Here is a 55,837-nt window from a genome sequence, read left to right on the forward strand (position 1 = left end):
TCTACTGGAGTCTAATTTGGTAAAGCAGAGTTTCTTAAATCCATCTTATCCAGATTTTCAAAACACTAGCATAGTTACACAAATAACTCTAAATTTACTTTAGTTTCCATTGAATTATGTTTACTTTCCATGTATCGTTAATACATTTTTACAGATGTGCTTTTGCTTTTTTAAATTGATTTGGCTTGCTAGTAGTTTATTTTATTGCTTTTTTCTTTCTATTGGTATTTATACCTCTCTCCACAAACACACACGAGGACCAGTTCCTGAATTTATTTATGAATAAATAAATGAATTCTACTCTAAATTCCAATTTATTCTATTGCTTTCCCCTTTTATCTCCCTTTTATTCTTACCTCCTTTCTTTTTTTAGAAATTTATTTGAAAATAAATAAATGGCTAATTTGTTTTTAATCCCCCTTATCTAAGTAATGAAAATATTTAAGACTACGAATACAAAAATATTTAAGACTATGCCTTGGCCACATCTCATAGATTTTGTTCTTAATATTCTCATTAGCATTGTTTTCAAGTCATTCTTAGTTACAGATTTGGTCTCCTCTAGATTTCAAGAGTAAACCAGGAGGATTCTTTTTCCAAGAGGTTGAAATGTTTATTTCTTCCAACTTTTGCTATTTATTTCTAATTTTACTGTACTATGGTTAGAAAATCCTGCTGTAAGAGATAAACTTGTTTTAACGTTGTCTTTTTTTCTATATTCTTTTGTATGCATGAAATATAATAATTTTTGTTGTGGTGAAATATACAACATAAAGTTTAGAATTTTAACCATTTTTAACTGTACAGTTTAGTGGAACTACTTACGTAATTCACATTGTTATGCAACCATCCACCATTATCCATTTCCAGAACTTTTTCATCATCCCAAACTGTGCTTTTGGTGTCCCATTCAAGAAATCATTGCCAAATCCAATGTCCTGAAGATTTTGCCTTAAATTTTCTTCTAAGAGTTTTATAGTTTTAGCTGTTACAGTTAGGTCTTTGATCCGTTTTGAGTTCATTTTTATTTATGTGATAAGGGTCCAACATCATTCTTTTGAGGGTAACACATTTTTAAACAGAAAGCAAAGAATCAGAAAATATTAGCTCCAGAAGGGGTCCTCCCCATTTATGAATGAAGAAATTGGGATAGAAATAAAATAATAAGCCAAGCTCACACAACGGATTGACGGCAGCAGCAGACTAAAAGTCAAATCCTGTCTATTTTCAATGCATTACACTAATGTTTGCTTTTTTTAAATGAAGTTTGCTTTATGATCAATACAGTGAGTTTTTTGATGCTTCATGGGCATTTGAAAATAAGGTACATTCTCTGTTTTCGGAGTTCTGTGTGTGTGTGTGTGTGTGTCTATCTTTCTTTCTGTCCGTATAATTAGATAGGTATGACAACCTTATTAATTGTATTATTCTCAGAACATAGTGTTAAGAGCTCAGGCTCTGATGCCAGGCAAACCTGTGTGACCTTGAACTCACACTTGTAACCTCTCCAAACCCCAGTTAAAGTACAGGTGGTATCCCATTGAATGCATAGCCCTAAAAGGGATTTCAATCTTCATACACATTTCTTTCTGACTTTCAATGGAACACAAATAGCTGGCCCACAGGAACTCCTATTACCGTCACCTGTCCTCTCTTATGCTCTAGCGCCCTAAACTCCCAGAACCCTCTCATAATTCTATGCCCATAACATTCTCTTGCTCTGCCATCTTGGGCTCCCCAGCCCCTCTGTCCTCATTCCCATCTCCATGTGCCAAGCTTCAGGCACAGGACCTTGGGCTATTGTCTCTCATCCTGAGGGAATGTCATTTCCCTTCAGTCCCAGTGCTTGAGAATTCATCCTCTTCATTTTCCCCTGCCTTCTCCTGTTCTCTCTCTCCTCAGAGAATGGAGGCAGTAGCAGGCAACCGAGAAGATTGTGACATACTCCCAACCTCTTAATAATTGTTATCTTATCACAGCTATTTAAAAGTCTCATTACGTGCCTCACATGTGAAGTCTTAGACTTCATGGGAGACACATAAATCCTCCATTCAGACACTGAATGGGCCATTCAGACAAGATGAATTGCACAAAGGTTACAAAGCTACTCAGTCGACTTGTCCCAATCCGGTTCCCTCCCCACCGTCTTATACTGAACTTCTTGGAAATTTCCTATCGCATTTGTAATAGTTTCTTTTTAATGCACACAGATAAGTTCCTTTTAGTTTTTCCCCAAATGTCCTAGTTCAGTGGACTAGGAAATATTTTCATAAGATTCTGCCTGCTGTTGATCCCTGATTTCCCAGCCACCCAACCACCATCTTTTCACCTTCCCCTACCCCCTGTGTCCCGTCCCATTGCTTCAGAAAGAGGAAGTTCAGAGCTGACCTCATTCCAGAATTCTGAAAAAAAATACCAGTACTTTAGAAGAGCAGAAAGCCTTTACAACACCAGGATTGGGAAGAAGTAAAGTAAGAAAAGAGAAAATCCTTACACAGGGAACTACCTGATACACATGAAAACCTACATTGGAACCTCTCTTCTAGGTCAAAAAGGCCTTTTCTTCCCCTTCATAGAAACTGCAAGGTTTGAATCTGACTCAGAGACCCATCCTTGTCTAAGCTAGAAAGGGAATTTTGACTTGAAACTGACCGAGAGCTCAGACCAATCGAAGAGCAAGAGAAAGGGTGGCTGGGATGCCCGCTGGTGGGAGGAGCTCCTGAGCCCAGCCCTGAAGGCCTCAAGGGTTCAGGCGCCCCTCAGATCGCACCAGAGAGGAAGAGAGAGGAACTGGGGTGAGCAAGTATTGTGGTTTCCTGTTTCAGCAAGGCTGCTGTGCAAAAAGAAAGACAGTACCAAGAAGGGAAATGCTAAGGGGGCCCAGAGCCATGGATCGAGAGCTTGCCCCATCAGAGACCAGAGCCGAGATCTGCCCAGGAGCTGGGATGCTTTCCTGAGCTGCTTGGGTTGGAGCCTGGGACCCAAGGTAACTTAGGAGGAGGCTTTTGTGTCCAGGTTGGGGACCTCCGATTCTGGGGAGGGCAAAAGAGGCTCTGTCTGCCAGCTTCCCTGGTCTGAAGGGGGAGACACTGGAGTGGATGTTGTAGTTTGAGTGTTGGGGGTTGGGTAAACAGGAAAGTGTCCCGCGTTGGTCTCCAGAGGCACAGCTTCCATCCCTCTCTGCTGCTTCCATAAGGTCAGATTAGCAGCGAGTCAGATGACTAAGGGTTCAGGCTCCCCAGTGACGGGAGGTACATTTTACAGCTCCCTTCACAGCAGGGACCCCATAGCACCAAGCTGCCTGCCCAGCAGCTTGCGTGCAGGCCCTTCTCTCCTACCTCACTCTGAGAGCTCTTGGCTAGGAAGGCCAGACCGTTCATTCATGCGGGAGGCCATTTATCACACACACAGCAGGGAATTAGGAGCAAAGACCGGGAAAGGCAGCAACAAAGCACTGTCAGGTGAGGGCAGCGCCCTGATCTCCCCCTGGAGCAGTGAGGACAGTCTCCCCCAGCCAATACCACCCTTTCCCAGAGCTCCAGCTGGGCCCTGTCATGCCACCAAGTGCGGCCTGGGCAGTGGCCCAGTGACCTTTCTTTGAAGCACACGGGGACCCGTTCCATTTTCTTCTACAGCCCATCTCTGTCAGTCAGCCGTCCACATGACTTCTTGTGTTTAAGCAAATCAGAATAGCCAAGACCTCCCGGAGAGCTGGGTATGATTCTACCCAGGTGTGCCACACCAAATCCTACCCAGTGTGAGAGCCTGGGGGCCTGAGAACGCTCACATCTCTGAGGAGACTTTCCCACTGCAACTCCCAGCTTGGGTAGCAAGGGCTAACGTCTGCGCCCCCCCACCCCGGAAACAGAGCAGGGCAGCCATGCGTTTCAGTGAACTAGTGTAGACAGAGCCCACACACTTATCTCTCCCAGACAGCCCTCTCTTCTTCACAGCAGGAGGCAGGAGGATTCTCCACAATCAAGGGATCTGCCTCGTCTACGAAGCCTGAGGGATTACCTGGAACCAAACAGGGAGGGGACCTAGCGCCCCACATTTTAAAGGTGGGAAAGAGGCAGTCCTCTCTTCTTTGCCTTTCTGCCAGGCCTAACTGAAATGGCGGTTGTATCCAGACCACAGAGTAGTCCTTTCTCCCTGTAGCCTACACCCAGAAGTCAGAGGAACAGAGCAACAGTAAATATGATTTCAACTAGGGACCAGCATCGCCTCCGTGGGGTAGACAGTGCCCCTTCAAAGAGAAAGGGGCCAAGGGAGTTGGAGGATGAGGCATTCTTGGTCCTGGAGTGCTAGGTTAGCTCGGGGCGTTTGTCTTATCGCACTGAGTCTTCAATATCCAAGATCAGTAGGACAGGAGTGATAATAATCATATTATTATAAAAAGCTAACATTTATTGTGTGCTATGTCCCAGATGCTTGACGTGCATTTTCTCTTTAATCCTCATAACCTTAGGAGGTAGGTTCCCACTTTATAAATGAGGAGACAGAGACATAGAGACAGTTAATAGCTTGTTCAAAAGCACGTGGGTAGTAGATGACAGGGCCAGGACAGGAGTCCACACAGTCTGAGTCCAGGGTCGGGACACCCCGCCTCCCCCATTTACGGCAGAATCACTAGGGCCTATGGCTTAGGACACCACAAGTAAAGATTCTGAAAGTGGAGTTTACCTGCACACCCAGTCCTTCATAATTTAATATGAATGGGCCTCTCAGATCCTTTCCTAAGTTTTTAAACAAAGAAAGTGGCAGGTGAGAAGTGAGGGGACCCTACAGAGTAGGAGTGAGGAGAAAAGCCTAAAGAAAGGGGAGAGGCACCCAGGGATGAGACGAGCGGACAAGCATTGACAACCTAACAGTTCTGCTTGGGGTCAGCACTGCCCAAGGCCAGGAGATGCCCCTCCAAGCCTGGAGAGTCAGGCATTGGAGAGCGAACAGGGTCTGACTGTGTAAGACCCCCTCTCAGGGTGTGATACGACCCCACCCATGAGCCCCCGGAAGGAGTCGTATGACCAGAGAGAGAAAGAGAGAGCAAGAATCCTGCAGAGAATTCCAGACTGATCCAGGAGGAGCAAGGAACTGCAATGAAAGAGCGGAGAGGCTGCTACCTGTCGAGTCTGTTTGACTATAAATAAACCCGAAGGGCCAGTGCCAGCAAATGCCTCCTGGTTGGTGAAGCTGAGAAATCCCTTCACTGACCTCCCCGGGAACTAGATTCCCAGGGCAGTGGGTAGTGAGGCTGTGGGACAGAGAGAGGCGGCAACTGTAAGGGGAAGTCCCCCTCCCTTCTTCAGTCTCTGGGCTGACCCCAGGGACCAGAATTTGCAGTGCTCAGAATCCAGCTTAGCCATGTCCAGCCCCAACTCAGCCAAGCTACCAGAGGGTTCTGGGAGAATGAACAAATTTGCAGAAGGTAGGTGAGGGAGAGTAGGAAAGAGAGAGAAGGGCACGGAGAAGGCAGAAGGGGTGAGGGTGGGGTTATGTGAGTAGGAGGTGAGGCCATGTAGAGGGGCAGCAAGTGTGGTCTCTACTCCAAGCCTGGTTCCCTGGGGACTTTTGGTTACTGTTTTTGTTTGTTCGCTTTGGTTTCCTTTTTCTTGGCAATAGCCTTATTTACGTATAATCCACATCGTTGCTGGTTTCAATGGCGCAATCTGTGTCTGGGCTGAGGAAAGCAGACTCGGCACCATACTTAGCCCTAACAGGGAGGTGATGCTAAAAAAATGGAACCTGCCACTTGAAGAGATACTGAGCTGAAAGCTCAGTATGAAATGAGTTTTGGCCCGTGATGGGCAAGTGGCAAGTAATCAGCCAGTACGGATCTGGGTTGTCCTGTACCTCAGAGTCAGAGCCCAGTCCTGGGCCAGGAGTGGAGTGCCAAGGGACCGAGGTCAGGGCTCCATGACTGTAGGCAATAGCGTGGGGTGTCCCTCCCGAACCATGCCCTGGACCAGGCTGGCAAGATAGCTGCTAAAGGCTAAACAGAGGACAGTGAGTGCTGGTCATAGGACTGGTAGCACGTCGAGGGGTTTGGCTATCCCTCCAGGCCTTGAGAAAAGTTGCTCACCTATGTGAGTAACGACTGGGCCAAGACAGCAGTGAAGATTCTGGCTTTCCTTTTAGATTGGGGATCAGGGAGCCAATTTAACTGGTTCTTTAGAAGTCCCTGGAAAAGGAACACAGCCCCATCTGCCCTCCAGAAGGCTAGACGCTTTTAGTGATTTTTATCAATTATTTCTCACGTTCCCCTAACTTGGAGGCAGGGTGAGACGTTTGGTCAAGGAAGAAGTGGCAGCAGAGGAATCTCGCCACTTTGCAGAAGGGGAGACGCAGGCCAGAGAAGAGCAGAAATTAGTCTAGAGGCTGAATCCAGATGTCCTGAGTTCCCGTGTGACATCATCCCCTCTTCAGTTGTCAACCCACGCATATGGGACGCTGTGCTATTTCTGCCCCCTCGTCCAGGAAGATGGCCATTTTTCGGCCCATCTCCTGACCCCTCCTCTTCGCCTCCCTGTTGGCACTTGGCAGATCCGGGCAGCTATTCCAGGAACTGGAAGCCAAGCACAACAGGTGCTCGGGAGGCCATCATGATCAGCCCAGACCCTAGGCCTGCCTCTGGCTTGGCCCGGTGGGCTGAGAGCTACAAGACCAAGTACGAGCGCTGGCAAGAGACCCGTGAGAGCCGCCGCTGCCGCCCCAATGTGACCACTTGCCGCCAGGTGGGGAAGGTGCTGAGGACCCAGCAGAGGGAACATCTCCAGAGGGCACGACAACAGCAGTTTTTCAGACGGAGGAACCTGAAGGTGGAAGAGAAAGGCGAGGCACAGAGCCCGCAGGCCGGGGAGACAGGTCCCTCCAGGAGGCAAGGCCAGGCGACCGACCTCAAGGAGCCCTTGTCTTGGGCCAAAAGGATTTCTTCCCCCAGACAGCAGGTGGGCCATGTTGAGGGACACAGTGCTCTGGAGGGGATGGGGTGCAGCACCAAGACAGGTGGGTGGGCTCAAGGTCACTAAGAAGTGATTTAAATGAAGTTCGTCCTTCCTCAGTCATCATAAAGTCTCCCTTAGCCACTTACTCAACAGATATCTTTGTTGTTGTGTTTTGGGGGTGTTTTTTGTTTAGCTATTTTTTTACTTTGCACTTGCCTTTTAGGAGAGAAAAGAATAATTTAAAAACAATTCCATAGCTAATTCCTAGTATTAGTTCAAATTCAGTCTATCTAGACATATCTCCTACAGCATTCATTCATCCGTCATTCAACATTCAATGAATGCTTACTGTAGGCCAGGGACACAGACCAATCTTCTTAATGTCTCCCTCAAATCACAAACACACACACACACACACACACACACACACACACACACACACACACACACATTTCTCATCTCTATTCTTCTGTAAGGCTGCTGCATCACCCACCTTCTCTCTTTCTCTTGGGCCATCCCAATTCCAATATCGTTCACCTAAGGCCGCATCTGGCCCAGGAAGCCCTAGCTTCCCTAGCTTCTCCAGACCACCTCTGCTCTCTGTGGTTTTTATGAGGTTATAAATCCTCTAAGATTGTATAACTTTTAGAGGGCCCATTAGTCCGCCCTGGGAAGGAGCAGTGCTGGCAAAAGCCAGGGTACGTTGAAATGAGCTCAGCCAGCAAACCATCTGTGTCTTCCTATCCACATTGTGAGCATGTGGACAGCAGGGATGGGTCCTCCGGATTCCCTGGAAGTAACTGGTATTGTACTGTCCCCAGAGTAGGTGCTCTGTTGGGCCTTCTTAACCAGTGCATGTGTTATCCACAACAGGAGGTGCTGTTCAGAAAAATGATCCTCGAGCCCAGCTGTAAAATAAAACCAACTGTGTACTTTCTAAGGCAAGAAGGTTTCTACGTGCTTTCGGTTGAAAAAATAATTTTAAGGAGAAATAGAACAGAAAACACAGTTACCTGAAGAACTCTTCCTGAGCCTATCAGTTATTTAAGGTTTCTTGAGATAGAGTTAGTCTGCAGGATTAGCTGCCACATGCATTTCTTAGCCTTTTAGTGTTATGTTACAAACATAATTTTTTTTAGTTTGTAAGAAGAAAATATAAAAATAGCAAGCAAAATTGTGACAACTGCTGCTACGTTCCTCCCTACAGCTGCCTAATTTACCTTCTCTTCACACAAAACCTCAACAATAGTCCAGCTGTTACTAAGAGGAAGGAAACCACCTCTAGAATAGGAAGGCACCTTGGACACCATCTACTCCAAGCTCCTCATTATACAGCCAGGAGACTGAGACCAAGAAAAGGCAGGATCTGATCCCAGATCCCCTCACTCCCACCTCAGACCGGTTCTCTTTCCGGGATCAGGGACTCTAGAGAGAGTAATTGGAGACAAGCCCAGCTCCCCATTTGCCTGAACTGAGGAGGACCGATCCCACCAGCCAGGACAAGAAAGGGCAGGAGCAGGGATAACCTTGTAGCTTTGAAGGCTTGAATGGGTTCCTTTGGTTTTCTGGACCTGAAACTTGATCACTGGCTCATCTTTCTGCGGTCAGCTGGAGAATCCTGTTCTAAGATGCTCTCAGCATCCCGCATTTGCTTTCCAGGTGTCAGGGACCAGCTCCGAGGTCTTTGCAACCCAACACCAGCCTCCCTCAGGCTCCTGGAGGGATCCGGCTGACCACCTCCCCTCCCAGGCTGGGGGCCTTCCACCACAGGACCCTCCCATCAAGAAGCCACCCAAACACCACCATGGTAAGAGCAGGGCCTTCCTCACTCACTGGGCCGAGGCATTTCCACTCGCTGGCAGTGGAGAGTCCCTATCCCTCCCCACTTCCCTCACTGCCTCTCCCATGGGTTCTGAATCACCTTATCCCTATCCCTCAGGCACTCAGACAAAGGCAGAAGAAACACAGCCAACAATTAAGCATGATGCCAGTCAGCAAACCAAGTGAGTACCTTTCATGTTCCTGACCTCAACTCCTTCACAGCCCATCCATTCCTCTCTCCTAAGCTTTTACCTGAACCCTCCCCCAGAATGTGGAGAGGAGCACAAGGAACTTCCACGTCCACCTTAATTAAGAAAAAGGAAGGCCTTCCCCCCCCTTCCCCATTGGCTCTTCAGAAGAGATCAGAGAAGGAATCAATACAACTGCCTCCTGACACTCTTATTTCTTTGATCCATTGTCATTTTTGTTTTTTATTTTTTTGTTTTTTTCTTCTCTTCCAGTTATGGAGTTGCAGTTCTAGATAAGGTAAGAAAATCCTCATGGTGAAGGTGTTGAATCAGGTGGCATCTAATCTCCTCCAAGCTCTGACATTCTGGAATTCCATGGTAAACTCAGCTGGGATGGAGGGGTACCCTCTTCCTAGATGAGCATAGACATGGGGGCCTGGAGGGACCCTGAGTCAAGGAAGAAAGTTTACTCAGCACAAGCCAATCCTGGCTCGGGTTCCATGTTCTAGGATTTCAGGGAACCTACAATCTTCTTAAATACCTTTTTCTTTCTCTCTAGGAAATCATCCAGCTTTCTGAGTACCTCAAAGTAAGTAACATGTGAATTCTCCCTGCAGCTCCTCCATCCATCTGCTCCCTTCTCCTCCAACTTAATCTTACCCTCTTGCATTTTGCCCCTCAGGAGGCCCTACAGAGGGAGCTGGTTCTAAAACAGAAAATGGTGATTCTCCAAGACCTACTGTCTGCCCTGATTCGGGCCTCTGACAGCTCTTGGAAGGTAAGGGAAACCTTTGCTTGAACAAAGCTCATGGATTTCTATGTGTGCCTATCTCATTCTTCTTTCCATACCATCCCAGCAAGAGAAGGGGCTTTTTTGCTACTGAAGAGGCTGAAGGTGGGGGATGGTGCTAAGACCTAAAGGTCAAACATGTCACAGTATTGAGCTTGGCTCAGTCCAGGGTGGTCAGCTGAGGACACCCCCAGGGAAGACCCAGAACCAAGAGAGGCAAGAGTTTCCAGTTTTTAATTTGTTGGAAGAAAGAAAGGACGGTCCCAATTCAGTTAATATTACTGACTGTGATAAATGCAACTATTTTCATATGGGATTCACACCAATATTAATTCCAAGTCATCCTACACCTACTAGTCAGCCCAGACGTGAATGTCAAAGCGGGAAGGGACCTTGGAGATTAGCTAATTTTCTCATTTTGCCAATGAGGAAACTGAGTGTCAGAGAGGTCAGGTGACTAGTCCACATTCACACTTCTAGTTAGAGGCAGAATTGGAACTAAAATTCAGACCTCCTGATTTTAGTCCATTCATTCAACAAATATTCATAAGTCATGTTCTCTACACTGAGCAGTGGAAATGAGATTAATTAGACAGGGTTCCTGCTTTTAGAGAGGCTGCGGGTCAGGGAGACAGAAGCCTAAACAATGCAGAGATGTGAGAAATAAATGTTTTGAGGATATAGTAGAATACAAGGAGGAATGAACGACTCCACAGAAGGGGAGAACCAGGGAAATATTTATAGTTATATTAGTATTTTCCAGGCAAATGTGGAAACAAGAACTATATTCTGGGCAGGGGATACAGCATAGGCAAAGAACCAGAGGCATGATATAGGCTAATGCAATGGGTCTCCAGCTTTTTAATCTCAGGACCCCTTTATACTCTTTAAAAAAAATTATTAAAATCCAAAGAACTTTTTATATTTACCACTTTGAAATGAAAAAAGGAATCTTAAAATATGTAGTAATTTTAAAATAACAATAGTAAATAGATTACATGTGAACCTAAATTATATATTTTTGTGAAAAATAAGTATATATTTTTTTAAAAAAATAGTGAGAGGAGTGGCATTGTTTTATGCTTTTTCAAATTTTTGTTTGGTTTTGTTTTTTGGGTTTTTTAAACATCTTTATTGGAGTATAATTACAGTGTTGTGTTATTTTCTGCTGTATAACAAAGTGAATCAGCTATATGCATATATATATCCCCATATCCCCTCCCTCTTGCGTCCTCCTCCCTCCCTCCTTATCCCACCCCTCTAGGTGGTCGCAAAGCACCGAGCTGGCAAATCTTTTTAACGTCTGAACGGAAGACAGCTAGATTCTCGTATTTGCGTCTGCATTCAGTCTGTTGTTAATACATTGTTTTGGTTGAAGCATATGAGGAAAATCCAGCCTCACACAGATATGTAGTTGGAAAAGGGAAGACCTTGCAGATCCTGGATTCCCAGGGGTCCTTGGACCCCACATCGAAACCCCTAGACTTTAATGTTCAGAGAGCATAAGCAGTTTGATGTGACTGGAGCAGAAAGCCCCGGGTGCACAGAGAGAACACACAACCTCCCAGCCTCCGTGAACATCTGACCTTACCACGTAGATGGCTGTGCTTAGACAGAGAGATGGGATGGGAGGACGTGGGACAAAACTAAGAAGTTTGCAGTGATGTCGAAGAGACTCCTAGGCTCAGCCCTCCCTCTTCGCGTCGGTCACTGTATCCGGATTTAGGTGTCTATGTTCAGGGCTCCTGCTGGTTAAGGAAGTTGTTTTCATAGCTGAGTAGGAGCCTGAGACAGACAGCTGTGCCTGCCAGGTGGTTTCCGGTGCTGAACTAAACTGAGATTGTCTCATTCGTTTATTCAACAGACATCTGATAAGTTCCAACTATGTGCTGGCTTGGGTGCTACAGGGACAGAGGTAGGGTCCTTTGTCTTTAGGAGTTCCAGTAGCAGCCAGGAAGAGACAGACAGGTCATAAATAACTCTACTGCAGTGTGCTAAAGCTGTAACAGCACTTTCTACAAAGTGACACAGAGAAAAGAGAAGGGAGCAATTCTTCTGCCTGAGGTGGTATAGGGTAGACTCCAAAGGAAACGGACCACTTTAGTGGGGTCTGGAAGGATTGAATAGGAGTTTACCAGTACAGAAGCAGGAATGATGAAGGGTAAGAAGAAGGAAAAAGGAAAAGGGTGCTTACAGTAAAGGAATCAGAATGATTACAGGCCTAGGTGTAACAAAGCGTAGGGTATAGCAGAGTGTGATGGAAATGAAGGGACTGTGTCAGAGTAGCTCCAAAGATAAGACCGAAAGGGCCTCCGATAGGTCTCTAGAATTATGGCGCTTAAACTTTTTCTGTTGAATAGGGTATCTCAAACTTAATAGTTATAGATTCCCTCTTAAAGGAAAAGTATATATATATATATATATATATATATATATATATATATCTCATGAGAATGCATGCCACCCCAGTTTGAGAAACACTGCCGCAGGCAATAAGCAGGGGAGCAGTGGGACCACATTTTCCTCAGGTTTAAAGCCCTACGCTTAGCAGTGTCCAGCCCATCCTGAGAAGGAGCTTGTCCAGTAGCCGTGGAGTTGCACTCGCTTGGCAGCACGTGTACTAAGATAGCTGTGGTGGGACTTCCTTGGCAGTCCAGCGGTTAAGACTCCACGCTTCCAATGCCGGGGGTGCGGGTTCGATCCCTAGTCGGGGAAGAAAGATCCCACGTGCTGTGCGGCATGGCCAAGAAATAAATTAATTAATTAAATGAAATGAAAAAGATAGCTGTAGAACTGAGTTGAAAGCGATTGATCAGATCTGTGTTTTATAAACCTTATAAAAGGTTCTCTGACAACAATGAGGACCCTGGCTACCAGTGGGTGTAGGGGTGGTGAAAGTTCTTGCAATACTGCAGGTAAGACACAATCAGAACTTGAATTACAGCCAGAGTGGTGGGAATGGGGAGGATTTATTAAGAGACATTTCCAAGGTAGACTCTGAGGGTGGTTTAGCTCCGTGCTCCTGCGGGGGGCAGGAGTTCCTCCAGCTGTGGTTTTCTCCCTCCCTTCTCCCCCCACCCCCTAATATTCACCCTTTTTGTCTTCTTCCTCCCCACAAACCCCTCAGCTTCCTGTTTTTAAGAAAAATAGTCTCAGGTTTTTTCAGTTAACAGCTCTTGCTTCCCCCAAAACAAGACAATTCAACCCCCTACCCCTTCCTTGGAAAGCTCAACTTCAATGAAAAGACAGTCCCAGACTGCCGTACTTGGGAAAAGTAAGTGGAAGAATGTGGCCAGAACAGGGACTCCGATATTCAGCCAAGTTCAGGCCTTTATTTTTTTTCCATTTGGCCTCCATAATTTGAATCTCCAACTGCACATGCAGAGAAGCTCACCACAAACTCTATTAGAACACCAGAGATCAGCTCCCTCTGTTGCCTCCACCTTCAAGCTGACTTTGGGCCTTTTGGATGTGACAGGCCCTGGGGCACAGCAGAGACTCCTGACTGGCTGCAAGCTTCAGAGCAGAAACAGTTCGGGCAGTAGAGAAAGCAAGCCCTCAGTATGGGGCAATACAAACCCAGAGCAGGGCACACGTGGGTTTTAAGTTCTGCAAAGTGGAAATGAGATCTTAAGATGACAGCGCAGTGGGGGATTGGCTGCAGGCCCTAAGCAACCTCTAGTAGAGCAGAGAGATAAGTGGGCTGGTGCTTCTGCAGTGAGGCGGTGGTGTTTCTGGAGAGCAGATCAGAGGCAGGGGAAAGCCAAGCAGAGGCAGGAGCTGAAGCCCTCAGACCGGGTGTGTATGGCCTCCACCTTGCTCCCTTTTACAAGCGGGGGTACTATGCTCTCTGAACCCTGGGTTCCTGGGATGCTACTGCCAAAAAAGTTCCACAATTGGCCTGTAAAAAGTGCTCCTTTCCTCATACTGTACCACTGGGCTTCATGTGGGGAGAGCTGGGGCTCAGACCAGGAAACCACATGCCCCATTTGCAACAACTTGGCCGTAACTTCCCTGCCTGCCTTAGGGAGTCTGGGCAGGCGGAGCTGTGGATCAGAGATGTTTTCAAGCCCCAGACTTGGGTGGCCCTTCGTCTCCACTGAAGGGGCTAACTGAATTGTCTTCTATTACAACATGAATGGAAAAGTAATCTGGGGAGTGGCTAAAACACAAAAACAGTTGGAAGAGGCAAAAATACTGGATAGAAACCATACTAAGGAAGGAGAAGGGAGCTACCCAGAAAGGGTAGGAGACTGAGGGAACTGTAAGAACATTGCCTTGGGCTTGTTTGTTTTCTTCTGAAACTACCACAAGATAAACTGTCAAACTTAGTGGGTTTCATTGCATCCTGCAAAGTAAGAGTTTAGGCAAAGGAAAATACACAGTCAGACTCTCTGAACCCGGAGCTGCGATACAGGTGGAGGGAGTTGATTTCAGGACCTGTGGATTAAGAATGAACAGGCCATGCAGGGGAGTAACTTTTCCCAGTTACTCCGGAGCCCAGAACAGTGGAAGTCTTTTCCATCTGTTCTATCTGTCCCAAAGCCCTGTGGTTACTGTAGATGCCAAATCCTGACTCTCGGCTCTCACACCAGACATTATGAAAAACGTTAATAGCAGGAGGCACTTTGAAAAATTATTTTTGGCAAAGCCTTTTGCTTTTGCAAGGCCCCGCTGAGGAATACAGGAAGGAAAAAGGGTGGAGGTGCACCCCGGCTCCCAGGGTTAGAAGAATCGGCCAAACAAGATCAAAACAGGAGCTGTGAGATACCACTTCCTGCCTCTCCCAGGTGCCCTGAAACTCAGTGAGGGGGACAGACCTCAGAACAGAGGCTCGGGCTTCCCTGGTGGCGCAGTGGTCGAGAGTCCGCCTGCCGGTGCAGGGGACACAGGTTCGTGCCGCGGAGCGGCTGGGCCGGTGAGCCATGGCCGCTGAGCCTGCGCGTCCGGAGCCTGCGCGTCCGGAGCCTGTGCTCCGCAACGGGAGAGGCCACAACAGTGAGAGGCCCGCGTACCGAAAAAAATAAAAACAAAAAAAACAGAGGCTCCTCTGCCCTCTGGCCGTTACAGACCAGAAACGTTGTAAGGGTTGGAAACGTCCAAGCCTTGTCCAAGCCGTCTCCCGACGGAGAGGGACGGTGGCGTCTCAGGCCTGAGGAGAAATGTAATTTCTAGACCTCACAAGCGTCCCACGGGGCCTGGTTGGAAAAGCCAGCGAAAGGATATGAGAACCGGTTACTGCTAAAGAGACCCATGGCCTTTTCTCTGGGAAACTGGCTCTCATCCATGGCACCTCCCCACCCTCACCCCCTCACACACACGACCTTAAATCAGACTCAGGACTGGAGGGACAAAACCCCTACCTGGGAAAAAGGAAGATGTCTACAGGTGGAGGAAAGAATAAGGCAGCAAGGAAGCTGTCGGCTGCTCAGCAGAAATACTGAAAAACTGAGAAACAGATAACGGGCCTTCCGGCCTGCCTTTCGCCACCCCCGCCCTTGAGATTTACATCCCTCTTGGAATGTCCAAAATGCCACTAGACAGACCCAGATCGTGAATAAATAGCGTGTGGCTCTCTGGGAGGTCCTCTCACCACCACCGTCACTACCACGCACACATACACACGCTGCCCTAATATCCCTCCTCCCTTTCCTGCTTTCTTAAAGAATTTCTCATCTTGAGTCGTGTGTTTGTGTGTGTGTGTGTGTGTGTGTGTGTGTGTGTGTGTGTGTGTGTAGGGCAGGGAGGGGACTGTATTCGTTTGCTAGGGCTGCTATAACAAAGTACCACAGACTGGGTGGCTTCACCAATAGAAATGTATTTTCTCACAGTTCTGAAGGCTAGAAGTGTGAGAACAAGGTGTTGACACGGTTGGTTTCTTCTGAGGCCTCTCTCCTTGGCTTGCAGATGGCTTTCTCCTCCCTGTGTCCTCATATGGTCTTCCCTCTGCATATCCTGATGTTCAAATCTCCTCTTCTTATGAGCACACCAGTCATATTGGATTAGGGCCCACCCTAAGGACCTCAATTATCTCTTTAAAGAACTTATCTCCAAATACGGTCACCTTCTGAGCGACTGGGGATTAGGAGGTCAACGTATGAACGTTGTGGGGAGGTTAGGGGGACATAATTCAGCCCATAACAGGGGGTAAGGGAGAGATGCATGTTCCCCCTGGGAGGGGAGACCCCTTTAGTCCTATTGGCCTTTAGAGGTAAAGGGCCATGTACTAGACTGGGAGGAGGTGCGGAGTATATAAGTGCCTGGACAGACAGGGGAGAGAGGTAATGAAAGAAGAAAAGGAGAGCTTAGAAGCTTTCCTTCAAATGGGCCCCTGCTATGATACCCTGAGCCATTTGATACAAAACCTCAAGGTACACAGAAGACTTTGGGGGCCAGTCTGATTCTTCCTTCTCCTATTACAGAGAAAGAGGAAAAGATCCTTTTCTTTCCAAACATCTGTCATCTCTCCCTCTCTCTACCTCCTGAAAGAGCTCAATTCCACAAACACTGTTTATTCTAGGCAGTAGGCTGGAAATGCGGAACAAAACTCTTTGCATGCTGTATTCTGGCCCAAGCTGTGTTCTGGCTAACTCATCCCCTTTGCTCCAGGGCCAGCTTAATGAAGACAAATTGAAGGGCAAACTGAGATCTTTGGAAAACCAGCTGTACACCTGTACCCAGGTAAGCATTCCGGAGGACACTTCTAGCCCAGGAATCTAGAATTAAGGGAGAGAATGCTTGAACGTCAAGCTTACTCTCTAGAAACATCACCTGCTAGAGGTTAATGCACCCATCCCTACTCACCCGGTTCTGGCCTTTACCATTTTCACTTTGGTCTCCAATTCACCAAAACACTATCTCCATCCCCCTCTCCCTTTCTCCTGGTGTCCTTCACTTTGTACCCTAGGAAAGGAAGCCCAGCACTAAGCGCTTTGCCAGCTCCAGGGGAACCTTGAGAATACCTGGAAACGTAGGGAGAGGCCCCTGGTAAAGATTCAGCTCACCTGGATAGAACTTCACAGGCCCGAATATTTGAACAGATGAGTTGGATATTACAGTGAAGTCTCGCAAAATGATTTTCATGCCATGGGCAACTTTTATCTAGCAGCAATCCCTGGGAGAAAGTAAAAGACTGTGACTCCTGGCTTTCTGTGGCATTGTTATCCAGCTCCGGTAATCTCTTGATTGGCCTGATCTTGGATTATATGAGATAGAAAAAAGTCAGTTTTCACACTCGAGAAGTGATAGATTTCTGACAGGCGGGGAGATAAGTCAAGAGAACGAGATGAACCGGCCAGACTGCTCCCACTTGATGTTAGGAAGATAAGGTGGCCATGTAGTTAGAATTTTGCAGGGGAACATAGTCTATATAGTCTATGGGTTTGCGGATCCACAACTTTTATTTTTTCAGTAATGCCAACCAAGCTCATAAAAGACTGACATATAATCCAGAATGCCAATCTACTCGTTTTCAATGGGGGATAAAGCTGGTCAGTGACCAGCATGGTTAAGTCCAATAATCTGGACATAACCATGTATGATCTCAACCAGTAACTCCTGTATCTGGTTTCTAATGACAATTCCAAGAACATAAGACCCACTCAACATTTAAATCCAAACTTTCAGATGACTCCAAAGCTAAATGGAAATGATTTGATATTGAACTCTAAATTTGCATTATCTAGACTATCTCTTACCCAGTTGGGTAACCCAGAATTGATAGTAAAAGACTCCTGCTTTCCCAAAAATCACAGGGCATAAAAATGAAAAGCACTGGAAGGGCAAGACCCCCAGTGAATTTGCAAAGCTGCTCGTGTCTTTTTCTTTTTGATCTTGAAGCCAGGAGAAATTCTAAAAATACAAATGTATTAATTTTTAAAACTTGACTTTACTGAATATTGTTCAGATCCCCAAGCCTACAAAAATAATTTTATTTTTTTAAAAATGCTCCCTGCCTCAAAGGAGCTTACAGTCCCTTAAAGGAGACAGATGAGTCAATAGATTAGAAATATAGATACTATGTGAACACCAGCAAAACTACCTAATCCATAAAGAGTCGGGGGTAGGTATGGTTGGCCAAGTTTATCAGAATTTATGATTCTAGGGCTGAATCTTGAACATGGGTAGAAGTTAACCAGGTGAGAAGTGTGGGTCACGATACTCTAAGTAGAAGAAGCTTTATGGGCAAAGGCAGAGGCTGAAAAGCACAGTGCTTAGGGGACCTACAAGCAGTTCAGCTTGCGTGGAGGCAGCATGAGATGAAAGTCTGGGCTTGTAAGTAGAAACCATGCCAAGGAGTTTGGACCTGATTCTTAGAACACTGAGAACCACTGAGAGATTTAAGCAGGTTGTGACGTGATCAGATTTAAGTTTTAGAAAGAACCCTCTAGCTGCAGGACTGAAAAGGGTTTGAAGGGAGGCAAGGCATGAAGATAATATATAGTCTCGATATAATCCATATAATAGTATTACTGGGGTCTGAACTAAGGAGGTGGCAGTAGGGATAGAGGATACAGGTACGAGCTGTTAAAGACATTGACTTGACAAAGCTTGATGTTGAACTGATTCCTTGAAGAAGGTGAGAGAGAAATCAAGGGTGATTCCCTGGTTTAGGGTCTGGGAGACTTGGTGGGTGGTGATGCTGGTCACTGAGATAGGAGCAGGTTTAGAAAGATGATTTCCCTTTGGAAATGTTGGATTTCAAGTGCCTGTGGAAGGCCTAGGGGAGAATGCCCAGCATGCCCAGGGCAGTTTTTTATCCCCACTCACCTCTCAACATCACCTGAGGGACTCTCCCTGCCTGCCTCCAGCCTGGAAGAAGGTCCACCAGATTACTGACATCTCTGCCCTGTGGGCAAGGACCAATTTCTTTTCATTTCTGTATCCCTGCTCAGGCTTTAGCACACAGCAGCTCAATGTGTATTTGTTGAATTGCCTCAAATTTACAGAAATACACTCCTTGGGGAATGAATAAGGTGCTATTAGAGATGGAAGACCAGAAAAACAGCTATGAGCAGAAGGCCAAGGAGTCACTGCAGAAAGTGCTGGAGGAGAAAATGAGTGCAGAACAGCAGCTGCAGAGCACACAGGTGTGGGGACGCTCCGTAATCCTTGGGGCTGGGAACCCTGGGGCAGTCTGGGTGGCAAGGGAGCCAGCTGCACGACCTCCTGGAACCCCCAAGGCACCACCCTCTCCTCTGATCTCCCTCAGCGGTCCCTGGCTCTGGCCGAGCAGAAGTGTGAAGAGTGGAAGAGCCAGTACGAGGCTCTGAAGGAGGACTGGAGGACCCTGGGGACCCAGCACAGGGAGCTAGAGAGCCAGCTCCACGTGCTTCAGTCCAAACTGCAGGTACCAGGCCCTGGGAGTAGGGAGGTGGGGAGGGAAGGCAGGGTTTAGGGGAGGGAGGTGTTGACAGCAGTGATGAGAGAAGCTGCCGCTGGGCAGGGGGACCCAAAGCTAATTTTGAGTTTAGCAAGGATGTCTGCACTGCTCATGCAAATGACCTAAGTGTTCATTGAAATGACATCATCCGAATGCAAAGGGCTGGGCTGGAATAGTCATCAGCCTACTGTCATGCCCCAACCCACTCTCTGCACCCCATCCCAGCAGGGCATCCAGTTCAGAAATGCCCACTATTGGGGCAGAATAAACGTCACCAGTTTACTTACAGTTTGAGTATCAACTAACACATCTTGCCAATGTGTTTTTAAGCCATTACAGTAGACCCTTGGCATTCTCAAGGGTTCCATCATTTCCAATCCGTGTTTACCTTGGAGAAGTTAGCTAACCTCCTAAGCCTCAGTTTCCACATCGGTAAAATGAGGATAATAATGGTACCTCTACCATAGGATTGTTGTGAGGATTAGGTGAGGAAATCCATGCAAAGCACTTAGCACAATGCCTCGCACATATAAGCTCTCAATAGATATTAGCTATTGTTTTTCGCAGATTTTACTTACTTGGTTTGGAATGTTGAGGACCCACCTCAAAAGTGTCTCTTTATACTTTTACTGAAGCTGGGATCTGAGAATCCTAGTGTGTGCCAGTTCTAGAAATAAGATCAATTAAGTGTGAAAGTTGTTCTTGTTTGATTTGTTATGTTTTTTAACAACCTAAACCTTAATGTGTGGCTCTAAGGTGAGCAGGGAGAAAGGGGAACATTTTGAGTGATTGTAAAGAATTTGTTGGGGGGATGGTGGTCCAGATATCAATGTGTTTGAGTTTTATATACAATATCCTATTAGCAATGAAGAAGAGTGCAACTCTAGTTCAAAGTCATTAAAAAGACATTTGTAATTCCCTTATTACCTCGAGCAGTTTGTACTCATAGACATCATATTTGTTTTTGAAGAATTAATGTTCCAAATGTAGAAAAAGGAAGAACCGATCAGACAGAGGAATGGAGGTTAAAAACATTTAAGGTTGAGCTTCCCTGGTGGCGCAGTGGTTGAGAGTCCGCCTGCCGATGCAGGGGACACAGGTTCGTGCCCCGGTCTGGGAAGATCCCACATGCCGCGGAGCGGCTAGGCCCATGAGCCATGGCCGCTGAGCCTGCGCGTCCCGAGCCTGTGCTCCGCGACAGGAGAGGCCCGCGTACCGCAAAAAAGATTTATCTATAGATTTCCTTTCAAATCTACTAAAAAACAGAAACCTTAGAATTTGCTTCTCGCTTTTTTTGCTTCTCACTTTTTATATTCTTATGTACAAATTATTCTTATATTGTTCTTTAATTTTTTATTTTAAAAGGCAAAGAATTTCTCAAAGGACATTAAAATTCTTTTTTTTTTTTGTTTTTAAAAAAAAGCCCATTTGATAAGAAACAGCAAGTGAGTCGTCGTATCACAGGAGGGAACCTCGCTGGGCGCTGCACCGCAGCCACATCTCACCCACTGTTCTCTTCCTCGAATCACCTACAAGGCAACCCTCCTGAAGGCCCTTTTCTTTTTAACCTTAATCCGTTGTGAAAAATGATCCTACCCGCCTCCTCCCCGCCCACCCCGCCTCCCCCCGCCACCCCGGACGTGAGAATGAGAAGTAAAGACAAAGTGAAGACATCTAGAAAAGTGATGATTCAGTATTCCTTAATTTGGGCATTTACCCAAATGTATCCCTTGTGAACATCAAAAATCGAATGCACTGTTTGCTGTAAGCGTCAGGAATAGAGCAAAGCAAAGAATTTAAAAACTTTTCCTATTTTTCCATTTCCCTAAGCCTCCTTCCAGCTCTAAAATTCCACAGTTTTCTACAGTTTTCCTCTTCCTTGGGATCTGCCCCCCACCTCCACCCTAGCACTGACCTGCTTGTGTCCACCCCTCCTCCTCCTTCCAGGGAGCAGACAGTAGAGACTTACAGATGAACCAGGCCCTAAGGCTTCTGGAGAACGAGCGCCAGGAGCTGCAGACCAAGACTGAACGCCTGCAGCGGGACAGAGACCTGTGCAGCTCGGATACCCAGCACCTACAAGGTACCCTTCTCCTTGGAGGCCTCTGGCTGAAGGAGCCCAGAGAAAGGAAGCTGGGTGGAAAGGCTTCAGTCTTTCACTTGTTCTTTTGGTTGACTTGGCGATTTCATTTGACTTTGAGAAAAAGTCAAGGCTGTTTTAATCATCCAAGACTGAAAGTATCCAGCCCATTCCTCTAAGCCAGAACACAGCAGTCACGTGTCAAGGGCGCATTCCTAATTTAAAGGGAAAGGTCAGTTGAAACACAAGGCATAGTGAAGGTTTCCCAGTCACAGCCTCTGTCAGCTGAGAGAGGACCAAATTGTGTGCACATATAACCCTTAATTCAGCCCACTGTTGATGCAGATGAAATCCCAGGTAGTCGGGTTCTGGTTCACCTCTTCCAAACTGGGACAAGCAGAAGAAAGAGCAACTTCCACTGGACACTTGTCAGATGCCATGGGCAAGACAGCATCTGTTACTAATTTCCAGCCTCAGGGGTGAGCTCATTAAGTCTTAGGTTCGTCTATTTTGGTTTGCATTATTTCATTTTCAGATCAACTAAAGAGGTCAGAGGAGGAGAAACTTGCCCTGGTGACCAAAGTACAGCAGTTGCAGAGTAAGTCCCTTTTCCAGATTCTGAAAGTAGCACAGGTGGCTTTTTGGTATTCTTGGGGCTCCTGCCCCACGATAGGCACCCAAAGGAGGGATGGGGAGCCTGGTCCTTGGCATATCCTCTACCTCTGCATTTTCAGACCCTCTTCTTCTGCAGTGAGGTCATTTACAGCTCTTCACAAGTTCCACATTAGCCTCTGGGTTTTTTTGTTTCTACTTTTCTCCGCCATGTTCTCTGACAACCACCTGCATTTCCCCCAGAACTGCAGATTTCAAAACGTGTTGAGTTTTCTAAGGTATTTCTTATTTTATATATTCTAATTTATTATGTACATATGTCACATAGACCTGTCACTAGGAATGGTTCAGAAAATAAGCTCACACCACATATGCCTCAGTCCACTTCAAAATTACATGTTGAGGCCAAAGAAGAAAAGGGACGTCTCAGAAGAAAAGCAGGCAATTTCTGAAAAGCTGGAGAACCTGATTCAATTAATAGCTCACACCTTAACCTCTGACACTCTGACAGAGAAGTTTCATGCAAACAGCAATGAATATGAAAACAGCAAGGCAGCCACAGGGCTAAGGGGAAAAGAACACCAGCAGAAGCCGGGCTCCTACACAGCGGGAGCTGAATGGGCAAGTCACTTCAAAATCATGCCTTTATTTATTCAATACATATTTATTGAGCCCCTACCAAGTGCCAGACACCCTAGATACTCACTGGGGATACAGTAATGAACAGAGCTGGCACAGTTTCTTCCCTAACAAAGCTTACATTCTAAGGAAACACTACAGTGGACTACGGAGTTTCTGTGAACAAATATGTGTCAGGTATTAATAACGGCTACAGAGAAAAAAATAAAGCAGGTTAAAGAGAAAATAGTTGCTATTTTACACAGGGTCATCCGGGGAAGTCTTTCTTCTAGGGTAACATTTAAGCAGAGACTTAAATGTACATAGTAGGAAAAGACATAAGGATGGTGTGTTCAAAACACAGCACCACAAACTGGGTGACTTAAAGAACAGACATTTACATTCTCATAGTGCTAGAGGCTGGAAGTCCAAAATCAAGGTGTCAGGCAGGGTTGGTTCTTCTGAGGGCTCTGGGGGAAGGATCTGTTCTAGACCGCTTTCCTTGTTTTGGAGATGGCTGTCTTGTCCATCTCTTCACACGTCTTCCATCCATCCACGTCTGTGTCCAAATTTCCCCTTCTTATAAGGACGTCAGTCATATTAGGTTAGGGCCCATTCTAATGTCCTATTTTAACTTGATTACCTCTGCAAAGAACCTATCTCCAAATAGGGTCACATTTCTGAAGTACTGGGGGTTAGGGCTTTGACATATGAATTTGTGGGGGGCAGGTGGGGGAGACACAATTCAACCAACCACAGATGGGAACACAATCATTAAGGTTCTAAGCAAAGTTCTGAAAAGATACTCTTCGCAGTAAATATGCTGGCACAGAAAAGTTCCTTGTGTTTTCCAACAGGTCTGCTTCAGAATCAATCCTTACAGCTTCAAGAACAGGAGAAACTCTTAACCAAGAAAGGTCAGCAAATTTATTTCCACAAATTCTAAGATATTGCCCTTTCCCTGTCCGCCTAGAGACAGAGGGATGGACTACATGACCTCTTGGAGTCCCACCCAGTTCTGGGAGTCTATTAGGTCAGGGAGCTAGAGGGCCATTTTAAGGACTCATCACTGGCTCTGAGAATAGTTTAGTTAGCCTCCTATCCTGAGAGGTATATAAACTGTGAAAAGGATTCCTACTCCCTCTGAAAACATATGTCTGCATTGAATATTTCAATAAATTGATTTTGAGCTCAGGATTTTATGTTAATTTTTACCCTTAACTTTCCAAACCACATCCAGCTCCCCACGTAGAAACCACGTCACATGGAACAGTCACCTCACTCTCAGTCCTCAAGTCTGCTGCCTTAGCTTCCTGAGAAGAATTCATCATACATCTGGAGGGGCAAAAGCTCCTCATTTATCCACTGCACATGGCCCTCTGTTTTGTCATCACAATCACTGGGTAGAATATAAAGAAGGAATTATTATGCCCACATAGGATGGATAAGAAAATGAAGGTAAATGAAGGTCTGTGGTCATACAAATTAAGGACACAGCTATGACCACAATCCAGAATTTCTGACTCCCAGGCCAGGGCTCTCTTCACCACGATGCAGACTGCCAGGTGGCTGAAAAACCATCTTTAACTACATGAAGATGACTTATATGACTGCCATTCTCATCTCCTCATTTTGAAACAAGGACAGAAGGAAAATGGAGTTACACTGAAGCATCCAGCAAACCTCCCAGTCTAAAAGATGTGCCATGCAACCAAAGAAACTAAAGTAATGAGTATTTTCTAAAAGTATCTGGCTTTAGACAGGACTAGAGATACAGACAAAAGTAAAATGCCAACCTTGCCCTCAAGGGGCTCAAATTCCCACTCTCTGTCCAGTCTGGGCAGGATCCCAATGGATGTTCTTTAAAAATCAGAGAATTGCAATCCACACGGTCTGGCCAGGGACAGGCCCTTCCTTATTCCCTCCCGCTTAGGGCTTCTCTCAGTGTGTAGGGACCATTCCTCACAGGTATGGGCCTCACTTTCACTGCGAATCTGGCTGATTTTTTAGATCAGGCTTTGCCTGGGTGGAGTCCAAAGCCCTCCCATAACGAAGTGGTCCAGGGAAGGAGAAGGACTGGGATTTCAGAGACCAGCTCCAAAAGAAAACTTTGCAGCTCCTGGCCAAGGAAAAGGAGGTGAGATGGTGACCTCCGATAGTAAGGGGCTCATCCTACAGTGACAGGGAAACTGCTGGGAGGCAGCCAGACAACAGGCATTTCTGAGCTTAAGTTGTGATTGGGTGCCTGCAGGTATTCATTTAGGCCTGAATAAAACATCTTTGCTTTCGGGTTAACTTGTCAATCTTTTCTCTTGTTTATACCAACCCTTATTCAAGGTTTTACTAAAGAGTTACTTTTCAGAAAGTCAACCTAAATTCAAACACATTTAACAAACACATTAACTCCTCAAACTTTGTCCTACATTGAGCATCTTAAAACTTTATACAGTGTCTTTTAAATAACAAAACTCTTCCTATCTCTTCCTATCTTCCATACTCACAGAAATACGTAGCTCCTGAAGTGTTCACATGCAACTAGTTCCCAGCAAAGAGACTTGCACTAAGATCTCTTCCAGGTTGTATGTGCTATAGGAACTTCATTTTTGTGTGTCTCCATTTACAAAGCACTGGCACATACAACTGTCACACATGTGTAATATATAATAATATGCATTATAATCAATCATTTAAATAAATACATTACAAACAAACTAGGTGAGACAGTCAGAAGGCAAACTGAAAGCTCTGAGAAAAGCTGGGAAGGGAGGATGGAGGTAAAAATTCCAAATGAATGACAGGGCAACTTACACAGGGCCCTCTCCCCTACCTGGGCTCTGTCCCTGACAGAACTGTCTTGATGACCTTGGTGGTGTTCTCCCGCAACGCCCCCCCCCCCTGCCCCCACACAGTGCAAAGAACTGCATTCAGAATTAGACAACCTCAGTGATGAGTATCTCTCCTGCCTGCGTAAGCTGCAGCATTGTCAAGAAGAGCTGAACCAGAGCCAGCAGCTGCCTCCCAGAGTAAGAGGGTCTATCCTCCCATACAGCCCTAGGTGATCGTGGGACGATTCCTCCTTTAGCCAAATCTTGCCCATAAAATTGTTCAGCCCCTGCCAACATCTGACCAGCCGGCCCCGTTCAGCTTGGTTTATACTGTACTGAGAGTATAGCAACCATGTAAAGAAACACTGGCTCATGCCTCCAAGCCCAATTTTCATGGAAAGCCTGAGCCTGAAGGGAAAAACTTACTACTAGCTGAAGTATGAAACGGTGTTCTTTTAGTCTATTATGAGTATTGTGGCAAGGACAGAGTGACGAGAAAAGGAATATAAACAGACTACAATTTCGCTGAGTTATTTTCCACTTTTGATTATTCATATCAGTATTGAAGTACCTGGCCCCCGCTGGCTGTGGTTCGCTGGGCCAGTGACCACTGGAAAGTGGTTTTATCCCGAGGGAGGTGGCAAAGTGAGAGAGACAGAGATATAAAAAGCTTTTTCTCCTCCACCAACCCAAGATTTTCCACTGGGCTAGAATGGGAAGAAGGAAGATTATTTTTGCCTGCATCTTCTCTGACCAACCCATGGCCTCTTTCTCTTCTCTCCCCCTCCCTCCTCACAAAGGCAATGTGGCCGATGGCTTCTGATGCTGATGGCACTGATTGCTATAGCAGTGGCAGTGTTCCTGGCCAATAAGGACAGCCTGAAGCTCTGAATAACTGGTGACAGCTGCCTTGGGTGAAAATCAGAAGCAAGAAATTCAGTAAAAAACTCAGGTCTGGGGCTTCCCTGGTGGCGCAGTGGTTGAGAGTCCGCCTGCTGATGCAGGGGACACGGGTTCGTGTCCCGCTCCGGGAAGATCCCACATGCCGCGGAGTGGCTGGGCCCGTGAGCCATGGCTGCTGAGCCTGCGCGTCCGGAGCCTGTGCTCCGCAACGGGAGAGGCCACAACAGTGAGAGGCCCGCACACCGGAAAAAAAAAAAAAAAAAAAAAACTCAGGTCTGGGTACTTTAATGTGTGGGTTTTTCCAACTCAACTGAGATTTCTGACTCTCATTTTTTTAACCTGCTGTAAAAATAAACAAACTTCACCTGATGGCCTCTGTTCCAAAGAACTCTGTTTATTCCTGAAGCATCCTGGTCTACTCTCCCTAGTCCAGTTCAGCATAAAAACGGCAAATTTATTACAGCATTCTTCCCTAGGTCCCCGAGATGCTTGGAATTGGCACTTGAGATGATTCCTATGTGCCATCTCTGACCTAGAGCTGATCATTTACCGAGCTCCTTCTACACAGGAAAAGAGTTAAAGTCAGAGGGCCACAGCCGGCAGTGTGACTATCTCAGAGGAGATGCTGAGGTCAGCGAAGTCATTCTGAGTCCTACATCGAGTTCTAAGGTCCTTCTCCCAAGTGTTTAGAATGTTCCTCAAGGATGGGAACAAGCTCTCTGGGACACTAAAGGAATAGAGCAAGACTGGTGGTTGACCACGTAGCCATGAGATCCGGGCGGTGAACACCCGTAGTGGAGTCTGGGCTAAGCAGTTGTCACCTCCCTGGTTCATGTGAAAAGTATAGGGGACAGGATAGCCCAGGAGGATCCCAAACACAGTACAGAGATTCCAGTCTGAGGAACGGAGCCTGCTGCAGGAGACTGCCAGGGATTGGTTCCTCCGTGGCCCCTGCAAATGTGTGATGATCTCAGCCACGAGGGCCTTTAAGTCCTGAAGCTGGTCCAGGGAGCAGATGGAAGGGTGAAGTTGAGAGCTGGAAACATCCACAAAGACTATGGTACCAAGCAGCACCTGCTCCAAGTGCCGACACACCTGCTCCGGAAGGACAATCAGGCTGTTTTCTCCAATCTCAAGGATGTGAAGTCCCTGGGCCGGGAAGCCCAGGCCCTGCAGCTCCTCCAGATAGCTCTGGAGCTCCACTGCCCCTGCACAGTTGCAATCATAGAGCAGAGCTGGCTTCAGTCCCCTGGCCACAGCCAGCACCTCTCCGGCTAGATGAAGGCAGACAGCTCGGGGTGGGCCTCGTCTCTTTCCCATGCCCAGGGTCTGCTGAGCAGCTGCCACCAGCAGCTGAGGACTTGGTGCTGACATGGGACCTGGCAGCAACAGTAAGCATGGCCTCCTCAACTAGTCACATTTCCCTCCCCTGGGCTGCATCTCTGAGCTCCAGACACTTGAAGAAGGGCCTAAAATCAAAGCAGTAGCAGTGGATTATTAACACCAGCTAGTGACATACCAGGAAACCTGCCAACAACTTTCCCTTAAGTCTTACAGCATCTTCCAGAGGCCATTTTCCCCTCCCTCTGCTTTGGAATGCTAACCCATTCCAGACAAGATGGGGTCAACAATGCTATCTGATTTTTTGGTTGACTTGGCCTCCATTAGTCCCAAATTCATGTGTCTTTCTAGCCTACGCCTAGATTTATATTTTCTCTGGCTGAATTTTACCTGTTGTAATTTATTTTCTCTGATTCAAACGTTAAGGAGTTTGGGGCAGAAAGGAAGCAGGGGAGTTTTTGGCAAAATTCTGAGCATTTCACCTAAAACTGCCCTCTGAGATGGAGTTCTAGGTTCCAAATGCACTCTCTTCACTGCCAACTCCCCCTTCGCTTCCCGCCAATAGTTGTAAGAATAGCAATCTGATTAAACTAATATACACTAGAATGTGGACTACCAACCATCTCACCCTGAGACAGAAAAGTAAATAAATGAAATCGGGTAGAATTGCAAGAGGGTTGTACTTTAACTTCTGCTGGTCCCGCCTTCCCCTACTAGTGGAAATCCACGGACCCTCGGACGATGGGCTCACCTCAACCCCTACACCGTTTCCTGAGCATAGTATCGTAATTTGTTAAATGAGGCAGAGGTCTCTCTCACACATACATACGTTCTTCTACTTCCGCTGCACGTTCAGGCTCAGGAACTCCTGCCAGTTTCCTGCCCGCTGCCAAGAAAGCCGCTAGGCGCCCGCCCTCTGCCACAAAACTGGAAATCCCACCCGCGTGGTCAGGTCCTTTACTGCCGGCGGGGCCAGGGTGGGCGAAGTCGATCTATTGCGCATGCCCAACACGTCCCCCGCCCTCCTTGACGTCACCCAGTCCACTCGCGCGCCTCGCGTTAGAACTACCCGCAGGGCGGCCCGGCTGAGTGCCGGAAGTCTGGGCGCCTGCGGCCCGGCCCCTTCCGGCCCCTTCCCATTCTTACGCAGATGTGGGCCCCACCCGTCTGCGTAGGAATGGAAAGAGGCGGGTGAAGCTAGTATCCCGCCGCCGCCCGCCCTCGGCTCCGCCGCTTGCCCTCCTTCTGTGTTAAGTCCGGTGTCCCGTTTGACCTGGAAGGCGGAAGCAGGGCACTCGACGCAAAAGCACGCTTTGATTCGTCTCTGGAGAAATGTACTTTCCCCTCCAAACGAAACTTATCTCAAGACAAGCGACGTGTTTTGCATAATATCCTCACCTGTGGGTGCTGGAAAGTTTTTTGTTTTTTACTTTGACCTACCTAAATCCTGAGAGGCTGAATTCCGAGAAGTGGGTGGACAGGTGTCCTGGCCAAAGTTTGTCATCTCTAAGCAGGGTGTGAAGTGCATGAGTATTCACTCCGAACAAATGTGTGCTAGGTATGCTTCTGGGCGCTGGAAGTATTACAGCGTAGAAAACAGACAAAAACCCCACCTTCTTGGAGCTCAAATTGAGGAATTCAGTTTGCTGACTTCACATGAGAAATGAGAGGCAGAGGTGCAGAAGCTTTTCAGGTCATTAGGAAGAAAAAGTTATTTCACTGAAAGGTTAACTACCAGTGATATGACCCATACCACGAAGGGAAAGAATTTCTTGAGAAAATTCGTATCTGAAGAAGTAGCCCAAATTTATTGATACGTGGGCAGGGCAGAGGCTAAGGGAACTGCAGTCACCTACACTGGAAGTTTCACTCCTGGGTGTACCTTGGTGGCATCTTCAGACTGTGAAGAGACCACTGTAGAGTAAAGGTGGGGCCAGCCTGGAAGGAGGTCCAGCTTGTAGGGGCTCCCACACTAACGTGGAGCCAGAAGCAGAGCAGAAACTAATTTTAGAATTTTTTCCATCCCCATATTTACTTTATTTTCCCATGGTAGTTAGCAATCAGTTTCTGAAATGAAGGACGTATTGAGTTAATGCATTTATTCTAACAATAAATATTTGAGAACATGCTATGTACCAGACATTGTGCTAAGGGCTGACAGCAAAGTCCAAGACAAACAGTCCCTACCTCCAGCAAGTCTGTAGTCATGCAGGACACAAACTGAGTAATTACAAGGGAATTGATTACTCTGAAAGAGGAACTATAGGGTGCTATGGGAACATATAGCCAGGGACCTAATTATGTGAGCAAGGGACCAGTCCAGATCCAACATTTGCCCTCCCAATTTACACCTACAGCTAATCTAGTTTAGCGGGGTGGACAGTGAGAAAATGAAAAGCTGGGGACACCACCTAACTCCCTTCCCAGTCTTAAGCAAGCTGAAGGCAAGGAAGTAGAAAACACCAAGGGAATGAGCGGTGTAGCCACCAAAGAAGATAGCAGGCTGAGTCTCCAAGAAAGGACACCTGGCATCAGGACCACAGAAGGAGCACTGAGGGAGATCAGTGGAGAGCCCTGCATGCACTCTCCCAGTGTTCTGAAAAGGATAAAGAACAAGGAAGAAACTACACTACTGGGTTAAGACTACGTAAAACCACTCATCCATTCCTCTACCATATTCATCAGCTTTTCATTACAGTCACATACTAAAAGTTCAATCCTTCTTGGCACTTAAGAACACTGTTCTCTACACCCTTTGCCAGCTCACATTTTCTGGGCCCCCACCCAGGTGTACAGCCTGGCTGTTAGCATCTCACAGAAGAAGGGGAAGGGCCCAGCCCAGATCCAGCAGTTGCCCTCCCAATGTATTTTCTGTGGGTTCTTTTTAACTTTGAGCTTTGCAGATAAGAGACAGAGGGAGCCAGACATCAAGACCAAATCCCTCACTTCACCCACTCAACAGAATGCCCCCAAAATATCAAGTTCCTATACCTTGCACATTTCCTGGTCTCTAGAAGCCCAACTTCTGCTCACAGCTGAGCACCTGAGCACCCAGATTTCTCTTGATCATGCTTTAGTAACAGCAGATACTACTAGGTCCCTTAGAGACCCTAAAACCACAGCTTAAGCTTTCAAAATAAATAAGTCCATTGCCACTTGTGATTGAGGGGTTTTTGAAATAAAGCTAGCCCAACTTTACAGCTAGCTCAACTACAGTAGCAAGTAGGAGGTGGCCTGCTTTAAGGGTAGCAGACCAGACATGGACTTTCTTAATATGGCATGGCACACATAGGTATCAGTATTCAGGAGGGTTGGAACCTGCAACCAGAGATAAGCATCTTGTTTTCCATTTAGGTCCTGGAGTTTAAATTATGTATAATTTCATCCTAAAACACAAAACAAAAACAAAACAGAGTCAAAGGGTCAGGGACAGAGCAAAAGTTAATAGATCAGACCAGTCTGTGGCAGCCACAGCTGCAATGTTCTACACCTTAATTGTAGCCATAGCTGCAATGTTCTACACCTTAATCTACACTCTTCACCTTAAATGTTCACACCCAGCTACCTCCACCAGGAAGGGAGGCAAGCAGGTTTGTGCTAGGTGAGCCATTTCCAGAAAAGCACTGCCCAGCCCTTCTTCACCTTGACCTTGACACATTCAACACCCCATTTTTCCCATCCACAAAAACTCCAAATGACAGGAAGACTGTAAACATCTCCATACAAGGAGGAACTGTCCCTGTCTCCTCTGTGGTCACAGGAGCTGGTCCTGGATGCCCAGCTCACTCTCAGGTCTTCCTCAAAGAAGGGAAAAAAGAACAAGAGAGCTCTATCCTCTCCAAAGGTTATCACTGAGTTACATACTGTTGTCTACCACACACACACAGTGGTACAGACGTACCTCATTTTATCGTTTTGCTTTATGGCACTTTGCAGATACTGTGTTTTTTACAAACTGAAGATCTGTGGCAACCCTGCGTCAAGCAAGCCTATTGGCGCCATTTTTCCAATAGCATTTTTTCACTTCATGTCTGTGTGTGATGTTTTGGTAGTTCTCACAATACTTAAACTTTTTTATTGTTATGTTTGTTATAGTGATCTGTGATCAGTGATCTTTGATGTAACTATTGCAAAAAGATTATGACGTGCTGAAGGCTCAGATGATGGTTACCATTTTTTAGCAATCAAGTATCTTTATTTATTTTTAATTATTTATTTATTTATTTATTTTTGGCTGCGTTTGGTCTTTGTTGCTGTGCGCGGGCTTTCTCTAGTTGCAGCGAGCGGGGGCTACTCTTCATTACAGTGCACAGGCTTCTCATTGCGGTGGCTTCTCTTGTTGTGGAGCACGGGCTCTAGGCGTGCAGGCTTCAGTAGTTGTGGCTCGCGGGCTCTAGGGCGCAGTCTCAGTAGTTGTGGCGCACAGGCTTAGTTGCTCCGTGGCATGTGGGATCTTCCCAGACCAGGGCTCGAACCCATGTCCCTTGCATTGGCAGGCAGATTCTTAACCACTGCACCACCAGGGAAGTCCCCAAGTATTTTTAATTAAGGTATGCACATTTGTACTTTTAGACATAATGCTATTGCACACTTAAAAGACTACAGTATAATGTAAACATAACTTTTATATGCACTGGGAAACCAAAAAATTTGTGACTTGCTTTATTGCAATATTCACTTTATTGCAGTGGTTTGGGACTAGCCCTGCAATATCTCCGAGGTATGCCCGTATTTCAGTGGTGATAAGTTGAAAACCTGACAGCCAATTCTTCTACAGAATCCCTAAGCCTCTACATCAACACCTTCCCCTTAGAAGCTCAGTGTGTGAGTTTTTACTCCACAGGCTGGGTGACTTTCAGACTTTGGCACCTATTTCTATTTAGATATCTAGCTTGGTTCCCAAGCAACCAGCCGGCGCCCCTCCCTCCCTCTTCCCCCATCAGGGAGCCAGCTTACTATACTAGCAGAACAGGTCAAACGGAGATCAATCCTGGACAAATCAGTGCTTGAGGGAACTTTAATGAAAGCAAAAAAAAAAAAAAAAATGTGGTGCAAGAACAAGGCAGAAATGTTCTGTTCCAGGCAGTTTTGCCTTGTACAAGTAGAAGGAAGTCACTGAGTCAGAGTTTTAAAGCTGGCATTATTTCAGGCATCATTCCAACTCCTTCATTTTACAGTAATGAATCCGAAGCCCAGAGGCTAAATGACTTGGTTCAAGGTCACACCACTGGAAGCAAAGCTGCAGCTAGAACCCTGGTGTCCAAACTCCCAGGCCAAATCTCCTTCTACTACATTACACTACCATGGGAAGGTTTAAAAAAGAAAGGGAAAGTATGAAGGGTGATTTTTCCATAAATTAAATCAACTTTAAAAGCTAGGCATATTTGGAGAGTCAGAGAGTACTAATATTGTTAGAAAGAAGAAAGGTTTAAAAGCTGGTTAAATCTAATAAAAAATATCCATATGTACAATATTGTAAAAAAGAGAAGGAAGATGGCGTTCATGATTACTGGGCTGGCAGGGCAGGGGACAGTTGCATGCTGGGGGTGGGCTGCATGGGCTGCCAGCTTTCCTGGGTTTGCAGGATGCGGTACAGCTGCTTCAGCTGAGCAACAATGTTATCCTTGATGTCTGGAGTTGAGATCTGCAGGCGGACACTGCCACTGTCAAAGGATCGTGTGAAATCACCAGAAAACATCTCATAGATCATCCGAGCCACCACTGGAATGACCTGTTCAGGACACAGAGCACACAGCTATCCACTGAGGAAAGGGTATTTTTAAACAGCAGGAGGGGCCCAAGATTGACGGAAGGACCAGTGAGGCTGTGGGGAACCCACCACTTTAATGTCTAGATACAGACTATGCCTTCATCTCTCTGGACCATCCTGCCAGGTTCACTTTAGAATTTGGTTCAAATGAAGGTAAAGAACCTAGAAGTAGCATCACATCACATGCCTAAATAAATAACTGCTTATTTAGCAAGACTTTTACCCGAATTTCATCTGCTGCCTGTCTTGATGCACAAATCCACAGCCAGACCCAAGTGGTCTTGCTGCCATTTTCCAGAATGAGAACACGTTCTTAAAAGTACCTCAAAAGGTTTTACTAAAAGAGCTAGAAAGAGTCATAGCCTGTTAGGTTTCAGCAAGACTCTAACGTCAGTAAGAGAATAAGGTCTCCCCTGAATCAGTCACTTGCTTTGAGGACACTGTATTCTCCAGCCTGGTCCTACTTTGTACAACGCACAAAGCTCAAGTTGCTACATCTGATGGGATTAAAACCCACAGAGGCTGATGGATCCTCACTCAGGGCTCAAGCCCAGACCTAGGGGCTAAAGCATTGATAAAAAGGCAAAGAGTTGTTGACACATTATTATCTCCTCACCTGAACCAAGATGAGTTTCCTTTCCTGAGGTTTCCCATCTGGCCATTCTTCCCCAAAGCATAAGTAGATCTCAAATGGTGGCTGTTTCTCTATCTGTCCTTTCTGGTGGGCAATGAGATCTGCAGAACATGGAAGAGCATGGAGTTTGGGGTACTGGGTCATTCCACACCTACTCAGTAAACACTTTCTTTTATACTGTCCAGAATAGTAGCCACTGGCCACAACATGTGGGTATTGAATTTAAATTCATTAAAATTAAATAGTTCCTAAAAAAAAAAAAAAAAAAAAAAATTAAATAGTTCCTTAGTCACATTAGTTACATCTACATACTCAATAGCCACATGTGGGTAGTGGCTACCATATTGAACAACATAAATATAGAACATTTTCATCATTTCAGAGAGTTCTATTGGACACCGCTTAAACCAGACTTAGGGTTCAAATCACACTGGAAAATTCACATCTCAGTGCTCTCCCTAAATATGTCTGCTTAAATTTGCCATGCAAATGTGTCCCAAATGAGAAGAGTATATGTTTTGCTGATTATGATGAACAGGGTCACCTTCCAAAGTTAAGGATAAGCTGGTAGAATGTGGGGAGCAATAACAAGGCTGTCTTCTTCTGCCAATAAAGGAGCCATAACCACCTAAAACTGGCTTCAAATGCACAGCTTTGGAGTGGAACACGCTTCTTTGTTGCCCGTCACTTTTCTTTTTCAGAATCAAGGTCCCCTTCTACTGTGACTTCCTCCAGAAGAAACTGTTTGGTTAAGATCTTTGCAGAGATAGGAAAGGGGGGCAGGAAGGAGGAAGACATACTTGCAGGGAGCAGTTCCCACCATCAATGGTCTGAAAAAAGACTCACCACTAAGGAACGTTTCCAGACAAAACAGTTTGACCTTCTTTTGTCTCTCGATCAGGTTGGGGGCAACAAGCGATGGGGCACATGGCCCAGACCAGTACACCTTGCACTGGCACAGCCTGATAGCATAGATGGCATGACCGCTGACCTCCAGGATCAGTCCTCTGTCCATGACGTCTAGCAGTTTGCTGGTGAACAGCTTCTGCTTCTCATTGGTGATGTGCTCCGGACCTGGGAACTTGACCTGCTCCAGGCTGACGGGACCAAAGAGCTCCTCCTGGTCAGGCATGGGACCCAAGTCTCCATAGAAGAGCCTGCAGCCCTGGGGGTTGCTCACCGTCATGGTCTGTGCATACTCCTTCCCACGGTACTGAAATTTGATGTCCAGGTCAGTCACTGCAAGGTGAGGGGGGACAGTGAGAGTCCTGCTCTGCTGCTCTGCCCATCCATCCCTAGGACTCATGCAAGTCCATCAAGATCAAGCCACCTTTCAACCAGCATTCAGGAAGGCCATTGCCATAGTTATCCTTCCTGCAACAAAGGGAGACATCAACATATCCCTGGAATATTCACTCAAGAGGCTGCCTTGAAGCAAATAGCTCAAATTCCATCTATACTATCACTGTTCAGTCACCACACCCTAACAGCTAGAATTTCTCCAACCAAAGTTCTGGGTCCTGGTCTCCCCATTTTGTACTGACTGAGTCTTTACATCAATAGGCATTGGAAGGAGCTGAAAACTAAGGCAGCATCTGGTTTGTGTATCATTTTTGACTCACTGTTTAAAGAAACCAGAGGAACAATAAGAAATACCAAGGCATATTTCTGAAAATTACACAGATGAGCACACACTGTTGATATGTTCTAATAATATATCACAGAAGGACACAGTGCACAACAAAGTAAATTTTCACTCAGCAAGTGTCCATTGAACCCTATAGGTCTTATCAAAGCTATCAGCCTCTTGGACAAAATGCTAGTACTCCCCTGGCACCTCCCCTACCATATGTAGTGTGAAAGGGAGGTGCAATGACAATGATTCTTCACTGAGATCAATTTGTACCCCATTCAGAAAGAGATTTTCTCTGGGTCCTAAAGTCCCTCAAAACCCAAGAGCCTCCTTGATCAAATCCAGTCATTAACTTCCCCAACCCACAACTGACCTTGTCCTCAAATCCCCTGGGCAAACTGATAAACCCAGGCCTTCCACCCACCTAATAGGTGAGTAACCTAGAGCTGCACAGCACCAATCAGAGAACCCCCATGGGCAAGTAGGTATGGGCTGGTGACTCATCAGCCAGCCAGGAACCAGACACAGAGGCTGCCTGGGGGACTATTCTATACATGGCAAAGAAATGGAGGCAGAAGGTGGGGCAGGAAATGGACTGTAATAGGAACTGAAGATCCACCTAGAATATCAAGGCTCACTTACTTGGGAGAGAGCTGATCCACAGCTCTGGAGAGCTATAGAAAGGCTGTATAGGTGCCTGGGGTACTTCCATCTCCAGAGGTTCCGTTTTGGGCCACACTGCTTCGGGGCTGCAGTTGCCCACACTGCAGTTGCCCACACTGGCTGGTGCTATGGGAGAACCTAGAAAAGAAGGATGTGGGTGAGCAGGCAGGAGCACCACACGTGCATATCACCTGGGTCCGAAGCTCTCAAATCTAAAAGGTCCAACACTGGACCACGACTCAGTGTGGCAGCCCATCAGTAATTCCCCCAACAAACACCAAAAGAAATAAGGTTCCCCTGCTTCTGCTTCCTAATCTTATTAGTTCTCTCATAAACTCATAATTCTGAAAACATGCATTTGCTGATGATTAACAGACAAGTGGGTACTCTCTGGGGTTAAATTAGAGCAGGCATGAATGAGAGACTCCCTGTTACAAAATTTGAACCCAGCGATTAAACAGAAACTGGTTGTCTTCCATAAAATGAACTCAACTAAATTGATTGATTAGCTTCGAATAAGTGTTAATATATAGAAATTCCTTTAAAAACAAACACATACGTTTTTACATGCATGAAACATCTGGAAGGATACTCAAGAACCTGGAAAGATCTGTCTCCTCCAGGGAAGGAGCTGTTCAGACAAGTTAGAAGGAAAACCTTTCAGCTGATTTCCTTTTTGTACCATTATGAATTTTAAACCATGTAAGAGTATTATTTATTCAAAAGTATCCAGTTAAAGCTTTTAAAAGAGAGAATGAAAAACACATCCTATATCCCTGCTATTGTCAAAGTTGGCTCACTCCAAAGTTTACAGATTTTTCCTCCTAGCCTCACCTTTTAAGCATCTATTCTTCAACAATTCTTCTTCCTCTGCCCAACAGCTCTGAAATCACAGAGGTTAAGGTTTCTTTGACCCTTTGTGTACGAGTCTGGTTATATCTATGTATTTTACTTTTTTATTTTTAATATATGTTCACATGTTTCCATAAAGGATCCAAGGTGGCCCATAACATAAGGCCACACAACATTAGCTTTAAAAAAACATGAGGGGGGGCTTCCCCGGTGGCACAGTGGTTGAGAGTCCTCCTGCCGATGCGGGGGACACGGGTTCGTGCCCCGGTCCACATGCCGCGGAGCGGCTGGGCCCGTGAGCCATGGCCGCTGAGCCTGCGCATCCGGAGGCTGTGCTCCTCAGCGGGAGAGGCCACAGCAGTGAGAAGCCCACGTACCGAAAAAAGACATGAGGGGCTCCCCTGGTGGCACAGTGGTTCAGCGTCCGCCTGCCGATGCAGGGGACACGGGTTCGTGCCCCGGTCCGGGAAGATCCCACATGCCGCGGAGCGGCTGGGCCCCTGAGCCATGGCCGCTGAGCCTGTGCGTCCGGAGCCTGTGCTCCACAATGGTAGAGGCCACAACAGTGAGAGGCCCGCGTACCGCAAAAAAAAAAAAAAAAAAAAAAAAAAAAGGGGAAATCAGGATTCTGGAAATGGGTTGCATCCTTTTAAGGGGTGAGAATAGCAGAATGAGTCAGCCAAAGATTTGGGAAAGGATCTCACATTTCCAAATGTCCAAATCTTAAAATTGCACCAAGTGGGAATGTAGCTGTAGCAGTATTAACCTGAGAGAGCTCTATGATCGTTGCCTTTACTCATCACTTGGTTGCAAAGTTATAAATGACAGGGTAAGTGAAGGAGGGCAAGTAGACAGATACGAGTCATTTCCTGATTCTCCAGAGAAGGGGCATCACCTAGAGCAGGGTACTCCAAAATCCTACAGGAATCATCTTGATATACTAAAGTTCCTAGGTGGCAAAAGTATCTCATTTGACCCTAGCAGCCAGATGGAACTTAGAAAAGTAGTGAAAAGCTACTCAACTGAATGCAAGTCATATGACTAGGAGCATGTCAGTGAAAAGTTCAAGTGAAGATGCTGTGGAAGAGCAATTCACCTTGTGTTTGAGCACCCTCAGAATGTGCAATGGGAGATGCAGTACCTGCTCTGTCTCACAGTGACCCTGCAACCTCTAAACTCATCTTTCCTGGGAAGTTGAATTCAAAAAGTCAATTCAAAAAAAAGATAAAAGTCTCTAGTAGATAAATTTTATCAGAGCCTAGTATTAAGAGCTGTAGAGCCACAAGTTTCCCATGATACAGCCTTAGCAGACGCTGTTAAGGCAGTGACAGAAAATTTATACCGAGGGAAATAGCAGAAGAGTTTGCCTACAATTCACGAAAATGATCTCTGCACTTGGCCTGAAGGAAATCAGCAAAATTTATAACAGCTTGTGTATTTGTATGCGGGATTGAGAATGAATTTAATTTTTTAATTTCTCTGAATTATCACATAAGATTCAGAAGATGCTCTCTCTGCCTAGAAGCCACCCCACTGGGATAACTATGCCTACGGAGTTCCTTTGCCTATGACTCCTACTTGCTAACAGACTGGCAGCCTGGCCACAGGGCCTGGTCGCTGCTCCCAGTGCAATGGTGGATATGGTATCAACGGTTGCAAAATCAAAGCCCCTTACATCTTCTCCATGCCTCTGTCCCACCCCCCACCCCACTCACCATTGATGTTCAGGAAGGGGAAGGTGTCCTGGATGGGAACGTGGTGCTGTGACTGGTCCAGCTCATCTTCCTCATCTTCTTCATCCACATCATTATCTTTCTCATCCCAAGGAGCAGATCCAGTGGATCCTACCCGAGAAACAGACACACACAAAGGTCACAGGTGAGCCGCTCACCTTGCACTGTCATCCCTGCAGCTGACCCACTGTTCAAGCTAGGCACTGCCAGCACAGAGGCTCCTTGGGTTCAGTGTGCACCCTCAATGCCAAAGAGTGGGAACCAAGGGTGTTCACCCCACTCCCAGTTCCTCCTACGGAGCCCCAGTGCAAGCTCTCATCCCCTCCCCTATCCAGGAGCTGCAGACCCTACTCCCTTCTCCTAGAAATCTTTTAGTTCCTACTCTAAACCCCTTTCTACACATTAGCATCCCTTCTAAGGACCCAAGGAGCACAGCTTCTCTCCTTTGTAAGCTTAATGTGAAGACAGACCCTTCCCTCATGGCAGAGCCTCACTAGATTCACTGGAGGTCAAGTCTAAATAATCTGGCTCTTAGTCGGAACTTGCTAAACATAGAGTAAACATAGGGATCAGGTGGTATTCTCCTAGGAAAAATACCATACAAATTAAATGATCACTTACCCATCATTTATAAAGAGAACTTAATAGCCTTCATAATGTCATGTCAATTGATTCTTAGAACAGCCTTTGAAATACACAGGAAAGATGAGAACCCAGATTTTATAGTGGAAGAAGCTGAGGCTCAAAAGGTTGAATGACTTGATTCAATGTCCCACAAGTAGTGAAATGGAAAGAACGAGGTTTATAACTCAGACCTTCTAAGTTTTAATCCCTCCTTCTTCTAAACTATCTGGCCTCTCTTCTCAGTGTTGAGTCCCAAGAGAAGTTATTTTTTTACAGAACTCAATACCCCCTCTTCTTTCTAATGCTTTACTGTTCCACTGGGTGGGCAGGAAGACTTTGCTGAGTTTATATCTTTTGTTCTCTGGGTTCTTTCTAGGGACAGGATTTCTTGCTTTACCAGTCTTCAACTTTGTAAGCGAGGCGACTTTCAAGTCGACTATCACTTTAAGGGTCCAGCCCGGAACCCGGCACACTGTCCACCTTCTCCCCAGCAGCTGGGGTCTCACCTGGGTTAATGATAGAGCCCTGGGGCTGGGGGATGTCACACACTTGATATATCTTCACTGGGTTCATGGGCACCTCCTTGGTGCCGTCGTACATCAGGTTGAATTCCCTGCTCTTGTTGAGCGCACAGCGGAGCTGGGCCTTCCATTTAGCTGGGTCGGGGTCATCCACCCCTTCCTGGTACTTCCCTGTCTCCACAGCCCAGGCCTGAGGGATAGGAAACTGCAGTGAGTGCCTGCTTGTTGCCCAGAAACACTGGAAAGTGTGCCCGCCCTCCCTCATACAGACACAGATACACACAGCCCTGCCTGACCGCCCCATCACCCCAACTCCAATTTACAGAGACTGCAGCAGGAAACACCACGCTGGGGACCAGGCAAGGCAGGGCCTGAGAGAAATTAAGCCAAATGCAAATACAATATTTTAAAAAGAGGAGCCTCGTCTCAAGTGCTTGTGCCAGCATCATCTGTCAAGGCTACAATGGCCATAATGAAGGGTTGAAAATAAAGAGAAATCTGGAACAAATATACACCAAAATACTAATGGTAACTTTTGGATAGCAAGATTTCAGGTAATTTTGTTTTGTTTTGACTTATTTTTCACATGAATTGCTTATATAATAAGAAGAGAAAGGGAGATGCCGTATGATATGAAGAATTTAGGCTTGCTGTTCCCTCTCCCTTCAGTCTTCCATCTGATGCACAAAAACTGTTGAAACCAAGTACCTTTAGGAGTAGCAGACCATAGGAGGGCAGGAAGCACGCTCTGGGGGTTCAGCCTGCCTCAGTGGGAGGCTGAGGGCGTCAAGTCCTAATAAACTCACACCACCTGCCTTTCCCTGCTTCCTCAAACTCCTACATTGGGAACATTTTGCTGGGAACACCAGTGGCTGGTGGCCTGGGCCAAAACCAGTGTGGCCCCGCCTCTCTGGTTTTCAATTTCCAGGTCTAACAGGCATTTATGTGTCTGTTCACGGGATATCAGCCCTCCCCCATTGTGAACATATCTCAGATGTCTACACTTTCTTCAGGGCTTGTGACGTATGTGCTGGTGCAGAAAAGGGGGATGTCTTTTGCAGAGGACTCAAGATCAGGAAGTACACGGCAGCTTGTTCAAGTGGACAGGGCATATCGCTTGTCCAGTCCCAACTCCCCGCCTCCGCTCCTGAACGTAGACCGCTTCCTCAAGCCGAAATGGAATTTTTCTGGCCCCATCCTTTGAGCTCTCTGGTCTCCCTCAGTCAATCCCTGCAGAGCCTCACAATCACGAGGAAGCTTCTCCCAATAGCCGAGCTGAATTCTTCTCCTCCAATTCACTCATTTCTTCTTATCATCTTCTCAGACCTGGGGGCTCCTCCACTTGACGCGCAGTATGGAATGAAGCAGTCTGACAAAGCTGCTGCCCTTGGGCACTCAGCAGGCTCCATTCCATCCAATCCCCGTAGGGGATTTCAGCCTCACCAGTCCCTAGTGTCGGAGAGGCACATCTCCAGTTGCACCTGGCAGTACCTGGCTGCTGCCTCCTCACGTTTTCCCCTCTCTTTGTTGGATCCTCCGTGCCCGCTCCCCCTCTGGCCCCATCCAGCTGGCTTGGGCTGTGCTGACTTTGGCCCAGGTCTGCAAGCTTTCTGTGGCTCCCTGAATCCCTGCCCCTCCACAGAGAGCAGCCAGACTAACATCCTGCTCACGACACAGCCATTCCCCAGGGCCCACTCAGATGATGCAGAGAACCTGAGGCTGAGGCAGCAGAGGGTGGTACACACCACGTGGCAATCGCTGTGCTTTATAAACATCCCTTATTCAAACCCATTCTGAGTCTTGCTTCTGAGAGTCTGGTCACTGGGCAGGTCCCTATTTCTCTTCCTAAAATGGACACGAGTCTCTGCATTTTTATGGCAATGTATGAGTCCCTTCCCATACACTGAGTTCACTCAATTCTCACAACAATCCTGTGAGGCAGGCAAGACTGGTTTTAGCCCCATTTTACTGAAGGGGAAGCTAAAGCCCCAAGAGATTATGTGACTTGTTCAAGACCACACATGCAAGTGATGGTAGTAGGATCTGAAGCCCGGTCTTCCAGCTCCTGGTCAGGAGGGGCCGTCTGATAATGGGGGAGCTGATAGGCCTGGGTTCAAACCCTAACCCCACCACTTATTGGCTGTGTGACTTGGGCAAGTTACATAGCCCCTCTGAGACTCAGCTTCTGCATCTATAACATGAGGGTGCCGCCCCCCTTACAGTGTTGTCGAGAAGCAAATGAGATAACGGACCTAGGGTAGGCAGCGGGCACCCACTTAATGCTAGTCAGAACTGCCCACACCCCATATCCTGCCAAAGGCCTGTCAGAGCTTGGGATCTGTGAAAGCACCCTCACTCTTCTCCTGACACCCAGGCCCTCCCTTAGCATTCTGCAAACAGATACACAGATATAAGTAAGACAAAGCAGCTTCCCGCAGCCAATTTTTCCTCAAGCCCTAAGCATACAGAACATTCTCACGAGTGGAGCTTTCAGGAACCAGCCTCCTCCCCAACGGCCAGCCACCACCAGGCACTTCAACAGCAAGTCCAGTTTCAGACCAAGGCCACAGCGAGAGGCCAGCTGGGCCAGGGCAGGCCCATCCCCCTCTGATGCCAGCTCCAATAATTGGTGCTGATTTACAGATGTTTTCCTTACCACTTTCATGTCATTATTTAATTTTTACATTAAAAGCATTCATTTACTTTCTAAGTATTCACAGGCCAATTTTTTCTCTACCTCTCATCTCTACACCCAATATAATTGAGTTGGGTGGGAAACAACTCTAAGTTGGCTCTCCTTTGAGGTATGAGCCCACCTTTCCTGGCCCAGTCTCAGCAAGAACCTGGAGCATCAATCTTGAGGGGCTCAGGGTGGGGACTGGATTTCACTTCTGACTTCCAGCTTATAGTCAGGGAAGAAATGGGGAAACTCATTTCTCCGTGTCTTGGGAGTGCAGGAACTAAAGCTACTCATGAGATGGAAGACTGACCGGCACAGAGAAGCTGGTCTGGAGCAGAGGCATGGGCTGCGGAGTTACAAACCACATAATACCCCTTCCCACAACTAGCTTCCCACCTACTTCTGTCTTAGACTTTGGTTTCACTTACATTTTATGAAATGCCATGTGATTCAATCTTATTTTCAGTGAAGCAAAATAACTCTCACATCAGAGCTACTCTTCAGTTAAGAAAACATATTTGTAGAATAAAAACCTGTAATTAAATCGCCTTTCATTTTTAAGTGGAGGTTATGGATGGGGCAAAATGTTTTAACATCAAAAGAAAAACTTGCAAAGGGCCCTCGACACCCGTGCTACAGGCTGTTAGGAGCCTGCTAACACTCAGTAGCTGTGCCCTGATCTGGACAGCCATTCCCGGGCCAGGGCAAGAGCCCTGAGCGAATGAAGGGTTGATTGCTGGCTGACCCTTGGGAGCTCTAGAACAACCACAGCATACACGCACTTACAGGAGTTTAGCCAATCACACCTGGGATCCCTTGGGATGTGAGTTGAGTAGCTTTGACCAATGGGAAAGAATAAATGGCCTCAACCATAACAGACATGCCCCAACAAGAGAAATTACTATGCCTGCTAAGTTTGCCCCCGCCCCACATCATAAACATTCTCTTTGTTGCATGAGCATTTTGGGTCTAGTACCTTCTTCAAGCCAAAATTGAAAACAGAAGAACAAAAAACCAGAAAGGTCTGAGAGAACTGGAAAACACTTCAAGTCAGATGGTAAAAGAATACCTTTACCTTGAAAATGGTATTTTCCTCCTCCTGTTGGGGGCTATGCCGGGTGGCATGTTTCCAGGGAATCTGGAAGCGTTTGGAGTCCCTATGTAGCCAGATGAGCCCAGGGTACAGGCCACTATCCACTTGGGCCACCAACCAGGGCTTCAGCCGAACTCTGCGGGGGTGGAGAGCCATGATCTGGGTTGGCGGGAGGGGGAAGAAATGGGGAGAGGAGAATTAGGCCAGCCCCTGGGAAAAGTTCCCAGCCACTGTTCCCATATGATAGAGCTACAGTTTCACTAGATTACAGCAAAGAAACTAAATATGGGAATAAACTGTGCCAGGTGGGGAAGAAAAGAAAACAGGTTAAAAGGTTCTTTTGATTCTTATTCCAAAGCCATTTATTTTTCATGCTCTAGCCAAATCAGACTTATCACGTAAGTAGATCACATTTCTTCTATTTAAATCCTGAGGCAGAAAAATAAAGAGATGATGTCATCCCTGCTGGAAAACAGTCCTTCCGCAAGTACCAAGGGAAGAGAAGAGAAACTGCTCTTTTCAATCTCATCTCGGGAGAAGGAAGAAAAAAGTTATGGAAACAGCAGGTATATAGGCAAGAACTTGAAGCATGCTCTCTTCTTAGACAACTAAGGTGAATGGGAATATTTTAGTAAGAAATGACAGCATCGTGATAAGAGAGAAGTAGGCGAGGGATGGTCCCTGGTTCCAAAGTCCTCACTTACATAGATGAGCAGGCAGTGTATCCACAGGGATCTGAGAGCTGGGCCTCAAGTCAGTTTTCCTTTCTCTGGGCCACCCAAATGCGGGGTGGGGCGGGGGGGTCTGAGCTGGTTATCCCCATGACAATCCAGTGTCTAGGAGAAGGCTTGGGAGCACTGGAGACAAAGTGTAAGAACCCTGCCCTGTATCTGAGTCTGGTAAAGCTAAGATGCCCTAGAATGATCAAATACCACAGTTCCTAACCCTATAGAATACTAAAACCAGTCATAAGACAAGCTCTGTACTGCTAGGACAGCCTCCTCGCCTGGGTCTGTTTACCTCCCCACAGAGGCTGAATTGAACTGATTGGTTGCTGGAGCCAGCCTGGGTAAAGTCTGCAATTGATTCTCATAAAGGGCATAGCGTAGCAGATAACATTCGGTGGCAGCCAGCACTCACAGCGGGAAACAAAGGCCTGCCCAGATTGGGTGCCTAAAGGAAAAAGCAGTTACCGGAGAAGTGTTTGCCTGGGGTGTTGTGTTTAGATTTTCTGGCGTTCTCATTTCTCTTTGTTTTTACTTCAGGTGAGAAAGACAGGCCTGCAAAAGAACGTTCATTCAACAAATATTTGTCCGTCAGCTACTGTGTGACAAGAGCGACATTAGTTACTAAACACAATGTCCTCATCAGACTCCCTGAAGAAATCCACATTGGAATTGCTCAAACATCCACTGACCTGAGAAAAGGAAGATAAATAAGTCACCTTCCCACCCAGAAAGATTCCCACCTGGATCGCGGTTCAGAAACCACACCAGCTGAGTCAGCCGAAGGCTTCCCCCTCGGAGGAACTTAGCTTAAGGGGTGGGTCCTAAGGCCACTTCTCTCCCCAGCCAGGCTCCCAGCAAACGGGAAAACTCAAACCCAGCTCGGTCACTGGCACTTTAAGAACACGGCAGGACCTGCTCTCACCTGAGCCTTCTGACCCAATTACCAAATTCTGCAACTGAAACCTTCCCCCCTGGGAGCAGCTCACAGTGGGCAGGTGAGGTAGTACCCGGTATTCAAGGGCCCCCCCACCCCCATGTTCTTGGCCTTGATGTAGATTGCTCTGTAGGACAGCAAAGTCAAGCTATCAAACCACAGAGAACATTTACCTTATAAGGAGGAGGGAATGCATATTCTCCCCAGGGCAAGTTCTAGCCTTCTCTTCCTCAGTCCTGGCCTGCGGGAAGGGGGATGGGGTAAGGGAAGAACAAAGAGAACAGGGAAATGGGCAGCAAACTGGTCCACCTAGTGAGGGACTTTCGAGAATTTATGTTGCAATATTGGTCAGTCTTGTGTCGAGGCCCGGCAGACACGTGAAATCCACCTCTTGACAGATCATGGGCTTTGAAGAAAAGGGCTTATCCTAGTTGATCCACAGCACATCAAAAAAAAAAATTAAGGCAACCAGGCCAACGCAAGGAACTGCACAGAGTGACGGGGAGGGAGAGGCAGCCGCCCTTAGAGGTCGATGACTAAGATCTAGAGCCCTGCGTTCTCAGCGTTCTCCCAAGATGGCAGTACACAGGAGCAACGCTGCCCCAGCCTCCTCCTCCTCTATGCCCCACCTCCATCACAGCTAACCCTCTCCACCTTCTGAAAGTCCACCGAGATCTCCTCCACCAGCCACCCAGCACCTAAGACTATAAGAACAGGCAGAGAGGGAAACTTTGGAACCAACCAAAATCACAGAGAAAAATATCTAATTAGACATTCATAGGCTGCAATATCAAGTAGCCATTAACATCGAGGCATCTGAAGAATGTTTACTGGATTTGGGAAAATGTTTAAATATGTACTTAAGGGGGGAAAAGGCATCATACAATATTGACTGTATAGTAGTGTCTCCATCTTGTACCATAACATGCACTTGTGTACATAAGCACTGAGAATTGTTGAAAAGGGAAAGAAATAATACATCAATGCAACAAGAAGTTCTTAGTGGTTACCTGGTGACAGGACTGTGGGTGAATTTTATACGTGCCTAAGTACTTTTATATACGATTCACATTTTCCTACAATGACGTGTTTCGATTCACAACTTAAAAACAAAACACTACGTAGTATTTTTTTTTAACCACAGGAAGCTAAGACATTTCTTGGCCACTGGGAGATATAAAAGATGATGGCCTTCAACTAATGAAACCACGGTAACAGCAATCCTCTATCTACATAGGCTTAACAGTTTTTACATGCGCTTTTATTTAACGTGTCTGATTTCATCCTCATAATGAAATTATCATCCCCATTGTTATCATCCCCATTTTACAGCTGGGTTAACTGAGGCACAGCAAAGTGTTTTATCTGGGGCCTGGACCCAACACTTCTCAGTCAGAGTCTGCTGTACCATATCCTGCCACTGCACCCAGGTTTCTAAGTCCCTCCCTTCTTCTATACACCAAGAAAGTAAATGAAAAACATCAACAAAGATCCAAGCAGCATGGAGGGCCAACGAAGTGGTTAGGGAGGAGACTGCATGACACCCACCCTTAAACACACCTAAACCAGAGTTCTCTTTCAGAACACTCTCACCACCCAAATCCCAATGCCCACAGAACAAGCTTAGCCTAGTTTAACTCAGCTCTGGTATCTCTAGCTGCCATCACAGCAAAATTCAAGGCCTGTGTCTCCAACAGGTATTCAACTAGCCAAAGAACAAAGATTTAGCCCATCCACTCCCCTCATACTGGGCACTGAGCAGGGACACTATCAACCTCCCCAAGGTATAAACCATCCTCTCTCACACCCCCATTCCAGGGAACAGGTCCCCTACAAACACCTGTACTGCCACCTCTGCGGCCCCTGCCCAGACTAGTTTCCAGGAACATGGCCACCCCAAAGCCAAGATTCAGTCGTCAATGGTTTGGCTCAGAGTAAAACACACACCCTCATTTCTTGCAGACAGGCCACAGGCGTGGTCCTGCTTTTTCCCTTCCTCCTGGAGAGACCTGAAATGCCATCTTCCAAGTTCCCCAGTCTTCCCTCCATTTAGTTTAGCCCTGTTTAGGGGTAAATTCTGGACCTCTAGCCATAATTCCCACGCCCTGCCTCCCTGCTTGATTGAAGTTGGGGGCTGGAGAGAGGGAGCTACAGGGTATAGGCGCTGCTGTCACGCATTATACAAACATCGAAAACCACTCTCCTGGGTCAACACCAGCCTTCACCAACCCCTACTCAGACGCCTTCTTCCTCTCCCTTCCCTGGCTTCCACTTGTGACATCCACCAAGAGAGCAGGGCTGGGGTAGGGACGACCCCTTTCCCACACAGCAGGCTCCCTGTAAACAGTGGCACCCTGGGCCTGCTTTCCAGTCTGGCCTGGAAGACTTTCCCCACTTGTCTATACCAGGCCTCCAGCCCTTTCAGGCGAAGAGGGCCTCACCCCCGCGAGCAACCACGCCCGGCGCCACCCTCGCCGGCAAGTAGCTTAGCTACTTGGAAATTCACGGGTGTCTCTCAGGCCCAGGGCAGGGGCCTGACTGTGCTAAACAAATCCCAGGAGAGATTTGGCTAAAGTTACTGGCCGCCCCGACGCGCGATTTCCCAAAACACCCACCAAGATCAAGGGCCGGCCGGCCGGCCTGGGAAATCCCCTCTTCGGGATCCAGGGGCCTGCGGAGCGGTGAGCTGGGAGGACCAGCGTGGTGGAGGAGCCTTAGCGCTCCCCGACGGTTGGTGGGTAGGGGCCCGAGAGCCGCACACTCCAGTTGGGCGGGAGGGAAAGGGAGTCGACAGAAGTAGGGGGTCGGTAAGGGCCCAGCGCCCCCGGGCTAGGACCGCCCGAAAGCTACCTGAAGCAGAGCGATGGGCACCCAGCCCTAGAGGGTATCCCCAAACAAACAGATGTCCTTAAGCAAGCTTTCCTCACCCCCACAAACTCTGGAGGGGACGCTTCTTCACCGGCGGGCGTGTCCTCCCTCCCTCAAGCGAGGCTCCAGACGTTGGCGCCCCCACCTTTCTTCAATCCGGCTGCCAGAAGCGAACGTCCCTCCGAACCAAGTCCCAGTTAGGATCACCCGTCGCCACTGCTCTCCTCGGCCGGTTGGGCAAGCAACACCTGGCTCTGCGCAGGTAGGGACTGCAGGCTCCGCTCCCAGTCCCACACCGGCCCTCACCTTCCCCGCCCAGGTAAACCAAGCTCACGTCAGCGCCTCGCCTCGGGACGCCGCGGACCCATCTGCCGTCCGGCCACGCCTCCCAGGTGTGGCCACGCCCCCATGCGTTCAGGATTGGCGGGTTGCGAGAAATATGATACTCTGTGTTCCAGGGCAGCCCAGCCCCCCCCCAGCCCCTTCCCCACCGCCCTCCCCCGCTTCTAATCCGGGCTGAGAAAATTCCGGGACTGGGGTCTAGACCTGACCCCTTGGGGCTAGTGGTCTTCTGAACTGGAAGCGACTGGGAGGAAAAATAAGTCGAAAAGACTTAGATCTAAGTCGAGAAGGTGCCTCCCTTCCTTCATGCCCCATAATCACCCTGCGGTATGGAGACGGTTAACTACAAATAAGGATTTAGAGATTCTGGGTTGGCCCTAATACCTGTGGGCCTGTGTAAGTGGAGTGGGGTATTGGGAAGGGACTCAGGACACTTGGTCCCTTGTGAGGGAAGCCCTGTGGCTTACAGGGCAGGAATTCTGCCTTCACTCTGCCTTTTACCCCTATGACCCTGAGTGAGTTGCTTAGCTGCTCAGTTTCAGTTTCCTCATCTATTCAATGAGAATAATAGTCCTGCCTTTTCCAAATACTATCAGGTAATGATTAAAAGCATGGCCTCTGGAGCCAACTACTGATATTCAAATCCAACTCCATCAGTTACTACAGACTTGGGCAAGTTTTTTAAGCTGTCTGGGCCTCAGTTTCTTATCTGTAGAAGGAGGTAAATAATAGTACCCACCTCAAAGGGGCGTTGTGGGCATTCAAAAAATTACTTCATATAAAGTGCTTGGAACAGTATTTGGCACTTTCCAAGTGCAGTATAAATACCATTTTTATTGGTGTGAGGATAAAAAGTACCATATTGGCATTGCCTCATGGAATAAACAGACATCTACTGTTACGTGAAATTCAAGGCCTGTATGTCCCCTAACAGGTGCTTGATAAAAGTTCCCTCACCTTTCCCACTGCAGAGAACTCCAGTCCATGTAAAGTGCACGCTTACAGTGAGCTGTGTACTAGCACATGAGATGTGGAAGCACTAGGCTGTCACAGGTAAGAAGGGGCATAAGCAGGGTACTTAGGTTTTGGAGTTTAAAGCAATGAGTTAGAGACCATGATGGAGTAGTGTTATGACTGAATTATGTCCCCCCCCCAAATTCAGATATTGAGGTCCCATAACCTGCAGTATCTCAGAATGTGATTGTGCAATACTGTGGACTTGATTCCTAGTCCCAACTCAGCCTAGTGACATAGCCAGCAAAGGCCTGGGAAGGCAGCAAGGTCCAGATCCTGACTCAGGCAGCCTCTGTCTCAGTCACTGCTTGTGGCCACTCTTCCCTTCACTTAGGGGAAGGGAAGGGCTATCTCATCAGCACAGCCAGTCTATTACTGCTGATGAGCTCACCGGACAAGCCAAATCTTCCATCTGGCCCAGGGCTGGGCTCCTGAGACCAAGCAAACAGTCCACTGCAGGTGTGTGTGATGGAGGAAGACCACCAGGGGAGTGTCATTTGAGGGGAGCCAAAAGCCCAATGGCATACAAGTATGAGTGCACACACGGACATTCACTTTTCCAGTAGCTGAAATTACCATAACTAAGGTGATTTCTTAGCGATCTTCTCTGGAAGACACATTTTTTTTTCTTCTGCTCTGTGTGGCTTGTGAGGATCTTAGTTCCCTGACCAGGGATTGAACCCCGGGGCCACATCAGTGAAAGCTCCAAGTCCTAACCACTGGACTGCCAGGGAATTCCCTGGAAGACACATATTTTAGAATCAGAAAATTTGAGCTGGGAGGGCCCTTCAAATCCTCTAGTCTCGGGATGAGACTGGCTTAGAGATATTTGTTTGACCCACACGTTTTTTGGTTTTTTAAATTTTTTTAATTTTTTGCCTACATTGGGTCTTCGTTGCTGCACATGGTCTTTCTCTAGTTGCGGCAAGCGGGGGCTACTCTTCATTGCGGTGTACAGGCTTCTCATTGTGGTGGCTTCTCTTGTCGCAGAGCACGGGCTCTAGGCACATGGGCTTCAGTAGTTGCAGCACACGGGCTCAGTAGTTGCATCATGCGGGCTCAGTTGTTGTGGTTCACGGGCTTAGTTGCTCCGCGGCATGTGGGATCTTCCCAGACCAGGGCTCGAACCCATGTCCCCTGCATTGGCAGGAGGATTCTCAACCGCTGTGCCACCAGGGAAGTCCCCCACACAGTTTTTTAAACATTGGGAGATTTCACATAAACATCCAGATCCTTAGCATCTCTTGAAGAGTCAAATGCTCTGGACAGCCTAGGTCAGCATTTCCAACAGGCAACAGCTGCCCATTTAGAGAGAGTCTACAGGTAGCAGTCAGGACAACCCCATCATATTGGATTCACTCATTTACTTTAATCTCCCGATTCTGTAGGCATACGAGTTTGCAACCTCTAGTCCAAATATCCTTTTTTTAAAGGTGAGAAAACTGAGGCCCAGGGAGGTCAAGTGATTTGCTTAAGGTCACATAGCAAATTAGCCACAAAGCCAAGACTAGAACCCAAGCCCAGAGCTCTTCCCGCTTGGACCCTGTTCAGCACCCCAGCCAGACTCTATTCTGACTGTGCTGCACTGGTCGTTAAGTTTTTTTTTTAAAGTTGCCCATGCTTCTAGACACTGTCGATACTATGGTGAACAACTCTTGTATCACTCTACTGAAGAATCAATGAAAGGGAATAAAGCCGGAGGAATTAAGGTAGAGATCAGGAGGAAATTTCTGGCTCTTCAAATTATGAGAGCTGGCAATAGGCCACCCTGAAGTCTCCTTTGCTTGAGACATACCTCATCTGCTTGGTCTGAGGAAGAAGAACACCTTGTGAGTCCCTGCAAGGGCTCTAGAGGAATCAGTTCTTCTATGTTCTCAAAAGAGCTGTCACGGGATTCAGACATCCCCAGTATGGCTTGAGCCTGCAGTGTTCCCAGCATTTTGCCCTATGTCCCTGCTCAGGTGAGGCATTACTGAGTCACTTGTGAGCCTGAGTTTCAGGCAGTGAGATGTACGTTTGAGCACAGAGGCCGTGATTCACAACTACAGGGAATCAGGGAATTTCCCTCTCTGGCTCCCAGGCAACTCTTACCTGGTGAGGAGGGGTCTTTTTCACCACCCTGTGGCTTTAGCCTCTGCAGTATCAAACATATGACAATAAAGCCCAAATGTGACCCAAATCCCACCCTCTCCTTGGCAGAGTAGAGGGCATGGCAACTGGAACCTTTCCCAATGGCTCGCTATAGTGGAGAGTGTTCCTGGAATCAGTGACAACGAATAATCTCAGAGACCGGGCTGCACGTCAGTGGAGCTGCTGAAGAAGGGGTATTAGGGACTTCAAGCTAAACAATTCAGTTCTGTGCTCTCTCAGAGGAACTCAGACCCCAGCCAGCCTCTGGAAGGCAATTCTGGAACCCATCAGGTCTACCCCCAGTCCTTTCTGTGCCCTGGTTTATCTCTGGCTCCATCAAGTGTTTCAAGGTACTGGGGCCACAGGTGGGCCTAACGCATTGCCTGAACAACAACCTAAATTGTAGTGCACATTGGTGTTGCCCCTTCCTCTGTCCCCTTACCCTCCATAGACTGCATCCCAGAATGCAAGCCAAATCCTAGAATCACTGAGATTTCTGCAACGGAAGCGGCAGCAGAAATCCATAAATGAATCTCACTTTCCAACCCAGACAATGAAACAGACTTTGGCTTGGGACTTTAGGAGAATTCTCCACTGAAGTGTTCGGAATTATTTGTTTCTGACTCTCTTCTTATCCTTGGACCAAGCTGAGCACTGGTACGTGTTCTCAGAGAAGCAGCTTTCTTTATTCCAAACTTGGATCTGTATAAGAGGAGGAGGAGGAAAAAGAAGGCTCAGTAACTCCCTTGGAAGTACGTTGCCCACCTGGGGCCCTCCCTCCAAACTTCTTCCCTTCAGCACCAATCTAACAGTCCACTTCCATCTCCCCTGGCAAAGAAAGTTGTCACTGGACCTGCAGATAAAAGAGCCAAACAAGAAGTTACAAGTACCATGAACGTGAGGGTTCATAGTCCTGATTTCAAATATGTTTCCCTGTTGGGACAGAGCAGTGTCTTGACTTTGGTCAGCACCAAACTACCTATCCTGTGATTATCTATGGCTATGATATGAGATCGTGGATATGAAAGCTCTCTGAAATTGGACAAGCGCTGTGTGGATGGGAGGGCTTCTCACTGCTATTATCTGCTTTTTGTTTCCTCCTGTAAATCATTCTCTCCAGGCCTCAGTCAAGTCCTTGAGGGCAGCAAGGCACAGGCCAGACAGGAACTCCTGTAAGTCAGGAGCTCCTGGCACAGGGCTAGGGGCAGGGTGATCTCCGTGAGCAGCGGAGAATGTGTTGACTTCAGAAAAATGAGTTACCTGGGGATACAGGATCATTGGGGGTCAGTGAGACGAAAAACTGGACTTCTGTTCAATAAGACTGATTGACCAAATGTGTTTTATCTTGTCTCCCTCCCCAGGCCATTCCAGTAAAATGACAATGAAGGAATAAAAAAAAAGATTTTAACCCACAAGGTTAAGAGAGGACAAAAGCACAGGCGGGGAGATAAGATGGATGAAAGATTTCAACAGAAAATATTAGGAGATGAAATATTATGTTAACAAAAATAAGGAGTGGGGAGGGCTGATATTTTGATTATAAAGGTTTCAGGACTATTTAATTTTTAAAGCAGATATATATAAAATTTAAGAAAAACATTATCATCAGTATTTCTTTTTAAAGAAAGAAGAAAGAGCACCTGGGACTCAGGAGAGACCTGGGTGTCAGATCTTTCTTTGGTACTTGGTGACAAGCAGAGCTTGTCACCGTCGCTGTCTGAGCCTGAGCCCCTTTATCTGAAGGAGTTGAACAAATCCCACAATCACCTTCCAGTTCTAACAATTCCTAGTTCTACAAGTAAATTATAGAGGCAGCACTGACGTCCTCAGAAAAACAACCTGTGCTTTGGAATTAGTCAAAAGTTGTCTCAGATTTCCCCTCTTTCAATTCCTAGCTGTGTGAGCTGGCTGGGCCTCAGTTTACTCAACTCATGCATGAGGATACTGCCTATTTCTCAGGACTGACAAAAGGATTAAATGAAATAAGTAAAGCAACAAATAAGTAAAGCAGCAAATGTATGTCTTCTCCACTGCTGCACCTCCCATATTTAGGCAAGGATCCGGCATAGTTCTGGGCACCAGGCATTGGTTTAATTAAAACCCGAAGAGTTCAGGAATGGGTTACTCTTATATTTATTCTTGGGGCAGGGAGAATGTGAAGCACCTCATTTCTGTTGATTGTATTAGGGGCAAGGTCCAAGTGTGGATATCAGAGCCTAGTATAATTCCTTTGAGGAGAGGTAGCTAACTAAAGGGCAGACAAGGGAGGGCATGAATGAGAGGTTCTTTGACCAAGTACCCTCCATCCCTCCACCCCTCCACTGTGGGAACTTTCTCTTAACAGTATCCACATACACAGCCTCAACCTAGATTAGCCTCCTATTCCATTACCTATAGTTCTGCAGAAAAGGTAAAGATGGTGTCCACAGGGATTTCCTCTGTCTTGAGTGGCTCTGGACTGGCACGCTGATTTTCCACACTATGGGCTGCCTTCCACACTAATTTCTCCACATCACTTAAAACTTTGGTTGTATAGCATTCAAACAGGTCATTCGATCTGGATGCTGCTCCGAGACACCTACAGCTCGACCCCCCTCCTCAGTTACCACAGTCTGAATCCCAATTTGTCTGAGTTGAACTGAGGCCTACAAGGTGACTAAATGCCATGGAGGGTTAGCCCAATCCAGGAAGAAAGGGAAGATGTACATACAGATATAAGAGCTCAGTGTTGATCTCGTGTAACCCCTGACCACGAGCACATCCGACTCAAGATCAAAAAGGATTTATATCTTTTCTAAGACAGACCCAAACCAGAGCCCTGGGTGCATCCCACATGAGACACAAGTATCATTCCTTCATTCATCCTTCAGTAAATATTTATTCAGCGGCTCTTATATGCCAGACAAAATCCCTACCCTCATGAAACTTACTGCCTCCTATTGTTTTCTTTTATTCCTACTGAAGCCCTCTGTTTAAACTTTCACATGTGTATCCTTCTACTATTGTGGCCCCATCCTATCCCCTACCCTAATCTAGCCTAAGCCCCTTTGTGAGCTCTGATCGGTTTACTGTTCTGGTCAAAAACATTCTGTGATTTCCCAATGTTTATTGAATCAAGAAACTTGATTCACTCATCCAACAAATGTTTATTGTGTGTCTACTATGTATCAGGCTCTGTTCTAGGTGCTGGGGATACAGCAGTGAGCAAGAGAAACAGATAAAAACTTCTGCTCTCATAGTGCTTATATTCTAGTGGGGGAGATAGACAATAACCAAGATAAACATGTACGATAAGTAAAGCGTGTTAGTTGGTGATAAGTTCTAAGAACAACAAGGCAACAGGTCAGGAAGTGGAGGGGGTGAGGGAGAAGTAAAATTTTAGATAGACTAACCAGCAAGAAGAAGACATCTAAGTAAAGATCTAAGAAAATGAAGGAGGGAACCCTGGGGATAACAGAGGGAATATGGGTCCAGAAAGAGAGGCTGGCAAGTGCAAAGGCCCTGAGGTAAGAGCACACTTTAAAGGATGAGCAGGGAGGTCAGAATGAGGCCCAGTGTCTGGCAGAGTGAGGAGAGAGGGGAGACGGTTGGCATGTGAGATCTGAGATCTAATAGCTGCAGGTTTTACTCTGATAGAGATAGGGGGCCACTAGGGGTTTTGAGCAGAAAAGTGACGTGGGGTGACTTGTTTTGCAGGATCACTCTGGCTGCTGTGTTTAAAATAAAGAGAAAAGAGAAAATGGCCAAGCAGGGAGATGAGTTGGAAGGCCCCTTGCTGGCCCTCTTCTGTTTGTCCAATCACATCTCTTACTATTCTGCTACCCTGTAGCCCTAACAGACTCTTCTTCCCGGAACACACTTTGCAGCTGCTGACCTATCATCCTTGATGAAGTGGCCTCCGCTTCGAATAATAATAACACCTGGAATAACAGCTGCTACTTATCCAGCATCAATAATTCCATTCAATTTTTTAAAAAGTATTGTCTAATTTCACTTACAGACATTATCTCATTTAATGTTTATATTTTGTCCCCACGTATTGGGAAAGCTGAGGCTTTTTACAAGTTGCCACCAATTCGAAGGTCCCTGGGCCCAACCATAAGATAAAGAACAATTG

General features: G+C 46.8%; 3 protein-coding genes across 6 annotated transcripts; 1 reads left to right on the forward strand and 2 right to left on the reverse strand.

Annotated features, from left to right (window-relative positions):
* The first annotated feature begins 6,475 nt into the window (after window positions 1-6,475).
* TRAF3IP3 (TRAF3 interacting protein 3) lies at window positions 6,476-26,162 on the forward strand. Its single transcript, XM_079939645.1, is given in 16 exon segments — window positions 6,476-6,944; window positions 8,601-8,748; window positions 8,881-8,944; window positions 9,224-9,248; window positions 9,510-9,539; window positions 9,633-9,728; window positions 16,350-16,421; window positions 18,689-18,829; window positions 18,952-19,089; window positions 21,070-21,205; window positions 21,738-21,800; window positions 23,290-23,349; window positions 24,443-24,487; window positions 24,490-24,569; window positions 25,342-25,455; window positions 26,056-26,162. Coding segments are annotated over 16 exon segments (1,650 nt in total). The 5' UTR covers window positions 6,476-6,599; the 3' UTR covers window positions 26,149-26,162.
* LOC307195501 (UPF0739 protein C1orf74 homolog) lies at window positions 25,488-28,488 on the reverse strand. 3 transcript variants are annotated; one of them, XM_079939617.1, is made up of 2 exons: window positions 28,331-28,488; window positions 25,488-27,629 (listed from the first exon to the last, which is right to left on the reverse strand). In XM_079939617.1, exon 2 carries the CDS (start codon window positions 27,532-27,534, stop codon window positions 26,743-26,745), a length of 792 nt encoding a protein of 263 aa, XP_079795743.1. In that variant the 5' UTR covers window positions 27,535-27,629; window positions 28,331-28,488; the 3' UTR covers window positions 25,488-26,742. The 3 variants fall into 3 exon arrangements, with proteins under 3 accessions (XP_079795743.1, XP_079795745.1, XP_079795744.1); XM_079939619.1 differs by having other exon boundaries at window positions 28,327-28,488; XM_079939618.1 differs by having other exon boundaries at window positions 28,253-28,488.
* Window positions 28,489-32,500: 4,012 nt separating this feature from the next.
* Window positions 32,501-48,536, reverse strand: IRF6 (interferon regulatory factor 6). 2 transcript variants are annotated; one of them, XM_079926096.1, is made up of 8 exons: window positions 48,380-48,536; window positions 43,687-43,863; window positions 39,917-40,121; window positions 38,769-38,897; window positions 36,181-36,339; window positions 34,752-35,144; window positions 33,888-34,006; window positions 32,501-33,232 (listed from the first exon to the last, which is right to left on the reverse strand). In XM_079926096.1, exons 2-8 carry the CDS (start codon window positions 43,858-43,860, stop codon window positions 33,008-33,010), a joined length of 1,404 nt encoding a protein of 467 aa, XP_079782222.1. In that variant the 5' UTR covers window positions 43,861-43,863; window positions 48,380-48,536; the 3' UTR covers window positions 32,501-33,007. The 2 variants fall into 2 exon arrangements, with proteins under 2 accessions (XP_079782222.1, XP_079782221.1); XM_079926095.1 differs by having other exon boundaries at window positions 48,294-48,536.
* Window positions 48,537-55,837: the final 7,301 nt, after the last annotated feature.

Source organism: Stenella coeruleoalba, assembly GCF_951394435.1.
Source record: "Stenella coeruleoalba genome assembly, chromosome: 1".
NCBI classification, from domain to species: Eukaryota; Metazoa; Chordata; class Mammalia; order Artiodactyla; family Delphinidae; genus Stenella; species Stenella coeruleoalba.

What these genes read in the sequence shown, in the direction of transcription:
- LOC307195501 (XM_079939617.1), bottom strand. Translation starts at nt 27,534, where the DNA reads ATGTCAGCACCAAGTCCTCAGCTGCTGGTGGCAGCTGCTCAGCAGACC.
- IRF6 (XM_079926096.1), bottom strand. Translation starts at nt 43,860, where the DNA reads ATGGCTCTCCACCCCCGCAGAGTTCGGCTGAAGCCCTGGTTGGTGGCC. An exon ending in AGGAAAATACCATTTTCAAG is followed by an intron (nt 40,122 to 43,686) that starts GTAAAGGTATTC and finishes CCTATCCCTCAG; the next exon opens with GCCTGGGCTGTGGAGACAGG. An exon ending in GGGCTCTATCATTAACCCAG is followed by an intron (nt 38,898 to 39,916) that starts GTGAGACCCCAG and finishes TTTCTCGGGTAG; the next exon opens with GATCCACTGGATCTGCTCCT.